General features: G+C 40.3%; 1 pseudogene; it reads right to left on the reverse strand.

The window, feature by feature from the left end:
* Window positions 1-43,950: 43,950 nt before the first annotated feature.
* Window positions 43,951-47,404, reverse strand: LOC150068187 (olfactory receptor 7E24-like; annotated as a pseudogene).
* Window positions 47,405-57,019: the final 9,615 nt, after the last annotated feature.

Here is a 57,019-nt window from a genome sequence, read left to right on the forward strand (position 1 = left end):
TTTTTCCTGACCCAAAACACTAACACATGAAGAAAAGCTCAACATCTCTGGTCATAAAAGAAATGCAAATCAGAACAGCTCTAAAATTCCACCTCACTCTAGTTAGAATGGCCAGGATCAAGAAAACTAATAACAACAGATGCTGGAGGGGATGTGGCCAGGAGGGATCACTTCTACACTGTTGGTGGGAGTGCAAACTCGTTCAACCACTATGGAAAGCAGTATGGCAGTTCCTCAAAAGACTAAACAGAGAGCTCCTCTATGACCCAGCAATTCCACTACTAGGCATTTACCCAATTGTCCAGAAACAAGGGCATACTAAATCCACCAGGACAACAATGTTCATTGCAGCACTATTTACCATAGCAAAGATATAGAACCAATCTAGATGTCCCTCAGTTGATGAGTGGATCAAGAAGTTGTGGTATTTGTACACAATGGAATTCTATGCTGCTGTCAGAAAGAATGACATCGCCTCATTTGTTAGGAAATGGAAAGACTTAGAAAAAATAATATTAAGTGAAGCTAGACTCAAAGGAAGATAGGCTCAATGGTTTCCCTCAGTTTCATTATCAGTAGAAACCTTGGTCTCTCCTAGCAGAGATTTGCAATAGAGCAAAACCTTTATACATAAGGCAATATAGTATGACACTAAATGAAAGAAATTCTAGGATATAGAAACAAAATCCATATAATGAGTGATTGTTTTCCTTTATGTAGTATGTTATCTCTCATCTCTTTTGTTGTCCCTTGGTTATCTCATATTGTTAGAATATCTCACATTGTTATCTGATATATTGGACACATTTGTATTTGGTTATTTGAAAGTGGATAGGGAAGGTGGGAAAACAAGATGAGGGGTGGGAGTGGTGGGGAGAGAAATGGGGACCAAGGCATAAGAAAGGTATCAATGTATGTGAATTAATGCACCTTCTTTCTGGTGAATATATTGTAACCCTTCTATTCATTACAAGAAAAATATATGAAAAAAGCCACACCTTCCAAAATACTCCCCCTCTCCATCCACCAACAGAGACATTAATAGACACACTTTGTATTGTACATGCATATTGAATATTGTGAGAAACTTCTCCACTGTTTGTTTACTGATTCCATGGGATTGAATCCTTCCTGCTAGTCCCCCATTCAATACACTGATATTCTAGGTATTTCCCTTATGAATTGTCTGGGAATTGTCCAAAGGGTTTGTAACATGGAATTGCCTTCCTGTATAGCCTATATTTAGTCATACTTTTCATCTTGTCATCTATGCACAGACTCAACCAGTTTGGTTTACAAAAGACCTGCTTCAAAACTATTAGGCATTTGTTCCCTTCACCACCCCTTCCACGTTAGTGGGTCCTTAGACCCCTTCCCTTTCCTATTTCAAATAATCCAGCGTATATACAATACGCCAGGGAACACATTCAAGTATAGTAACAATATGAGATTAACCAAAGGGCAACAAAGGAGTAGAGAAATAACATAGTACATTAAGAACAACTATCACAAAAGATAAAGCTCTTGTTTCCATAACCCTGAGATCTTTTGATTTAGTCTCATCCTACATGACCTAATGAATCTAGGTTTTGTGCTATTGTAATCCTCTGCTAGAAGAGTCCTAGATGTGTACTAATTATTGCCAATGAGAGAAACCAGTGAGCCTATGTTCCTTTGGGTCTGCCTTACTTAGGTTACTTAATATGTTTTTACTTTTTATTTCGTCTTTGCTTTGGTTTATTTCCAGTTGTCACTGTTTTTGATTTCTGTACTCTTTGTTTTGAATGTAAACTTATCTGATTTGGGGAAGGAAAAGGGAATCACAGAAACAGTATAACCAAGAGTGAACCAATTCAACAGATACTCACTGGACAATATGCTGAAAATGAACTTTATAACTAGGGAGGGCACTGAGAGAGGGAAAATGGTGAGAAAATGGAGTAGGTAACACTATTTTCAAAGCAATGTTCTCATTATCTTAATTATGTAACTGTAACCCACCTGTACATAACCTTTACAATAAAATTCAAATGAAAAGCAAGTTGACTGCAATTTTTAAAATTCCATTTTTATTCCACACATGAAGTCTTTTTTCCCCTACCATTATGTGTATGGTTTTCTGAGGTTAATGTTGAAAATTTGGCAACTATAATTTTGTTTTCATTTTTATAATCAATGCTTATGAAAAATATTTCACCTACCTCATTCAGTTGAGTCCAGTGTACATAATGATATACACTTGCCATGTAATAATAGTCATTTATATAAAAAGAGGGGAAGTTTTGATTTATATTTTTCATACATGATGTAAATTAAATTATTTTAAAAGCTAAAAAAAAGAATAGTTCTGTCTAACTGGGGTCTTTGATTCTTCCATATGCAACTTTAGTGTATGTGCTTTAACTTCTTTGAGGTCTTTGAGGTCTTTGATCCAGTATAATGGAGCCTGAATGATTGCGTTGAGCTTCCAGATTTTTGTGTTGAACATCCTCCTGGATTGTTCTATCTGCTAATTATTGTTCTGCTTAAACGGGGCGTATCTGCTAAGAATTGTTCTATCAACTAAAAATAGTTCGGTCTTTCATTCTTCCATATGCAACTTTAGTGAATCTGCCTTTACTTTTTCGAGGTCTTTGACCCTGTATATTGGAGAATGAATGTTCGAGGTTTACTTCCACCTGCATTGTTCTGCCACTAAGAGTTGTTCTGTCTAAATGGCGTCTTTTATTCTTCCACCTGCAACTTCAGTGTATCTGCTTTTACTTCTTTCAGCTATTTGACCAAGTAAAATGGAGACTGGATTTTTGCGTTGAACCTTCTGTTCCATTGCTCTATCTGGGAAGAAAAGTTCTGTCTAAACGGGGTCTTTTATTCTTCCATATGCAACTTCAGTGTATCTGCATTTACTTCTTCGAAGTCTTTGATCCAGTGTAATGGAGACAGGATTTTGGCGTTGAACTTTCTCCTTCATTATTTGATCTGCTAAGTATTGTTCTGTCTAAATGGGGACTTTTAGTCTACCATATGCAAATTCAGTGTATATACGTTTACTTTTCGAGGTACTTGATCGATAAAACGGAGACTTGATTTTTAGGTGGACATTACTCCTGCATTGTTCCATCTGCTAAGTATTGTTCTGTCTAGGCGAGGTCTTATATTCTTCAATGTGCATCTTTAGTGTATCTGCTTTTACTTCTTCTAAGTCTTTTACCCAGTATAATGAAGACTGGATTTTTGCGTTGACCTTCCACCTGCATTGTTTTATCTGCTAATGTTTTGTATAGTCTTTTTTATTGTAATTAATACAAGGGTTACATTATATTTGCCAGATAGGAGGTGAATTACTTCACAAACATTGATGCTCCCTCATGTTTTTGTCTCCATTTCCCTCCTCCCACGCTGTCCCCTCATCTTGTTTTCCCCTATCCTATTTCAAATAAACATATATACCATATACCAGATAACAAGGTAAGATACTGTTACAATATGAGATAACCAAGGGACAACAAAAGCGATGAGAAATAACATAGTACATTAAGAACAATAATCACACATTGTATGGCTCTTGCTTCCATATCCTGGAGGTCCTTTCGTTTAGCCTCATCCTATATGGCCTTATGTATCTAGGTTTTGCCCTATGTAAACTGCTAGGAGAGACTAAGGTTTATACTAATTATGACAAATGAGGGAAACCATTGAACCTATGTTCCTTTGAGTCTGGCTTACTTCACTTTTTTCCAAGTCTTTGCATTTCCTTGCAAATGGGGATATGTCATTCTTTCTGATTGCAGCATAGAATTCCATTGTGTATAAATACCACATCTTGTTGATCCACCCATCAACTGAGGAGCATCTGAGTTGGTTCCATATCTTTGCTATGGTAAATAGTGCTGCAATGAACATCGTTGTACTAGTGGGTTTAGTGTGTCCTTGGTTCTATCCAGTTACTTTTTATGTATGAAGATGTTTAATCTCTGTGGAAAATGGTAATTGCATTGGCCATCAAAAAAATTCAACATTTTCTTATGTCATCATTTGATCTTATTTCTTACTCTCCCTTAGATTAATTTTAATGCTTCTAGAGCTTGACGTGCAATAAAAAATTTCTGAGTTATAAAAAATAAAATCCATTGAATGCTTTTAAATTTTAAAGTAGTTGTGCTAAAGTGCAGTATTTTAACATATCCTTTTTGTTTATAATGTATCTTAATTGCATATCTGTCATTCTCCCTACCCATCTATTAGATACCTACCTATCTCCTAAAATTTCCATTTTTCACATACATATAATTGAATATTATGACCATATTTGGTCAGCATTACTCTCTCCATTTGTCTACCAGTCTACATTTAATCCTACAGCTCAGACAAAACATGTTTTGGCTTTCAAATGTTCCTTTGTTAAACTGCTGTTTGATTGTTTAAGAAGTTTCACCAGGGAAACCCATCCTAGTATGTATCATGCTTTCATCAGTCTGACTGCACATATGCATACAGACTTGTGTGTGTGTTTCATATGGGTTTATAGTTTGAATTCTATAATTTAAAATAATTATTTAATATATTCAAACAAATAGGTGTTTTGAAAATTAGAAATGTTGTAAATAAGAATTAGTAGATTCAGTAGTGAAAATATATACGTTTTTTCAATTATATGTTCAAATGTGTTCCTGCTGAAAGGATCTGCCATTTGTAATATTTTTGTCTTCCTTTGTTATACTTAGAATAACCAAAGTGGTTTCACTTTAATTTTATATTTGGTTATTACCAAGATCAAGATATGTTGAAGTTGTAGCTGGTTATTTCTAACATCTTATGTGCAAAATAGTGGAGGTGCAGAGATACAATTAGACATTTAGCACTGTGCTTTTATAATTTCGCATTATATTGAAGCTGAGGAACAATTATGGTTAGTTTTTTTAACTTTATGGCTTTTTCTATTGCCAGAAACTTTCTCCACCATCTTTGTGATCTATGATATGACTGGTCTTTCAGGATATCCCTGTGGTCTGGGAATGTTGCCAGCTCAAGAAGGAGGTCAATTCTTAGTGCTCTTAAACTGTCATTTGTTTGCTCATGCCATCTTATATCTCTCCCTGCTCAGACTACGGCTTGGAAAGCCCAGTGGGAGAATTTATGTCTACATAGTTATGTTTGTATTTCCATTACCATGTCCATAGCTTTGGGTATGCAGTTACTGAGTCTTTGCTCTTGTACTCTTTGGACTTAATAGCCACATATTAGGGATACCATGCGCCTTTTGTTCCTTAGGTCTTGACTTGTCTCACTCAACATGATTTGCTCTAGGTTCATCCATATCCCTGTGAATGCCATTATTTTATCTTGTCTGTTGACTATGTAGAATTCCATTGTGTATATATACCACATTTTCTGTATCCATTCATCTGCAGTAGGACGTCTGGATTGTTTCCATTGCCTGGCTATTCTGAATAGTGCAGAGATGAACATAGCTGAGCAGGTGTCTTTATAATATCCTGGGTCATGCTGTTCAGGATAGATGCCCAGAAGTGGTATGGCGGGATCATAGGGAAGGTCTACTTTCAGTTCTTTAAGGAACCTCCGCACTGCTTTCCAGAGTGGCTGAACTAATCTACATTCCCATCAGCAGTACAGTAGGGTTCCTTTTTCTCCACAACCCTGCCAGCAACTGTCATTGTCTGAGTTCAAAATCTTGGCCATTCTTTTTGGGGTAAGGTGGTATCTTAGGGTTGTTTTTATTTGCACTTCCTTTATGACCATAAGTGATGAACATTTTCTCATATGTTTTTCTGCCATTTTAATCTCTTCTTCTGATAGGTCTCTCTTTATTTCCCTTGCCCATTTAGTGAATGATTTATTGGGTTTTCGGGGGATTAATTTCTTGTGTTCCCTGTATATACTAGATATTAAGCATTTGTCAGATGTATTGCTGGTGAATATCTTTTCCCAGTTGGTTGGCTGTCTCTGTACTTTTGCAACTATGTTTTTATCTGTACAGAAACTTTTTAATTTTAGGTAGTCCCATTTTTCGAGTCTCTCCAATCTGTTGTGACCCTGGATTCTGTTCAGGAATCTTTTGCCTGTGCCTATGAGTTCCAGTGTCTCTCCTACTTTATCATGTAGCAGTTTCATGGTTTCTAGTCTGACTTTGAGGTCTTTGATCCACTTTGAGTTAATGCTTGTGCATGGTGAAAGGCTAGGGTCAATTTTTAGTTTTCTGCATGTGGCTTCCCAGTTTTTCCAGACCAATAATTGAATAGACTGTGTTTGTTCCATTTTATTTCTTTGGCTCTCATCGGGGTCTTTTATTTATCCACGTGCAACTTCTGTGTATTTGCCTTTATTTTCGACTTCTTTGATCCAGTATAAATGGATTTTTGCATCGAACTTCATGTTGCATGGTTCCATCTGCAAAGAATTGCGCTTTCTAAATGGGGTCTTTTATTCTTCCATATACACGTTCAGTGTATCTGATTTTATTTCTTCGCGGTCTTTGATCCAGGATAATGCAACCTCCATTTTTGCGTTGAACTTCCTCCTGCCTTGTTCTCTCTGCTAAGAATTGTTTTGTTTGAAAGATGTCTTTTATTCTTCCCACTGCAACTTCACTGTATCTGCTTTTACTTCATCCCGGTGGTTGATCCAGTATAATGGAAACTGGATTTTTGCGTTGAACTTTCTCAGGCATTGTTTTATGTGCTAAGAATTGTTCGGTCTCAACGCGGTCATTTATTTATCCATGTGCAACTTCAGTGTTTCTGCTTTTACTTCTTCGACGTCTTTGATCCAGTATTATGGAGACCTGATTTTTGTATTGACCTTCATGTTGCATTGTTCTATCTGCAAAGAATTGCACTGTCTAAACCGGGTCTTTTATTCTTTCCTCTGCAACTTTAGTGTATCTGCTTTCACTTATTCGAGGTCTTTGATCCATTATAATGAAGACTGGTTTTCTGCGTTGTACTTCCTCCTGCATTGTTCTATCTGTTAAGTATTGTTCTGTCTAAACAAGGTCTTTTATTCTTCCATATGCAACTTCAGTGTAACTGCTTTTACTCCTTTGAGGTATTTCTCCAGTATAATGTAAACTGAATTTTTGCATTGATCTTTGTCCTGCATACTTCTATCTGCTAGGAATTTTTCTGACTGAACGGAGATTTTTAATGGTCCCTGGGCAACTTCAGTATACCTGCTTTCACTTAATTGAGGCCTTTGATCCAGTATAGTGGAGACTGAATTTTTGTATTCAACTTCCTCCTGCATTGTTCTATCTGTTAAGAATTGCTCTATCTATACGGGAGCTTTTATTCGTCCATATGCAACTTCAGTGTGTCTGGTTTTCCTTCTCAATGTTTTTGATCCAGTATAATGAAGTCTGAACTTTTGCATTGAACATCCTCCTGCATTGTTCTATCTGCAAAATATTGTTCTGTCTAAAAAGGGTCTTTTGTTCATCCATATGCAACTTCAGTGCATCTTCTTTCTCTTATTCAAGGTCTGTGATCCCGTACAATGGAGATTGGATTTTTGCGTTGAAGTTGGCCCGAATGGTTCTATCTGCTAAGAATTTTTCGGTCTAAACCTTGTCTTTTATTCTTACATATACCACTTCAGTGAATGTGGTATAACTATGAGTTCTTTGATCCATGGTTATTGAGACGCGATTTTTCAGTTGAGCTTGGTGCAGTATGGTTCTATCTCCTAAGAACTGTTCTGTCCATACGGAGCTTTTTATACTTCCACATACAGCTTCAGTGTATCTCATCTTATTTCTTCGTTTTCTTTAATCCAGTACAATGGACACGGGATTTTTGCGTTGAACTTCATCCTGCATTTTTCTATATACTAAGAATTCTGTCTAAACGGGGTCTTTTAATTTTCCATATTCAACTTTAGTGTATCTGTTTTACCTCTTCGAGGTATTTGATCCAGTAAAATTTAAACTGGATTATTGCCTTGAACTTTCACATGAATTGTCCTAGCTGCTAAAAATTGTTCTCTCTAAACCTGGCCTTTTATTCCTCCATATGCAACTTCAGTTTGTCTGCTTTTACTTTTTTGAGGACCTTGATCGAAGATATTGGAGACTGGATTTTTGCGTTGAACTTCCTCTTGCATTGTTCTACCTGCTAAGATTTGGTCTGTCTAAATGGAGTCTTTTATTGTTCCCTGTGCAACTTCAGTGTATCTGGTTTTACTTCTTCAAGGTCTTTGATCCTGTATATTGGATACTGGATTTTTGCGTTCAAGTTTGCCCTGCATTGTTCTACTTGCTAAGATTTGGTCTGTCTAAATGGAGTCTTTGATTCTGCCCTGTGCAAATTCTGCTTTTACTTCTTCCAGGTCGTTGATCCAGTATAATGGAGACTAGATTTTTGTATCGACCTTCCTCCGACATTCTATTTCTGCTAATAATTATTCTGTCTCAATGTGGTGTTTTATTCTTTCATATGAAACATCAGTGTATGTACTTTTACATTACGACGTTTTTGACCGAGTGTAATGGAGACTGTATTTTTGCGTTGAACTTCCCCAAGCATTTTTCTCTCTGCTAAGAATAGGTTGGTCTCAACGGGGTCTTTTATTTATCCACGTATAACTTCAGGGTATCTGCTTTTACTTCTTCAAAGTCTTTGATCCAGTATAATGGAGACCTGATTTTTGCATTGAACTTCATGTTGCATTGTTCTATCTGCAAAGAATTGCACTGTCTAAATGGGGTCTTTTATTCTTCCATATGCTACTTCAGTGTATCATCTGATTTTATTTCTTCAAGGTCTTTGATCCAGGATAATGCAGACTGGATTTTTGGGTTGAACTTCCTCCTGCATTGTTCTCTCTGCTAAGAATGGTTTTGTTTGAACGGTGTCTTTTATTCTTCCCTTGGCAACTTTAGTGTATCTGCTTTCACTTATTCGAGGTCTTTGAACTGGTATAATGAAGACTGATTTTGTGCGTTGTATTTCCTCCTGCATTGATGTATCTGCTAAGTATTATTCTGTCAAAGCAGGTTCTTTTATTCTTCCTTATGCAACTTCAGGGTATCTGATTAAGTTCTTTGAGGTCTTTTATCTAGTATAATGTAGACTGAATTTTTGCATTGATCTTTGTCCTGCATTGTTCTATCTGCTAGGAATTGGTCTGACTAAACGGAGTTTTTTTTCTTCCCTGTGCAACTTCAGTGTACCCTCTTTCACTTAATTGAGGCCTTTCATTGAGTATAGTGGAGACTGAATTTTTGTATTCAACTTCCTCCTATATTGTTGTATCTGTTCAGAATTGCTCTATCTGAGTGTGGAAGATGGCATCAAGACAGTAGGGCGCTGCCTAGCTCTTTCTCACAAAAGGAGAACCAGGGAGTCTCACGAGTCAATTACCTTAAGAAATCCACAACAACAAACACAAGAAGCAATGGAGAAGGAGCCAAACCGGAAAAGAAATCCAGATAAAGCTCACATCCAACTTTCTCAAAGAATTCGGGATGGGAGGACCGCTCCCCCACTCCTCGCCGCAGGCTCTGAGCCACGAAAAGCGGCGGTGGAGGGCGCCGAGCCGGGCAGCCCCGACCTCTGGAGACACCAGCATAGGACCGGGCCAGCAAGACACAGAAGAAGCGGAACCCAGACACAGAACCAGAACAGCAAGCAGCGGAACTCAGACGCGAACCATAGGCAGTGGCGGAGATCCGAGGGGAGTGCAGGATTCTCTAACACCATAGGGCACCCACAGATGAACACAGAGGCGTAAGTACTGCAGCGGGTCCTCAAACACATTGGGAAAGCAGAGCTGGTGCCAAGCAATAGAACTTAACTCAGACCCCTCCCACCCCACCCGAGAGGAGCAGGAGCAGGGGAGCAAGGAATTTAGAATCCTGTCCATTCCCTCAACAGCCCCCTCCCCCAGACCATTGACTGGCAACTGACAGGCAGGTGGCAATAAGACCCAGCTCCCCACCAAGGGAGGCGGAGGTGTCCCAGTACCCACCCGCCCACCAGGTTCCTCTCCCAGGCCTCTGACTGGAGACTGAGAGGCAGGCTATGCCAAGAACCAGCATCCCACCAAGGGAGGCTGAGGTGTCCCAGCTCCCACCCACCCGCCAGGTTCCTCTCCCAGGTCACTGGGTCTGGAGAGTGGGGAGCGCTGAGATCCTGCCTTACAACAGAGGGTGGGGTGTGTGGGAAAATAGGAGCCAGCATCTGTCCCCCCAAATGTTGAGCCGGGCATCCTCCAGTTGGGAATCCTGAGCAAGACAGCACCCCCCCCACAGTCACAGACTCTCTGAAAAAGCAGCAGGGAACTGAAGGGCAGACCAGCAGCCAAGCTCCCTTCTGAGAATCAGAAAGGCGTGGCTCTGCCCTTGGAGCCCATGTCTTCAGCTGGGCGCCGCCCCTGGGAACAGAACAGACAGCTGCAGGCCCTGCTCAGATCCCCTGGAAACTCCCAAACCCCAGATCCTTGGCCGGGGGCACGCCCCTAGAAGCAGCACAGGAAATCCAACCATCCTCCCAGCACAGTGAGAGTGAAGCTCGCAGATCCATCCCACGGCCCACTGTGAGGCTACTGGTTGGGCTGAGAGCTAGTCGTGTAGCAGCACACAGCCTCTGGGAATGGACCGAATACCTGCAAAAACTGCAAACTCTGACCTAGTCAGCAGAGGAATCAATTTGGCCAAGAACCACAGGTATTCACATATTCCCAGAACCACGGTCCCAATCCAAGTAAAGACCACTACCTACTGACCACAGAGAGAACTAAACAACAGTTCTCGATGCCGAGGAGAGTGCAAAGAAGAATTACGACATACATAAATAATCAAAGTCCCACGCAAAGCCCAAAAGGTAACAAGAGCGAAGGGACGAGAGAGATGTCACCATCCCAAGAAATGACACCTGAAGAGACATGGAACATGACCCTATTCAAGGAGATGATTATGAACATGACTAAGAGATTAAAACAGAACTCCAAAAACAATTCCAGGAACATAAGCAGGAAATCTCCAAAGAGCTCCTCGAATTCAAAAGAGAAATGGAAGAAAAGATTAATACCTGCAGAGCAGACATGATCAGCTCAGTGTCCACACTTCAAAAAAAATGGAGGCATTAAGCAGCAGATTGACTGAGATGGAGAATAGAACATTGGAAACGGAAGATAATACACAAGAGCTGGAACAGAGAATCGCCACCTTGGAAAAATCAGTCAGAATCTACCAGAGAGAGCTCCAGGAACCGGCAGATGCAGCAAAGAAGTCTAATCTTCGTATAATAGGGATTATTAGGAAGGGGCTGAGTTCCAGGACAAAGGTATGCAACCTTTATTCACCAAAATCATAGCAGAGAACTTCCCTAACTTCAAAAGGGAAACTACTCACATTATTGAAGGTTTCAGGACCCCAAGCAGAAAGATCCAAGAAGGACTCACCTAGACATATCATAGTAAGGACATTAGACCCGAATACCAAGAAATTGATCATAATGCTGCAAAAACAAAGAAGGAGCTATATTATAATGGGAAGAAAATTTGAAATACAGCAGATCTCTCCACACAAAACCTAAATGCAAGAAAAGCTTGGAAAAACATCATTGATGTCCTGAAGACCAACAACTGATATATCCAGCAAAACAAGCATTTACATTTGAGGGAGAAACAAGAATATTTCACTCCAGAGAGAAGATTTACGAATAGGTGCAGACTAAACCAGCATTACAAAGAATACTAATTAACAGAGAACAGATTTTAGAACATCAAGAACCCACATCAAGATCAAGAAGCAAACATCTATAATTCACTAAACACAAAAGGGGAAAAAAGAGAGAGAAAGAAACCTAGAAGTAAAAATAAATTACAACAATGGACACTGACCACTTCTCCATAATCTCCCTAAATGTGAATGGGCTGAACAATCTAATCAAAAGACACAGAGCAGCAGACTGGATTAAGAAACACCACCCATCCATATGTTGCCTCCAAGAGACCCACTTCACTGCCAAAGACAGAAACAAATTCTACGTGAAGGGATGGAAATGAATTTTCCACTCCAATGCACCATGCAAAAAAGCAGGAGTAGCAATCTTAATCTCCGACAAAATTAACTTCTCAGTAAAATCAGTACATGAAGATAGAGAACGCCATTATATATTAGTAAAGGGTACAATCCATGCCCATAATATTAAAGTTATAAACATCTACTCCCCCAATACGGGAGCACCCAAATTCGTCAAACAAACTCTTTTAGAATTACAGAACAAGATAGACTCAAACACAATCATTGTGGGTGACTTCAGTACACCACTCTCAACAAATGACAGGTCAACTCAACAAAAGTTAAGCAAAGATTCCATTGATTTAAATGTCACCATAGCCCAGGTGGGCTTAACAGATATACACAGAATCTTCCACCCAACGGCGAAACTTTTTACATTTTTCACAGCAGCGCATGGAACACACTCCAAAATAGATCATATAATAGTTAATACAGAAAACTGAAGCAGATTCAAGAGGTATTATATAATCCCATGCATCCTATCAGACCACAGTGGAGTCAGACTAATTCTGAACAGTGCAGTCAAAGTCAAAAAACATTCAATCACATGGAAACTGAACAACACACTTCTGAATAACCCTTGGGTAACAGATCAGATCAGAAATGAAATTAAAAACTTCCTTAAATGTAATGACACTCAAGAAACATCACAAAGGAACTTATGGGACACAGCAAAGGCAGTTCAAAGAGGCAAATTTATCGCACTGAGAGTGCATGTTAAAAAGACAGAAGAAGAGCATGTAAATAACCTTAAAATAAAACTGAAACATCTGTAGGAGCAAGAAAAAGTCAATTCTAAAACAGCTAGAAAGACAAAAATAACAAAAATAAAATCAGAAATTTCAGAGATTGAAATAAGATCTACTATACACAAAATTGATAAATCAAAAAGTTGGTTCTTTGAAAGTGTCAACAAAATAGACAGACCCTTAGCAAGATTAATCAAAAAAAGGAAAGGGGAGACTCAAATAAACAAGATTAGAGACCCCACGGGAACAATCACAACTGATTCCCAAGAAATCCAGTCCATAATGAATAGGTATTACTAGGGCCTATATTCAAAGAAACAAGAAAATCTAGCAGAAATGGATGATTTCTTAAATAAATATACGCTACCCACACTGAACAACAATGAGGTAAACAAATTGAACAGACCAGTTTCTTACAAGGAAATTGTGGAAGCAATCAGAGAAATGCCAACCAAAAAAGCCCAGGTCCAGATGGATTCACTGCAGACTTCTACAAGACGTTTAAAGATGAAGTAACACCTCTACTCTTGAAACTCTTCTGAGAAATAGAAACAGAAGGAGCAATACCAAACTCATTTTATGAAGCTAATATTACTCTCATCCCCAAACCAGGGAAAGACCCAACAAAAAAAGAAAACTACAGACCTATCTCTCTAATGATCACAGATGCAAAACTCCTCAATAAAATATTAGCCAACAGAATCCAGAAACAAATTAAAAAAATCATACACTGTGATCAAGTGGGCTTCATCCCACAGATGCAAGGCTGGTTTAGCATTCGCAAATCAATCAATGTAATACATCATATCAATAGAGTTAAGGATAAGAATCATATGATAATTTCTATAGACGCGGAGAAGGCATTTGACAAAATACAACATCCATTCATGTTGAAAGCACTAGAAAAAAATAGGAATAAGAGGTACATTCCTCAAAATAATGAAAGCCATATATGAAAACCCTACAGCCAGTATTATACTAAATGGTGAAAGACTGGAACCATTCCCCTTAAAATGAGGAACTAGACGGGGATGGCCCACTCTCTCCACTTCTCTTCAATATAGTGATGAATGTGGCCATGAGGGATCACTACTACACTGTTGGTGGGAGTGCAAACTCTTTCAACCACTATGGAAAGCAGTATGGCAGTGCCTCAAAAGGCTAAACGTAGAGCTTCCCTATGACCCAGCAATTCCACTACTTGACATTTACCCAACCATCCAGAAACTAGGGCATACTCAATCCACTAGGAAATCAATGTTCATTGCAGCATTATTCACCATAGCAAAGATATGGAACCAACCTAGATATCCCTCAGTTGATGAATGGATCCACAAGATGTGGTATTTGTACAGAATGGAATTCTATGCTGCTGTCAGAAAAAATGACATCGCCCCATTTGTTAGGAAATGGAAAGACTTAGAAAAAATCATATTAAGTGAAGTAAGCCAGACTCAAAGGAACTTAGGCTCAATGGTTTCTCTCATTCATCATAACCTGTAGAAACCTTGGGCTCTACTAGCAGAGATTTGCAATAGAGCAAAAACTTGATACATAAGGCCATGTAGTATGAAGCTAATTGAATGGACCGCTAGGATATTGAAACAAAAGCCATATAATGAATGATTGCTATGTTATCTCATCTCTTTTGCTGTTCCTTTGTTTTTTCATATAGACACAATATCTCACTTTGTTATCTGATATATTGGATACATTTGTATTTGGTTACTTGAAATTTGACAGGGAAGGGGGGGAAAACCAAGAGGGGGGTGGGGGGAAGGGTAAAGGGACCAAGACATGTGGAAGGGTATCAATGTATGTGAATTAATGCACCTTCTATCTGGCAAATATCATGTTACCCTTTTATTAAATACAATAAAAAATAATACAAAAAATAAAGACGAAATAACACCTATACTCTTGAAACTCTTCTGAGAAATAGAAACAGAAAGAGCAATACCAAACTCATTTTATGAAGCTAATATTACTCTTATCCCCAAACCAGGGAAAGACCCAACAAAAAAAGAAAACTACAGACCTAGCTCTCTAATGAACACAGATGCAAAACTCCTCAATAAAATATTAGCCAACAGTATCCGGAAACAAATTAAAAAAATCATACACTATGATCAAGTGGGCTTCATCCCCCATCAAAATCCCAAAGACATTGTTTACAGAAATTGAAGATATAATCCAAAGATTCATATGGAATAAGAAAAGACCTAGAATAGCCAAAACAATTCTAGGCAAAAAGAGCAATGCTGGTGGTATTACAATATGAAACTTCAAACTTTACTATAGAGCCATAATAACAATAACTGCTTGGTACTGGCACAAAAACAGACCAGAAGATCAGGTAACAGAATAGAAGACCCAGAAATAGAACCACATAACTATTGGCAACTTGTATTTGACAAAGGAGCCAAAGATATACAGTGGAACAAACACAGTCTATTCAATTATTGGTGCTGGAAAAATTGGGCAGCCACATGCAGAAAACTAAAAATTGACCCTAGCCTTTCACCATGCACAAGTATTAACTCAAAGTGGATCAAAGACCTCAACGTCAGACTGGAAACCATGAAACTGCTACATGATAAAGTAGGAGAGACACTGGATCTCATAGGCACAGGCAACAGATTCCTGAACAGAATCCCAGGGTCACAACAGATTGGAGAGAGACTCGATAAATGGGACTATCAAAAATAAAAATTTTCTGTACAGATAAAAACATAGTTGCAAAAGTAGAGAGACAGCCAACCAACTGGGAAAAGATATTCGCCAACAGTATATCTCACAAATGCTTAACATCTAATATATACAGGGAACTCAAGAAACTAATCCCCTGAAAACCCAATACCGTTCACTAAATGGGCAAGGGAACTAAAGAGAGACCTATCAGAGGAAGAGATTAAAATGGCAGAAAAACATATGATAAAATATTCATCATCTATGGTCATAAAGGAAATGCAAATAAAAACAACCCTAGGATACCACCTTACCCCAACAAGAATGGCCAAAATTTTGAACTCAGACAATGACAGTTGCTGGCAGGGTTGTGGAGAAAAAGGAACCCTACTGCACTGCTGGTGGGACTGTAAACTAGTTCAGCCACTCTGGAAAGCAGTGTGGATGTTTCTCAAAGAACTGAAAATAGACCCTCCCTACGATCCCACCATACCACCTTTGGGCATCTATCCTGAACAGCCTGACCCAGGATATTATAAAGACACCTGCTCAGCTATGTTCATCTCTGCACTATTCACAATAGCCAGGCAATGGAAACAATCCAGATGCTCTACTGCAGATGAATGGATACAGAAAATGTGGTATATATACACAATGGACTTCTACATAGCCAACAGACAAGATAAAATAATGGCATTCACAGGGAAGTGGATGAATCTAGAGCGAATCATGTTGAGTGAGACAAGTCAAGGCCTAAGGAATAAAAGTCGCATGGTATCCTTAATATGCGGTTATTAAATCTAAAGAGTACAAGAGCGAGAAATCAAAAACTGCATACCCAAAGCTATGGACATGGTAATGGAAATACAAACATAACTATATAGACATAAAAACCTATGACTCTATAGTCACAATGTTTTATTTCATAAATTGATATGTTTCTATGACATACAAACATTAGCCTAATTTTGATTAAGTTCTAAATACTAAGTCCCAGAGATTGTAATTAGAGATTCCCTCCTTGAACAACTGTTTGTTAAAATTGACATTTAAATATGATGTAAACATAAGCCATATAATTAATGATTATTGTTGTTAATGTACTATGTTATCTCTCAACACTTCTGCTATTCCCTTGGCTATGTCATATTGTTACACTATCTCATTTTGTTACCTGATATATCGAATATATTTGTATTGATTTTCTTTTTTTTAAATTTTTTTTATTGTAATTAGTAAAAGGGTTACATGATATTTGCCAGATAGAAGGTGCATTAATTCACATACATTGATACCCTTTCACATTTCTTGGTACCCGTTTCCCTCCCCCCCACACCCCCACCCATCTTGGTTTTCCCCCCTTCCCTATCAAATTTCAAATATCCAAATACAAATATGTTCAATATATCAGATAACAAAGTAAGATACTATACCAATATGAGATAACCAAGGAACAGCAAAGGAGATGAGAGACAACATAGTACATTAAGGACAACAATCATTCATTCTATGGCTTTTGTTTCACTATCCTGGAGGTCCGTTCAATTAGCTTCACATTATATGTCCTTATGTATCAAGATTTTGCTCTATTGCAAATCTCTGCTAGTAGAGCCCAAGGTTTCTACTGTTTATGACGAATGAGGGAAACCATTCAGCCTAAGTTACTTTGAGTCTGGCTTATTTCACTTAATATGATTTTTTCTAAGTGTTTCCATTTCCTAGCAAATGGGGCGATGTCATTCTTTCTGACAGCAGCATAGAATTCCATTGTGTACAAATACCACAACCTGTTGATCCACTCATCAACTGAGGGACATCTAGGTTGGTTCCATATCTTTGCTATGGTGAATAGTGCTGCAATGAACATTGTTGTGCTAGTGAGTTTAGTATGTCCTTGTTTCTGGGTGGTTGGGTAAATGCCAAGTAGTGGACTTGCTGGGTCATAGGGGAGTTCTATGTTTAGCCTTTTGAGGCACTGCCACACTGCTTTCCATAGTGGTTGAACGAGTTTGCACTCCCACCAACAGTGTAGTAGTGATCCCTCCTGGAGACATCCCCTCCAGCATCTGTTGTCATTCGTTTTCCTGATCTTGGCCATTCTAGCTGGAGTGAGGTGGAATCTTAGAGTTGTTTTGATTTGCATTTCTTTTATGACCAGAGATGTTGAGCATTTCTTCATGTATCTATAGGCCATTTTTGTTTCTTCTTCAGAGAAGACTCTCTTTAAGTCTTTGGCCCATTTTTTAATGGGATGGTTGTTACTTTCGAGGTTAGTTTTGGAGTGATTCAATTTTTTGAGCTGTTGATATATTTTAGATATGAGGCCTTTGTCCGTTCTTTAGTTGGTGAAGATCTTCTCCCACTCTGTAGGCTTCCTGATTAGTTTACTAGCTATGTCCTTTGCCATACAAAAGCTCTGCAGTTTAATGCAGTCCCACTTATCCAGCCTTTCTCTGATTTGTTGTGATTCTTTGTCTTTATTAAGAAAGTTTCGACCTGTGCCAAGGAGGCCTAGTGTGTCTCCTATTCGTTCCTGTAGAGTTTTCAGTGTGTCAGCTTTTACCTCCAGGTCTTTGATCCATTTGGAGTTAATTCTAGTGCAAGGTGACAAAGAAGGATCCAGCTTTAGTTTTCTGCAGGTGCTTAACCAGTTCTGCCAGCACAACTTGTTGAAGAGGCTGTCTTTCTTCCATTCTATTTTTTTTGCTCCCTTGTCAAAGATTAGGTGGCCATAGGTCTGTGGTTTAATATCTGGGTCCTCAGTTCTATTCTATTGGTCTTCAGGCCTGTTCCTGTGCCAGTACCAAACTGTTTTGAGAATTATAGCTCTGTAATAGAGTCTAAAGTTTGGAATTGAAATTCCTCCAGCTCTGTTCTTTCTGCTAAGAAGTGTTTTTGCTATACGGGGTCTTTTATTATTCCATATGAAATTTTGGATTGCCTCTTCTATTTCTTTAAAGAATGACATTGGGATGTTGATGGGTATTGCATTGAATTTGTAGATAGCTCTTGGCAAGATTGTCATTTTCACAATGTTGATTCTTCCAATCCAGGAGCATGGGAGGTTTTTCCATTTCCTTAGTTCTGCTTTAATTTCCTTTTTTAGGGTTTTAAAGTTTTCATCAAAAAGGTCCTTTACATTCTTAGTTAAGCTAATTCCTAGGTACTTTATTTTCTTTGAGGCAATTTTGAAAGGAGTTTCTTTCCTGATTATTGCCTCGTTCCTCTCACTGTTGTCATGCAGTTGATTTTTGAGGGTTGATTTTATAGCCTGCTACACTTCCAAAGCTTTGAATCAGCTCAAGGAGCTTGGGAGTAGAGTCTATAGGATTCTTTAAATACAGAATCATGTCATCTGCAAAGAGGGATAGTTTTATTTCCTCTTTCCCTACTTGGATCCCCTTTATGCTTGCTTCTTGCCTTATTGCACTGGCTAGGAATTCTAGTACTATGTTAAAGAGTAGTGGAGAGAGTGGGCATCCTTGTCTCGTTCCTGATTTTAGAGGGAATGGCTTTAGATTTTCACCATTAAGTGTAATACTAGCAGTGGGTTTCTCATACACAGCCTTTATTACATTGAGGAATGTTCCATGGATTCCTAGTTTCTCCAGAGCTTTTAACATAAAGGGGTGTTGGATCTTGTCAAATGCCTTTTCCGCATCTATTGAGACAATCATGTGATTTTTGTCCTTGCTCCTATTGATGTGTTGAATTATATTAATTGATTTGCGTATGTTGAACCAGCTTTGCCTCCCTGTGATGAATCCAGTTTGATCATAATGTATATTATTTTTGATGAGTTGTTGTAGACGGTTAGCCAGTATTTTGTTGAGAAGTTTTGCATCGATGTTCATCAAAGATATAGGTCTATAGTTCTCTTTCTTTGATGAATCTCTGTCTGGTTTGGGGATGAGGGTTATACTGGCTTCATAGAATGAGTTTGGTAAGGAACCTTCATTTTCAATTTCGTTGAAGAGCTTGAGGAGTACTGGTATGAGATCTGCTTTGAAGACCTTATGGAATTCAGCTGTGAATCCATCTGGCCCTGGGCTTTTATTAGGTGGATGTTCTCTAATTGCCATTTCTATTTCAGAGCTTGAAATAGGCCTGTTGAGTTGGCTTAGTTCTTCTTGGTTCAGTGTGGGTAGGTTAATATTGGCTAGGAATTCATCCATTTCATCTAGATTCTCAAATTTGTTGGCATAAAGTTTTGAGAAGTATTTCCTCATGATATTCTGGATCTTGGTAATTTCTGTCGTGATATTACCATTTTCATCTGCGATTTTGTTCTTTGTATTGATTTTCTGAAATTGGATAGGGAACGGGGGAAAACAAGATGAAGGGTGTGGGAGGGGGAGGGAAATGAGGACCAAGACATGTGAAATGGTATCAATGTATGCGAATTAATGCACCATTTATCTGGCAAATATCATTTAACCCTTCTATTAATTATAATAAAAATATATGAAAAAAATCATACAATCAAAAATAATTGCTCAGCAGGACCAGCAGGTGCCCCTCTGTTCCCAGGGGCGCGGCCCAGCTGGGGACGTGGGCTCCAATGGCGAAGCCGCACCTTTTTGGTTCTCAGACGGGAGCTTGGCTCCTGGTCGGCCCTTCAGATCCCTGCTGTGTTTCCACTGCTTTGTCAGAGGGCCCTCGGTGGTGTCTTGCTCAGGATTCCCAGCTGGAGGATGCCCTGCTCGAGAATTGAGGGGGGGCAGATGCTGGCTCCTATTTACCCGCACCCCCTACCCACTGTTGTAAGGCATGGTCCCAAAGCCCTCCACTCTCCAGATCCAGTGGCCTGAGTGAGGAGCCTGGTGGGCGGGTGGGAGCTGGTACAGCTCTGTATCCCCTGGTGGGGTGCTGAGTCTTAGGGTCCGCCCACTTGTCAGTCTCCAGTCAGAGGGCTGGGGGTTGAGCCCGTTGGGTGGGTGGGAGTTGGGACAGCCCCGCCTCCCTTGGTGGGGTGCTGGGTCATATGGGTAGCCTGCCCGTCAATCTCCACTCAATGGCCTGAGGGAGGGGGCTGTTGAGGGAAGGGACAGGATTCTAAATTCCTTGCCCCCCTGCTCCCACCAGTCTTTCTCGGGCAGGGTGTTGGGGTCTGAGTTAAGTGCTATTGCTTGACACCCACTCTGCTTTCCCGATGTGTTTGGGGGCGCGCCGTATTACTCACGCCTCTATGTCCGTCTGCGGGTGCTCCACGGTGGTGGGGAGCCTTTCACTCACCTCGGGCCTCCGCCACCACCTGTGTTCTCCATCTGGGTTCCCCTGCTTGCTGTTCTGGTTCCGCGTCTGGGTTCCGCTGCTTCCGCCATTCGCTGGCCCGGTTCTGTGCTGGTTTCTGCAGGCGTTGTGCTCCCAGCCTGGTGCCCTCCACTGCCGCTGCTTTTCGTGGGTTAGAGACGGTGCCCGCCCCCGCTTTCCCCACGTGGAGCCATCGCCCGCTCAAGACGCTTTTTGTGGCTTGGTCGGGCAGCAGCTGCCGCTTATCGTGGCTTTCTGCAGCTTTGGGTGAGAGGTGGGGGATGGGTCCTCGCGTTCCGAATTCTTTGAGAAAGTTGGATGTGAGCTTTATCTGGATTGCTTTTCCGGTTTGAGTCCTCCTCCGTTGCTTTTTGAGTTTGTTGTTGTGGATTTCTTTAGATAGTTGGCTCGTGGGACTCCCTGGTTCTCTCTTTTTGTCAGAGAAATCTAGGCAGCGTCCCTATTGTCTCGGCGCCATCTTCTTGGGGCCACCCCTGGAAGCAGCATGGGAAAACGTCAGCCAACCGTGCTCAGACGGAAGCTCACAGATCCATCCCATGGTCCACTGTGAGGCCACTGGTTGGGCTAAGAGCTAGTCGTGCAGCAACACATAAGTTTTATTCTAATACTTTCCAAACTTTGTACTCAAATACTCTACCTACTTACCCCCTGACCTCTCTCATTCTATTTTCCTATCTCTGGTCCTCTGCTCCTCTTTCAACCCTTATACTGCATGGATCTACAATTGATGGATGTTGAGCAACACTGTATATCTAGGTGTCTAATTATTCTCTAGGCTCAGAGGGACTTAAAGACAATAGAGATTGGATTGAGAGGCTTATTGTTTTGGATATAAATCGCTTATCAGTGAATAATTAGACTACTCGGTAACTGCACAAAAAGAAAGAGTGATAACACCAATCAAAAATTGTGAACATCTAGAGTCTGCCAGCTACAGAGGTCTAAGTTGGTTATATCTGAAAAACTATAATCGTGTTTAGTATTAATCTTGCTCCCATTTTCAAATGGGCAGAACAAGAAACTCAAGAAAAATGTCAAATCAAGACACAACATCTCCCACCTCCCCCACCCAATGTAAACAGCCAATGGAACAGTCACTGGCAAACCTAGAGGAGAGTCTTCCAAGTGCTGTACAAATGCAATTGATAAACATCATTAATGAAAAATGTGAAAATATAAAGAAAGAGATAAGGGAGGAAGCCATAGCTGAACAAGAGGAAACCATAAACAAGGTGATAAGTGAAAAAGAAGAAGCCATAAAGGAAGCCATAATAAAGGCTGTTCAAAGAAAGATGGATGAATTCATAGAATCCACAAATAAAAAGGTGACCGAACTCCAGCAAATGTTCAAAGAAAATAAAGCTACTGAGCTAACCACTCAAATGGAAACCAAGGAGCTAAAGAAATCCATACATGATCTAAAAGAAGAGATGCAAGGCATCAAAAATGAGCAATTAGTAGCAAGGGAGATGAAAAATAAAGTAGATAGCTTTGATGGCAGGTTAGACAATGCAGAGGAGAGAATTTCCGGGGCTGAAGATAATTTAGTTAATATAGAGAAAGAACAGAAAATGAGTCAATCCAAATCTAGGAAAAATGAGAGAGCGCTTCAGGAGGTCCAAGATACAATTAGGAAGCCTATTTTAAGGCTAATTGGTATTAAGGAAGGTCTGGAGAAAGAGGTCAATGGTATTGGAAATATACTTCAGGGAATCATCTCAGAGAATTTCCCAAATATCCAGAAGGGCAGACCCATCCAGATACAAGAAGCTTTTAGAACCCCAAACAGACCTGACCAGAAAAAAACATCTCACCGCCACATCGTAATCCGAACTGGATCAGTAGAAACCAAAAAAAGGATCCTAAAGGCAGCCAGGAAAAAGGGTTCAGTAACCTATAAAGGAAAACCAATCAGAATAACCCCAGATTACTCAGCAGAGACCATGCAAGCAAGAAGTGACTGGAAGCATATATGTCATGCCCTTAAGTCAAATAACTACCCACCAAGAATACTGTACCCAGCTAAGCTCTCATTCATAACTGAGGGAACAATAAAAACATTCCATTCCAGGAAAAAGCTGCAACAATATGTCACAACAAAACCAACACTACAGAGAATTCTCAAAGATGTTCTATACATAGAAAACCAAAATAAATGCAATATAGGGAAAGAAACGACACCTAAACAGCATACCATCTAAGTACTGCAAGAACTGTGAAGACACAGGCCCTAATAAAAGCTTTTAAAAATGGTAGGACCTAATAAATATCTCTCAATCCTAACTCTCAATATCAATGGACTCAACTCTCCAATTAAACGGCATAGGCTGTCTAGTTGGATCAAAAAGCAAGAGCCATCGTTCTGCTGTCTTCAAGAGACACATCTTACCCAAAAAGACAATCGTCTTTTGAAAGTGAGAGGTTGGAATAAACTCTATCAAGCTAACGGCCCCCATAAACATGCAGGAGTTGCTGTCCTCATATCAGATAAAATAGACTTCAAACCAAAATTAGTAAGAAAAAACAAAGAAAGGTTACTACATACTACTAAAGGGATCTTTCCTCGAGGAAGACATAACGATCCTAAATATTTACACACCCAATCCTGGAGCTCCACACTTCATCAAGCAAACTTTACTTACACTGAAACCATACATAGATTGAAATACAGTGATTGTCGTTGACTTTAACACACCACTTTCACCTATGGACAGATCAACAAGGCAAAAACTCAACAGAGAAACCTTAGAAGTGAACAACTATACAGACCAACTAGATCTAACAGACATCTGCAGAATATTCTACCCAGCAACAACACAATATACGTTTTTCTCAGCAGCACATGGAACATTTTCCAAAATAGATCACATCTTAGGCCATAAAACAAACCTGGACAGATTCAGAAACACAGAAATTATTCCATGCACACTCTCAGACCACAAAGGCATCAAAATGGAACTGAACACACATCACCAATGAAAACCCTGTAACTCATGGAGACTGAACAACACATTGTTGAATCACCAATGGGTCATCGAAGAGATCAGAACAGAAATCCAACAGTTTATGAAATTTAACAGTAAGGAGCACACAAAATACCAACTCCTTTGGGACACAGCAAAGGCAGTACTCAGAGGAAAATTTATAGCGCTGAGTGCCTACAACAACAAGTTGGAAAAATTGCAAACCAACAAGTTAATGTCTCACCTTAAGCTCCTGGAAAAAGAGCAACAAACCAACCCTAATCCCAGTAGAAGAAAGCAAATAATTAATATCAAAGTAGAATTAAATGATTTGGAATCCAAAAAAACTATAGAAAGAATCAACAAAACAAGGAGTTGGTTCTGTGAAAGAATTAACAAAATTGACAAACCCTTAGCAAATCTTACCAAAAAAGAAGAGAGCATATCGAAATAAACAAAATCACAGATGAAAATGGTAATATCACGACAGAAATTACCAAGATCCAGAATATCATGAGGGAATACTTCTCAAACCTTTATGCCAACAAATTTGAGAATCTAGGTGAAATGGATGAATTCCTAGCCAATATTAATATACCCACACTGAACCAAGAAGAACTAAGCCAACTCAACAGGCCTATTTCAAGCTCTGAAATAGAAATGGCAATTAGAGAACTTCCACCTAAGAAAAGCCCAGGGCCAGATGGATTCACAGCTGAATTCCATAAGGTCTTCAAAGCAGAGCTCACACCAATGCTCCTCAAGCTCTTCAACGAAATTGAAAATGAAGGTTCCTTACCAAACTCATTCTATGAAGCCAGTATAACCCTCATCCCCAAACCAGACAGAGATTCATCAAAGAAAGAGAACTATAGACCTATATCCTTGATGAACATCAATGCAAAACTTCTCAATAAAATACTGGAGAATCTTCTACAACAACTCATCAAAAATAATATACATTATGATCAAACTGGATTCATCACAGGGAGGCAAAGCTGGTTCAACTTAGGCAAATCAATTAATATAATTCAACACATCAACAGGAGCAAGGACAAAAATCACATGATTGTCTCAATAGATGCGGAAAAGGCATTTGACAAGATCCAACACCCCTTTATGTTAAAAGCTCTGGAGAAACTAGGAATCCATGGAACATTCCTCAATGTAATAAAGGCTGTGTATGAGAAACCCACTGCTAGTATTACACTTAATGGTGAAAATCTAAAGCCATTCCCTCTAAAATCAGGAACGAGACAAGGATGCCCACTCTCTCCACTACTCTTTAACATAGTATTAGAATTCCTAGCCAGTGCAATAAGGCAAGAAGCAAGCATAAAGGGGATCCAAGTAGGGAAAGAGGAAATAAAACTATCCCTCTTTGCAGATGACATGATTCTGTATTTAAAGAATCCTATAGACTCTACTCCCAAGCTCCTTGAGCTGATTCAAAGCTTTGGAAGTGTAGCAGGCTATAAAATCAACCCTCAAAAATCAACTGCATGACAACAGTGAGAGGAACGAGGCAATAATCAGGAAAGAAACTCCTTTCACAATTGCCTCAAAGAAAATAAAGTACCTAGGAATTAGCTTAACTAAGAATGTAAAGGACCGTTTAGATGAAAACTTTAAAACCCTAAAAAGGGAAATTAAAGCAGAACTAAGGAAATGGAAAAACCTCCCATGCTCCTGGATTGGAAGAATCAACATTGTGAAAATGACAATCTTGCCAAGAGCTATCTACAAATTCAATGCAATACCCATCAACATCCCAATGTCATTCTTTAAAGAAATAGAAGAGGCAATCCAAAATTTCATATGGAATAATAAAAGACCCCGTATAGCAAAAACACTTCTTAGCAGAAAGAACAGAGCTGGAGGAATTTCAATTCCAAACTTTAGACTCTATTACAGAGCTATAATTCTCAAAACAGTTTGGTACTGGCACAGGAACAGGCCTGAAGACCAATAGAATAGAACTGAGGACCCAGATATTAAACCACAGACCTATGGCCACCTAATCTTTGACAAGGGAGCAAAAAAAATAGAATGGAAGAAAGACAGCCTCTTCAACAAGTTGTGCTGGCAGAACTGGTTAAGCACCTGCAGAAAACTAAAGCTGGATCCTTCTTTGTCACCTTGCACTAGAATTAACTGCAAATGGATCAAAGACCTGGAGGTAAAAGCTGGCACACTGAAAACTCTACAGGAAGGAATAGGAGATACACTAGGCCTCCTTGGCACAGGTTAAAACTTTCTTAATAAGGACCAAGAATCACAACAAATCAGAGAAGGGGTGGATAAGTGGGACTGCATTAAACTGCAGAGCTTTTGTATGGCAAAGGACATAGCTAATAAAATAATCAGGAAGCCTACAGAGTGGGAGAAGATCTTCACCAACCAAACAACGGACAAAGGCCTCATATCTAAAATATATCAACAACTCAAAAAATTGAATCACTCAAAAACTAACCTCCAAAGTAACAACCATCCCATTAAAAAATGGGCCAAAGACTTAAAGAGAGTCTTCTCTGAAGAAGAAACAAAAATGGCCTATAGATACATGAAGAAATGCTCAACATCTCTGGTCATAAAAGAAATGCAAATCAAAACAACTCTAAGATTCCACCTCACTCCAGCTAGAATGGCCAAGATCAGGAAAACGAATGACAACAGATGCTGGAGGGGATGTGGCCAGGAGGGATCACTACTACACTGTTGGTGGGAGTGCAAACTCGTTCAACCACTATGGAAAGCAGTGTGGCAGTGCCTCAAAAGGCTAAACATAGAACTCCCCTATGACCCAGCAAGTCCACTACTTGGCATTTACCCAACCACCCAGAAACAAGGACATATTAAACCCACTAGCACAGCAATGTTCATTGCAGCACTATTCACCATAGCAAAGATATGGAACCAACCTAGATGTCCCTCAGTTGATGAGTGGATCAACAAGTTGTGCTATTTGTACACAATGAAATTCTATGCTGCTGTCAGAAAGAATGACATTGCCCCACTTGTTAGGAAATGGAAAGACTTAGAAAAAATCATATTAAGTGAAGTAAGCCAGACTCAAAGGACCTTAGGCTCAATGGTTTCCCTCATTCGTCATAATCAGTAGAAACCTTGGGCTCTACTAGCAGAGATTTGCAATAGAGCAAAATTTTGATACATAAGGACATATAATGTGAAGCTAATTGAAAGGACCTCCAGGATAGTGAAACAAAAGCCATATAATGAATGATTGTTGTCCTTAATGTACTATGTTGTCTCTCATCTCCTTTGCTGTCCCTTGGTTATCTCATATTGGTATAGTATCTTACTTTGTTATCTGATATATTGAATTTATTTGTATTTGGATATTTGAAATTTGATAGGGAAGGGGGGAAAACCAAGACAGGAGGGGGGTGGGGGGAGGGAAACGGGTACCAAGTCATGTGAAAGGGTATCAATGTATGTGAGTTAATGCACCTTCTATCTGACAAATATCATGTAACCCTTTTACTAATTACAATGAAAAAAATAAAGCAAAAAAATTGCTCTATCTGAATGAGGGCATATTAGTCCATATGCAAAATCAATGTGCCTGGCTTTACTTCTCAATGTTTTTGATCCAACAAAATGGAGTATGAATTTTTGTATTGAACATCCTCCCGCATTGTTCTATCTGCAAATGATTGTTGTCTAAAAAGGGTCTTTTATTCATCCATATGCAACTTCAAGTATCTGATTTTATTTCGTTGCAGTCTTTGATCCACTTTAGTGGAGACTGAATTTTTGCGTTGAACTTCCTTCTGCATTGTTGACCTGCTAAGAATTGTTCTGTCTGAACTGCGTATGTTATTCTTCCCTATACAACTTCCGTGCATCTGCTTTCTCTTATTCAAAGTCTTTGATCTAGTACAATGGAGACTGGATATTTGCTTTGAACTTGGTCTGAATGGATCTATCTGCTAAGAATTTTTTGGTCTAAATGTTATATTTTATTCTTGCATATACTACTTCAGTGAATGTGGTTTTACTATGAGTTCTTTGATCCAGTGTAATGGAGAAGTGATTTTTCAGTTGAGCTTGGTGCTGTAGGGTTCTATATCCTAAGAATTATTCTGTCTAAACGGAGTTTTTTATTCTTCCATATGCAGCTTGAGTGTATCTCATCATATTTCTTCGTGGTCTTTGATCCAGTAAAATGGACATGGGATTTTCGGTTGCACTTCATTCTGCATTTTTCTATCTACTAAGAATTCTGTCTAAACGGGTCTTTAGTTTTCCAAATTCAACTTCAGTGTATCTGCTTTTACCTCTTCGAGGTATTTGATCCAGTATAATTTAGACTGGATTATTGCCTTGAACTTTCACATGAATTGTCCTATCTGCTAAATATTGTTGATTCTAAACCGGGTCTTTTATTCCCCCATATGCAACTTCAGTGTGTCTGGTTTTACTTTTTCGAGGTCTTTGATCCAGTAAATGGGAGACTGGATTTTTGCATTGAACTACCTCCTGCATTGTTCTACCTGCTAGGATTTGGTCTGTCTAAACGGAGTCTTTTATTCCACCCGGTGCAACTTCAGTGTGTCTGCTTTTACTTCTTCCAGGTCTTTGATCCAGTATAATGGAAACTGGATTTTTGCGTCGAACTTCCTCTGGCATTGTTCTTTCTGCTAAGAATTGTTCGGTCTCAACGCTGTCATTTATTTATCCATGTGCAACTTCAGTGTTTCTGCTTTTACTTCTTCTACGTCTTTGATCTAGTATTATGGAGACCTGATTATTGTATTGAACTTCGTGTTGCATTGTTCTGTCTGCAAAGAACTGCACTGTCTAAACCGGGTAATTTATTCTTCCCTTTCTACTTTAGTGTATCTGCTTTCACTTATTTGAGATCTTTGATCCGGTATAATGAAGACTGGTTTTGTGCATTGAACTTCCTCCTGCATTGTTCTATGTTCTAAGTATTGTTCTTTCTAAACAGGGTCTTTTATTCTTCCATATGCAACTTCAGTATATCTGATTTTACTTCTTCAAGTCCTTTTATCCAGTATAATTTAGACTGAATTTTTGCATTGATCTTTGTCCTGCATTGTTCTGTCTGCTAGGAATTGTTCTAAGTGGAGATTTTTATTCATTCCTGTGCAACTTCAGTGAAACTGCTTTTACTACTTTGTGGTATTTATCCAGTATAATGTAGACTGAATTTTTGCATTGATCTTCGTCCTGCATTTTTCTATCTGCTAGGAATTGTTCTGACTAAACGGAGTTTTTAATTCGTCCCTGTGCAACTTCAGTGTACCTGCTTTCACTTAATTGAGGCCTTTGATCTGGTATAGTGGAGACTGAATTTTCGTATTCAACTTCTGCCTGCATTGTTCTGTTAAGAATTGCTCTATCTAAACGGGGGCATTTTTCATCCATATGCAACTTCATTTCGTCTGGTTTTACTTCTCAACATTTTGGATCCAGTATAATGGAATCTGAATTTTTGCATTGAACATCCTCCTACATTGTTCTATCTGCAATGGATTTTTCTGTCTAAAAAGGGTCTTTTATTCATCCATATGCAACTTCAAGTATCTGATTTTATTTCCTTGCAGTCTTTGATCCACTATAATGGAGACTGAATTTTTGCCTTGAACTTACTTCTGCACTGATGATTTGCTAAGAATTGTTCTGTCTAAACTGCGTCTGTCTAAAACTGTCTAAAATTGTTCTGCCTAAACTGTTCTGTCTAAAACTTCTGGGAATTCACAAAAAACAATATTTTCAGATTGTGACTTGTGTTCAGAAATGCTGCCCTGACTTACTTGGTGTTTACTCAAAAACAAAACCCAATTCCAGGAAAATTTTATAATTTTTTTAAGAAAATATGATAAACTTGATGGATGCTAAATTTATTTCCATTGGGATAATACTTTTCTTCCAAAGGGGTGGGAGTGAACTAGTTTCTCTCTTTGTCCCTTTTTTCCTTGGGCCTGACTTTGGACTTGAATTGAGGTCCAGAGTGCTGTCCTTGAGCTTCCTTTTGCTCAAAATTGCTGCTCTACCACTCAAACCAAAGCTTAACCCATTTTTTATGGTTAATTGTAAATAAGGGTCAATGGACTTTTCTGCCCTGGTTGGCTTTGAACCACTATCCTCAGATCTCATCCTCCTGGGTAGCTAGAATTATAGCTGTGCGCCATCAGTGCCCAGATTCTCATTCTCTATTTTTGAAGACTAGATTGCAACTCAGTGTTATTGTACACTCTTAGACCATTGCCTTCTATGGCTGTATATCTCTATAGTAGAAGCAAATAGGAATTTGAGAGTAGAGCAACCAAAAGACAGAATTCAAGGCATTCACGATATTTCACCATGGAGAATGATTTCAGACTATTTGGTACCAGGTGGTGACACTAACTTGCAGATACTTGAACAGCTATACATAGCTTTTGTTGTCCACTTAATTTTTCTAAAACATGTTCTTGTTTCAATAGATGTCCAAGAAAGACAGAGGCAGATAATTTTACACCAGTCTCAGAGTTCCATCTCCTAAGTCTCTCTGAGAATCCAGATCTGCAGCCCATCCTCTGTAGGATGTTTCTGTCTCTATTACTTGATCATTGTGCTCAGAAGTCTTCCTGAGTCTGCAGTGATCCCCAGGCAGTGAGGGGATTAAGATCTTGTCATAAAAATGCAATGGTGATTGAAGTTCAAATGAGCACATTCACCTTTGTGGGAGAGGAATGGTCTAGGGGAGGCCATCGAAGCCTTGTTTTCTTCTTGGGGCATGCTTTCAATTCTTCACAGTCCTTCCATCTCCGAAGTGTTTTGACACTTCCTGGGTCCATAGTTGTTGAAGGAATCTCTGATCGTTCAGGTTTGCCCCAGACTTCAGGGTTCTCTGTGGGCTTTGTTTTATTTTTGCTAGTCTTGGGGCTTAAAGTCAGGGCCTGAGCACTTTGCCTGAGCTTCTTTTGCATTGGGATACCACTACCACTTGAGCCCCAACAGCACTTCCTGCTTTTTCAGAACCAAAGAATAGTACCCAGGTCTTCTGGCATGCTAGGCAAGCACGACTCCACCTGCTAAACTCTCGGCCCTAGCCTGTGCTTTTAGAGGATCTCTTTCTGAAAGAAAGCAGGGTGGGTTTGGGGGGTGAAAGTAAGGAAGGGTAGAAGAAAGGAAAGCAAAAGTCCTCTGCTGCCAATTGCATAGAAAGTATAGAAAGTCCAGGTTAAAATGCATAATGAAGAAGTCTTAGAGGAAACTTGCTGTGACAATAATATAACTAATGAAATGAATAGTAACTTATTGTTGAAGGAATTCCTGAAATTCTACTGAGTTATGGCTGTCGAAATAGCACAGAATCTTTAAGCATTACAGGCAACACGTAACACTTACCTTAAAGATTCTTGCTTACACAATGGGATGTATCTCTCTGAACCTTCGAAGAGAAATTCTCTGATCTTCTTGAGAATCTGTATCATGTCTTGCCTTTATTACCAGTACCACATGCACAGAAAAAAATCCAGAAGTTGTACTGTGGCTCAAGTGGTAGAGCTCTAGCCTAGAGAAAAAACACCAAGACAGTGTCCTGTCCCTGAGTAGAAGTCAGTAAGGCAAAAAAAAAAGAACAAAGAATTTTTTTAAAAAAGACAATATCACTTGGTGGCAATATTGTAGCCCAGGATCCCTGCACTGGAGGCCAAGATGGAGATGACCTCCACAGCCACCATCACCTTCCCCTTGGCACTGTAGTAGACAGGCAGGAAGTGAGCCACACACTGCAGAACACCAGCATGCTGAAGGTCAGGAACTTGGCGTCATGGAAGGTGTCAGGCAGGTTCCTGGCCAGAAAAGCCACCATGAAGCTGGCCAGGGCCAGGGAGCCCAGGTATCCCAGGACACAGTAGAAGGCAGTGAGGGAACCCTTGTTGAACTGGAGCCCGAGGTGTCTCCTGTAGGCTGGGCCCAAAAGTGTAGACCATCAACAGTAACCTCCAATTCCTCCACCCTCCCATTACCCATGGTTAGGGTGTGCTCTGCTGTGGGAAGGTTGATTCTGGTCAGGTAGAAAGCAGGCTGAGTAGGGGGATTGGATTTTCTTCTGAGCTAGTTTACACAGCCTATCTGACTCTTTATCTGGGTCTGTGTTGGATGTTCAGCAGAATGAAGTAGGGGACATGGGAACGGCTCACACAACCATCCACCCACTGTCCAGCACTCTAGGGGAAAGGAAAGAGAATCTGGGCTTAGCGGGGTCTGTGCTGCTGGCTCCAGAGCTGGTGATGTGATGTGCTGAGTGGGATGATGGGCAATGTCTAGAAAACACCTGCTAGTTTAAACCCTCTAGGTGAAAACGGTGTGGTGAGGACACATTTGGTCCCTTTAGATGTGTTAGGCCCCTAGAAGTGGTGCCATTGCCCGTGGAAGTGCTCCTCTGTGTGTTCCTCCTCTTCCCTCTGCCCCTCCTCCAAGTGCTTTCATGGACAGGAAGTGCTGGTTTCTCCAGCAGCCTGGTGGTAAACTGCCTGGCTCCAGTGTGTCTCTACCACCTCACAGGCTGAAGCCCACACTGAGGGCCACAGCCTGTGTCCCCTGCCTTTGTACCAATCATCTATCTTATGGATATACTTAAATGTTTTAAACTGTTATTTACCACATAATTTTAATGTTTTTATATTGCTGTCTCTATTTATTTGTAAATTTATTTCTTGGGCTCTGGTCCTGGTACTTAACAAAGTGTATTAGGATGTCCAAACCTAGGAAACAGTTTTTATCTACCAAAACAGAATTGAATTCTTACAATATATTCTGGGAAATTCATATCACAGGGAATATCTGGTTATGCCATAATACACACACACACACACACACACACACACACACACACACACACAAGCACACACAATCATTTTGTCTTTCTCTTTCTCTATCTCCTTCTGTCTTTGTGTCTTTGACTCAAATGATGTACTGTTTACTCAGTGGGCCTCTGGTTAGGGGAAAGTAATTAAATGTGTTCAAAACACAGGGAAAGACAGATGACCTTTGGCTCCAGTTAGCAATCCTAGCTCCTCAGGAAATAGCAATCTGAAGTTCATGGTTCCAACAAGGCTGTGCGAGAAGCGGGGGCCTGTTTTCCCTAATAAAGTAAGCTCCTCAAAATTCATACCCTCTCCAAAAAGTGAGGGAATGAGAGTTTTAACTCAGTGGTAAAGCACCATCCTTAAGCAAGGAAACCTCAGGAACACCTAATTTTCTACTGTAAAGATTTACTTACTCAGTCCGTTGGTACTGAAGACACAATACTCATTCATGTAGTTTTTCTGGTTGGTCTGCAATATAAAACTGACCTAAGTAGCAGTGAAACGCTAGAAAACTTGAAACACAATTAAGTAGTATGTGTTTCAAAAACCAGAGTTATAAGTTGTGATGTTTTACCCTCAGTCTAAGGCTATGTGTAGCTATAATTTACTAGAAGAGAAAAGCCACTATTATAAATTTTTAATGGTTGGTCTTTGAAGGTGAAATATACATGGTTGAAGTAAAATAATTTTTTCATGAATGTAGGGAATAGATAGAAAGATGCTTTCCATCAACAACAGTAAAAGTATCAACTAAAGATATACTGGAGAAGCACTCAAACAAAGTTCACACTCTTAACCTAGCTAGCAGGGAGGCTGAGATCTGAGGATCAAGTTTAAATGCCAGCTGGGGTACAAAAGGACCGAAGATTCTTACCTACAATTAACCTCTAGAAAATGGAAGGGGGGCTTGCATCAAGGGTATGGTGGTAGACTTGAGCTTCAGAGCTCAGGGACAGATCCCAGGCCCAGGGATTGGGTGATAGCCTTGAGCCTAAGAGCTCAGAGACAGTGCCCAGGCTAAGTTCAAACCCCATGACCCTGAAAACATTAAATAAGTAAAGTTCAAACTTTTTTACATTTATATTCTTACAGAATCTACCTTCCCACAACAGTATGTCATCCTTCTGTGTTATGGAAATAAGCCTCTCAGGAATAGCCCAGTAGTTTGCCTTCAGAGATAAGCCTAGATAACCTCCTGTGGCCTGATGTAACATATCAGCCCAATGCATACAAAGCAGTGGTTTGGACCTAATAAAATCATAACTGGCTTCCTTGTGCATGGCTTATCACAAGTGCAGGATTTTGGGAAGCTTAATATCAGAGCCAAGCCATACCACTTCTTTTGAATATTTGTCAGTGACATAGGTGTACTTTTACTTGCTTCTAGTGTCACTTGCATTTTAGTCTTTTATCTTCAGGATTTTTTATCTACCCTGTGAATTTCATAAAGTCAGTCTGGTTAGAAAAACTGTTGGAAAACATATTTTAATTATTCAGCAAAAAGACAGGCTGGAGATGTAGTTCAAATGAGTAAACAAGAGCTGAACAAACGCGATATAGTGAGGAGATCCTGAATTTAAACCATGGTATTAGACAGAAAACCCCACTGGTGTTCTCATTCCTTTCCATGTCAATCTATGAAATTGTAATTGTGCCTAGAATAATACTTAGAATAGCACAGATATAAGGATCAGAAAAGTACTACCTCTCTATATTCATAACTAGAAACCTATACAAATAGTTTCTGTGCATGTGTGTCGATGGTGAGCATGCGACTATGCATGATACAGGAGTTTCTTCAATCTCCAAGTGTGGGGCTGCCAATACTTGGACCAAGCCGACGTCCCTTACTCTTGGTTTATCTTCAAGTGAATTTGGGATGAAAACTCAACTTTCTGTCCAAGGAACCACTCAAATCCCTGTAGATTATGTAATGGATTGCTATTTCACTGCTTCCTCCAGCTCACTCAAGCATTACGAGACCCCCATATCATAGAGTTAATGTACCCAGAAAATCAAGCAGCCTAGAACCAAATGTAGGTCCCAGTGAATTAGGTTTGTCTATCCTCACGTAATTTCACTAGGAAACAATATTTTCAGTTTTCATTGAAAGATATTATGGAAGAAAGGGAAGGAAGGAATTACACTGTCCCAAATGAAATGCACTCTTTACTTGAACTAGATAATGGTAGCCCATCTACATATCACCTTTAAAATAACAAAATGCATTACAAGAAACAATTAGGGGACTTAGTTATAAGTCTAAAATAACTCAAAACCAAAGGACAGGAAGGACGATATCTTCCTACCAATTACAAAGTTATGACTTCAAAGTCTGTTTATAAATTAAAAATGTCTGTTTCTGCCCAATTTTATTGAGCAAATTGTCTATATTACAAACTTGCCACTCAATCCTTGCTAAATTCTTTGCTGGGCCCACCATCTGCAGACATTCATCATTCTTTACAAAGTAACAATGTAAACATTAAAATCATACATTCCTCCTTTAGGAATCTATCCTGATTTAGCCAGGAGCTTTCTAAGGATGGATTGTACTACAGAAATTAGAATAATCAGGTATTTAAACAGGTAGAATTTATCAGATTATATACTCAAGTTTGTTGCTTGTGCAAAAACTACATAACAAATAAACTTCCTACCTGCTGTTGTCAGCTCGTAGTTTGTACAACCTGCTCAGGGCACTTTTGAGGTCATTGTTCCTCAGGCTGTAGATGAAGGGGTTCAGGAGAAGAGTGACCACTGTGTACATTGCTGAGGACACAGCGCTGCCTCTGGGAGAATGTGACAGAGGTGACTCAAAGTAGATCCTCATTAAGGTCCCAAAGAATAAGCAGACCACTGACAGGTGAGAGCCATATGTGGAGAAGGCTTTGTACTTCCCACTTGAATATGACATTGTCAGCACTGAAGAAATAGTCTTGTAATAGGACAAAAGGATCCCTAAGATAGGAAGGAAACAGGAAATGTTACCAATAACACATTTAAATAAATTATCAGTGAGTGTGAGGACAGTTCCAGGACTTGAGAGGGTCACAGAAGAAACTTGGGATTTCCACATCTTTGAAATCAGTCTTTTGTAATGCCATCCACACGTGCATCTGTACATCCAAGAAGCTGGTGACAAATGATAGCAGAACCAAGGAGACACAGAGAAGAGGGTTCATGATGAGAGGGTAATTCAGGGGATGACAGATGGCCACAAATCGGTCATAGGCCATCACACTAAGAAGCAAAACTTCCATAAAACCAAAAGTAAGAAAAACAAACACCTGGATGAGTCAGCCCGCATAGGAGATGGCTCTGCTGTGAGTGTGGATGTCCACCACCATCTTGGGGAGGGTGGTGGAGGTGAAGCCAATGTCGGCTAAGGAGAGGATGGAGAAGAAGAAGTACATGGGGGTTTGGAGGTGGGGATCAGAGGTGAGGGCCAGGATGATGAGCAGATTTCTGACCACAGTGATCAGGTGCATGGACAGAAAGAGTCCAAATAACATGGGTTGTAGCTCGGGGTCATCTGAGAATCCCAGGAGATAAAATTCTGAGATGTGTGTGTTAGATTGCACAGCTCTGCATTAATTGGAAACATTCAATGAAAAGAGAGAGCAATAGAAAATGAAGAAGTCAGAATTCCAGAATGATTTTGAACTCAAATATGCATAGTTGATATTGATATTCTGTTCCACACTTTTCAGTTGTGACAAACACAATAATCTTAGATTGCTTTATGTCTCATATATTCCCATTTATGTATTCACTGTAGATACTCAAGCATGTTAGAACATTATAGGCAGTGTTTTCTGATCAGAGAAAATACATATTATTCTTCATTACAGGGTAATTCACAGCAGTAATTTTTTTTAATCTGTGAAATTCATTTTCATCCAATGTGTGTGCAAGCTCCCAGACGATTTCTGCATCCTTGTTTTCTCTCTCTCTCTCTCCCTTCCTCCCTCCCTCCCCTCCTCTCCCCATATGGATCCTAGTATTTTGACTCTGGGCTTGGGTACAGGCCTTGAGGTTTTCCTGCCCAAAGGAAAGCTCAAACTTTTGAAATTCAACTTTTGGCTTCCTGGTAGCTAATTGGAGATGGGAGCTCACAGGTTTTGCTGCCTATGCTAGCTTTGAACTTCTACCTACAGAGCTCAGCCTGTTAAGTAGCTAGGATTCCAGGTATGAAGCCCCAGGACTGGGACTGGATTATACTTAAAAAAACATGAATTCTTAAGTCTCCATCATATATAAATCAAGATCTCTGATATGATACCTGCTTCTTCCTGAAGTATTTTCAGGAACTGAGAAATTTGCTGACAATGTAGCAAGGGATTCCTGAGATTTAGGCAATTTTGGTTGACACTTAGTAGTTGGATTTCTTCCTTTACAATCGTCTTCTGATTATTGCAGTTCCTATACTGGTTTCTAGCTTTGACCCCTGCAGCTCTGTTTTGTGGTCAGTCAATAAGCCCCTAAACAAGAATCTGGTATTCTCTTCCTCAAAGTCAGAGAGAAATGAGACACATACCCAGGTTCTCATTGGGGGCCTAACAAGGTCTTTCACCAATTATTTTCCAGTTTTTAATATTCAGTATATTCAGTGACAATAGACAAATAGAAAGTTAGATTCACGTTGCTTTTTTTATATAACCATCTACCACCACTTACATACTAATAGTTGTTCAGTCATATTCTATTAGATAACAAGGCAGACTATAGGAAAACAGTAAGAAATTTTAGGTACGACTCCTGTGAGCTTCAGCAGAACAATGAAATAACTTACATTCTTCACTACTGCTATTCCTTGGTCTCCTCTTACAGAATACCAAGCTGCTGGCTTGTCTTCATTATGCAAAAACAATACTTGCAGTTGTTTTGCTCTTTAGTTAAGACATAAGAATGTATATCAAGACAAAAAGGAAAACTCTAAATCACCAGGAAGCTTGCAGAAAGCACGCTTGTATGAATATTGTGGTACAATCTACACACTTGGTTGTGTTGCTTCTCTGTTGGGTCATGTCCATGAAGTACAGATGAAAAGATTGTCCCATGTCTGAAGTGTATGAAAACCTCAGGCTCAATCCTCACAGTTGACCATGAATAGGACAACACAGGAGAATTGCATTGAATATATTTAGGGAGATGTCAGGGGACTGGCTGTTAATAGGCTCTTCTATGATTGTGGATGCACAATTCGCAGAGCTCACAATTTGCCAAACTGGTGCCTAGCACATCATCTCTAGGGAACCACTAACTTGGATGGCGGGTGCGGAAGAACAACGGCCTAAAAGAATAGTTTTGAAACATGTCCTTTGTTAAATAAAGCTGGTCTAGTCTATGTCGAGATGACAAGATGAAAAGTATGACCAATTATAGCCTATACAGGAAGGGCATTCTGCCTTGTAAACCCTTTGGACAGTTCCCAGACAATTCAGAAAAGAAATACCTAAAATATCAGTGTCTTGCATAGGGGACTACCAAGAAGGAATGGATCACATGGAATCAGTGAACACAGAGGGAAGAATTTTGTCACAATACTCAATGTTCATGTATAAAAGGAAGTGTGGATATTAATGTAGCAGTTGGGGGAGGGGAGAGGAAGTATTTTTGGAAGGTGTGTTTGGGTTTAAGATGCATTGTCCACGTACATGAATGTCTTAAATGGAAAGTTCTGTCCACAAACAAGTGAAGAATTAATGTCTCAAAAACGAGGCTTCACTGGTGGCTCAAATCTGAGATCCTAGCTACGCAGGATGCTGTGAGTGGAAGATCAGGTTTTAAGCCAGCATGGGCAGGGAAGTCTGCGAGACTCTGATCTCCAATAGACTACTCAGTAATGGCTGGAAGTGGCACTGTGGCTCATTGAGTGGAGCACTGGACATGAGCCAAAAAGCTCATGGGCAGTGTCTAATCCCTGCGTTCAACCACAAGGACTGGCACAAAAATGTTAAAAACAGAATATAACTTATATTTAACTCTCATCAATGACTCATGTGAAATGCAATTTTTTAAGAAATGTCAGTTAAATGCACGTGGTGGTATGCTATAGCAGATTGCAGAAGTGACATCAGAGTTCACAGAGCCTCCCCATAATTAAAACAATAAACGATGAGACACAGTTTTCATATGATATATCTTAGGCTGATTCACTTGTTTCAACCATATTCTACATGCCAATTAACCTTCTGTTATGTGAGAGAGTGTAAAATTGCAAGGAAAGGTCATTTATTATTTTTTTCCTTACCCAAGACACTAACACCCAGGTACCTTTGGTCCACGGGTGCTATCCTAGCGACGGTAAGGGGTCAGCCACAGCTGGAAATCCCATAAAACTGTTATTTGAAACTAAACACACACACAATCGATGAAAGCTCAACAGAACCCAGGCACCAAGTTCAAGCTTTCACCTAACAATAATATTTGCAACACAACATTTCTAAATTTGTTCGTATTCTTCCTATTCGAGGTACTGATGGATACAACCTACAAATGTATTTTGGAGGTCATCAGTGAATTTTTTCCTTCTGCTCAAGGCTAGCATTCTACAACTTGAGTCACGAGCAACTTCAGGACTTTTCTGTTTATGTGGTACTGAGGAATGGAACCCTAGGCCACGTTCCCTGCCTGTCAGAAGAAATTTTTAAGAGTTGTGACATGAAACACATGTTTATGTTGACATATATACCTAATTACTTCCCCCTTCCATCTTCTTTTGTGGCAGTTCTAGGGCTTGACTCAGGGTCTGGGCACTGTGCCAGAGCTTTCTTTTCGCAAGAGCTAGTGCTCTACCACTTGAGCCAACATCTGCACTTCCAGCCTCTTTGGTAGTTTAGTGGAGATGAGAGTTTCATAAAATTCCCTGCCCAGGCTTGCTTCCAAACACACTCCTTAGATCTCAGCCTCCTGAGTATATAGGAATACAGGCGAGAGCCACCAGTGCTGGCTTACCAACTTTTTTTTCATATATTTTTATTGTAATTAATAGAAGGGTTACATTATATTTGCCAGATAGGAGGTGCATTAATTCACATACATTGATACCCTTTCTCATGTCTTGGTCCCCAATTCACTCCCCCACACCCCGACCCCTCATCTTGTTTTCCCCCTTCCCTATCCAGTTACAAATAACCAAATACAAATATATCCAATATCTCAGATAACAAGGTGAGATAGTGTCACAATATGAGATAACCAAGGGACAGCAAAAGAGATGAGACATAACATAGTACATTAAGGACAACAATCACTCATTATATGGCTTTTGTTTCTATATCCTAGAGGTCCTTTCATTGACACTATCCATTTCTTAAAATCTGATAATGGCCTATACAGCCTGCAAGCACCAACTCAACAATGATCTCCTCTACGAGGTCTTTCTCGTCCTCCCTGCCAGAAAACTCCATGATTCCTTTTGAGCTTCATTTTTATACCTATTGTGTGTAGCAACAGAGACAGGGATGACTGTGTTTCACATGTCTTCTCTTATTCATCAGGAAGCAATGCTAACAGATGAGATGAATATGTTCTTGGTGTTTGTGGGAAATTAGAGCAAAATTTCCTTTTTTTCATATAAAAAGGGGAATTTATTGGGAAGTAGATGGTGAACTGATCACCCAGGGATATAGTATACACTCAGGAGCTGACACTGTGACCCCGAGTGGCTCTCATGCTGGGATTTTTTAATATATTTTTATTGTAATTAATAAAAGGGCTAGATGATATTTGCCAGATAGAAGGTGCATTAATTCTCATACATTGGTACCCTTTCACATGTCTTGGTACCCATTACCCTCCCCCCACACCAGTCTTGGTTTCCCCTCCTCCCCTATCAAATTTCAAATAACCAAATACAAACAAATTCAATATATCAGATAACAAAGTGAGATACTGAAACAATATGAGATACCCAAGGGACAACAAAGGAGATGAGAGATAACATAGTACATTAAGAACAAAAATAATTCGTTATTTGGCTTTCGTTTCAATATCCTGGAGGTCCTTTCAATTAGCTCCATATTATATGGCCTTATTGCATTAAGGTTTTGCTCTATTGCAGATCTCTGCTAGTAGATCCCAAGGTTTCTACTGATTATGACAAATGAGGGAGACCATTGAGCCTATATTCCTTTGAGTCTGGCTTACTTCACTTAATATGATTTTTTCTAAGTCTTTCCATTTCCTAACAAATGGGGCGATGTCATTCTTTCTGACAGCAGCATAGAATTCCATTGTGTACAAATACCACAACTTGTTGATCCATTCATCAACTGAGGGACATATAGGTTGATTTCATATCTTTGCTATGGTGATTAATGCTGCAATGAACATTGTTGTGCTAGTGGATTTAGTATGCCCTAGATTCTGGATGGTTGGGTAAATGCCAAGTACTGGAATTGCTGGGTCATAGGGGACTTCTATGTTTAGCCTTTTGAGGCACTGCCATACTGCTTTCCATAGTGGTTGAATGAGTTTGCACTCCCACCAAAATTGTAGTAGGGATCCCTCCTGGCCACATCCCCTCCAGCATCTGTTATTATTCCTTTTCCTGATCCTGGCCATTCTAAGTGGAGTGAAGTGGAATCTTAGAGTTGTTTTGATTTGCATTTCTTCATGTGTCTATAAGCTATTTTTGTTTCTTCCTCAGAGAAGACTCTCTTTCAGACTTTGGACAATTTTTAATGGGATGGTTGTTACTTTGGAGGTTAGTTTTGGAGTGATTCAATTTTTTGAGCTGTTGATATATTTTAGATATGAGGCCTTTGTCCCTTGTTTGGTTGGTGAAGATCTTCTCCCACTCTGTAGGCTTCCTAATTAATTTACTAGCTATATCCTTTGCCATACAAAAGCTCCGCAGTTTAATACAGTTCCACTTATCCAGCCTATCTCTGATTTGTTGCGATTTTTTGTCCTTATTAAGAAAGTTTCAACCTGTGCCAAGGAGGCCTAGTGTATCTCCTATTCCTTCTTGTAAAGTTTTCAGTGTGTCAGCTTTTACCTTCTTGTGCAGGGTGACAAAGAAGGATCCAACTTTAGCTTTCTGCAGGTGCTTAACCAGTTCTGCCAGCACAACTTTTTGAAGAAGCTGTCTTTCTTCCATTCTATTTTTTGGCTCCCTTGTCAAAGATTAGGTGGCCACAGGTCTGTGGTTTAATATCTGTGTACTCAGTTCTATTCCATTGGTCTTCAGGCCTGTTCTTGTGCCAGTACCAAGGTGTTTTGATAATTATAGCCCTGTAATAAAGTCTAAAGTTTGGAATTGAAATTCCTCCAGCGCTGTTCTTTCTGCTAAGAAGTGTTTTTGCTATACGGGGTCTTTTATTATTCCATATGAAATTTTGAATTGCCACTTCTATTTCTTTAAAGAATGCCATTGGGATATTGATGGGTATTGCGTTGAATTTGTAGATAGCCCTTGGCAAGATTGTCATTTTCACAATGTTGATTCTTCCAATCCAGGATCAAGGGAGGTTTTTCCATTTCCTTAGTTCTGCTTTAATTTCCTTTTTTAGGGTTTTAAAGTTTTCATCAAAAAGTTCCTTTACATTCTTAGTTGAGCTAATTGCTAGGTACTTTATTTTCTTTGAGGCTGTGTGAAAGGAGTTGCTTTCCTGATTATTGCCTCGTTCCTCTCACTGTTTTCATAGAGGAAGGCAGTTGATTTTTGAGGGTTCATTTTATAGCCTGCTACACTTCCAAAGTTTTGAATCAGTGCAAGGAACTTGGGAGTAGAGTTGATAGGATTCTTTAAATACAGAATCATGTCATCTGCAAAGAGGGATAATTTTACTTCCTCTTTCCCTACTTGGATCCCCTTTATGCTTGCTTCTTGCCTTATTGCGCTCCCTAGGAATTCTAGTGCTATGTTAAAGAGTAGTGGAGAGAGTGGGCATCCTTGTCTTGTTCCTGATTTTAGAGGGAATGGCTTTAGATTTTCACCATTAAATATAATACTAACAGTGGTTTTGTGAAACACAGCCTTTGTTATATTGAGGAATATTCCATGGATTCCTATTTCTCCAGAGCTTTTAACATAAAGTGGTGTTGGATCCTGTCAAATGCCTTTTCCGCATCTATTGAGACAATCATGTGATTTTTGTCCTTGCTCCTGTTGATGTGTTGAATTATATTAATTGATTTGCCTAAGTTGAACCAGCTTTGCCTCCCTGTGATGAATCCCATTTGATCTTACCCCCCACTGAGCATTTTGGTATATATGGGAGATAAACATTAATTTTCCTCCATATACATGTCAAAATAGTTTGGTCCACAATCTTAAAGTGATTGTCCTAAGAGATGTGTTTGACATAATAGACATAATTGATAGGGACTGCTTATTTTTACATTCCCATTTAAAGAAGTATCTTTAAGGAGCAGTGCAAAGGGGTTTCATCATCATCATCAACATCATCATCATCATCATGATATGGTTGTACAAAGAGGTTTCAATTCGGCATCCTAGGTTACAAGTACGATGAATTGTGATCAATAACAACTTCTATCCTAATTGCCCACCTGTCTCTTCATTCTTCTCTACCTAATGATCTGTAGTTAATTTCACAAGATCATTTACTTTATTTTAATACTAGATGTTTTATTGATTTTTAAGTTTAATAATTCACATTTAATAATTGGCATGTTTATTCATTCTAATGTTAATTTCTGACAAGTAATGACAACAACAGCAATAATGCTACAAGTAACTTCAAACATATACTCCGGTAACATCATATGTAGATCATATGACAGAAATTACATGCAATACATAACTCATATCCTTGCATTGCAGAACTCCTCCTCGCTCATCCAGGATATTGTGGTGACTTTCTTCCCCATATGCATCCTTACAAACCCCACCTTCTTCACACTGGAGTTCATAGGAAGCAATGTATGTAATCATTTTAGGCCACGATAGATGCTATTGTCTATGATTTCACAAAGGAGTACGAAAGAGAAGGAGAGTACAGAATGACATGCTGTGGTGACCATGGACAACAAATCATGATTTTTGTTGTTGTACCAGTAGTGGAGCTTGAGTTTAGGGCCTGGCACTGTGCATGAGATACTTTGCTCAAGGCTGGCACTCTACCCGTTGAGTCTTCAGCTTCATTTCTGACTTTGTGGGGCTGGTTGGCAATTAGACTCTGGAATGTCCTGCCCAGGCTGCAGCCAACTGTGTACAGTGTAATCATGATTATCACAGCTTAACTGTTGCATGCTGGTATTCTTCCAGCTTACAACGGAAACTATTAAACTGGTTTTCCTCATGAAGAACCACTTTTGGCAATAACCAGTCCTCCCCCTGTTCTTCAGGATTTGTCTCTACTGGATCATAATCAGTGCATTCAGCTCCTATTCCTTTCTCCATTCAACATAAATCAATAGCCTTTGGCTCCAAGGCGGCTTAATATGGATACTAGCAATGGAGAAAGCAATGTCATATAGGAGCTTCCTAATTCACACATCCCTGACAGAAAGAGAACACAGTATGGTTCATACAGACTGGAACAATCAGACTATACTGGAAGAATCAGACTAAAGGGCTGGAGGGAGACAGGCATCTGCGGTTCCATCCTCGAACACTAGCTACTCAGAAAACTGAAATATGAGGATTCTGGCTTGAATCCAGCCGAGGCAGGAAAGTCATGCGAGGCTTTTATTTGCAAAAAACTACTCAGAAAAATCCAGAAGGGAGGCTGTGGCTTAAGCCTGAGTGATTTCGTCTTGAGTAAAAGCTCAGGGACAGCACCCAGAGCCAGATTTTAAGGACTGCTAAAAACAACAAACAAAAAATAAGAAAGAATGGGAAAGAAAGGGAGATTTTTTCCTTTTCTATTTTTGTGTGCCAGTTCTGCAGCTTGTATTCAGGGCCTAAGCACTGTCCTTAGGCTTCCTCAAGGTTAGAGCTCTGCCACTTATGCCAGAGCGCCACTTCTGGCTTTTTCTTATTTTAACTTATGTGGTATTGAGGAATGAAATCCAGGTCTTCGTGCATGCCGGGCATGCACTCTAACACTAAGCCAAAGTCCCTGCCCAAAAGGTAATTTTTTTCCTTAATGTCTTGGACTCCAAATGCATTAACAGTCTAATTACCCCAAATAGCCCATGTGACACAAAGGAATAGCAAGAAACTCCATCATCAGCATCCATTGAGCTCTTCCACTCCAGAGGAAGATTAAGGATAAAATATATTTTGTCCAATCCCTCCTTTTCTTGACATTTGATCAGCTTTTGCTTTCCATTCATTGTGGCAAAAGAAACAAAATAGACATGAGAAAATATTTGTCATGTACAAACACGGTTTGGTGTCATTATTCATATTGATTCCTTTTTTCCCTTTGGTAATGGTCATTTCTATCTGCTTGAATAAGATGTCCACCACTCTCAGCCTAAAACTTTATACCTATTGGAAAATTGTTCAATTCCCCCTCTCCAACATTGCAACCAAGATCCTTCTCTAAATAAACATGAGGAAAGAGCCAAAGCTGAAAGGTAAAAATTCAGGAATGCAAAGTGAGCATCATTAGAAAAACAGGTGTTGGTTTTCTAACTTTTCCAATTAATTTCCTACCTGGAAGCTGCAGGAGCAAACACGGAGAATGCCCGGTGTGGAATCTCTCCAGGGCTCTGCTAATGTCCCTGTTCCTCAGGCTGTAAATGAAGGGGTTTAGCAGGGGAGTGACCACAGCATACATCACTGAGGCCACCACATGGTTTCTGGGGATGTTGACAGAGCTGAACCAAAGTACTCCTCCAGTCCTGTGCCATAAAAGAAGCTCAAGATGGACAGGTGAGAGCCACAGGTGCAGAAGGCTTTGTACTTCCCCCATGCCGATGGGATTTTCAAAATGGAGGACATAATTTGTCAGTAGGAGAAGAGAATGATGAGGCAGGGAGAACTCCAAGCAGGATGCCAATAACACACATGACTATCTCATTGCTGAAGCTGTTGGTACAGGCCAGGTGAGGCAGCTGGGAAGGTTGGCAGAAGAAATTAGCAATGTCCACAGTCCTGAAGCAGGTAAGCTGTAAGACAATCAGATTGTGTAGCAGGGATTCCAAAAGACCAAGTGTGAAAGACACCCAAAGTAAGGAGACACAGAGACGAGGGTTCATGATGCATGAATAATGCAGTGGGTGACAGATGGCCAAAAACGGTCATAGGCCATAGCAGTCAGAAGCATAGAATGAGTACATGCAAAAGTAATGAAAAGAGACATCTGGGTGAGGCAGCCCCCATAGGAGATGGCTCTGCTGTGACTCTGGAGGTTCATCAGCAACTTAGGGACGGTGGTGGAGGTGAAGCCGATGTCAATCAAGGACAGATTAGAGAGGAAGAAGTACATGGGGATGTGGAGGTGGGGGTCAGAGGTGATGGCCAGGTTGATGAGCAGATTTCCAACCACTGTGAACAGGTACATGGACAGGAAGAGCCCAAAGAGGACAGGATGGTGTTCAGCATCCTCTGAGAGCCCCAGGAGGAAGAATTCTGTGGCAGTGGTTACATTTTTTGTGTGAGTATGTCTCCAAACACTTAAAAAGAAAAACCAATATAATACAGTGAAATACAAAAAGAAAAAAAATACCCCTGGCTCTTCATGCTTTGAATGGGAATAGTGACATGCGAATAATTTACACTTAGTACTCCTATCTTTTTCTTAATTGGGGCTAAACCAGTTAACATGAAAGTTATTAATGATTTTCCTGCTCTCCTTCTTGTAATCATACATCAGATATATGAAGACAATTTAAGTATAAAACAGATCTTAAGTCACTTTAAACAGGGAATGCAATATCCTTTCAATATTACAATAGTTGAAGTGGACTGGCATTATCCAATACTGAGATTAAATGGACAGTTTAGAATGAAAACAGTGTGCCTCTTACCGTGTGTGTGTGTGTGTGTGTGTGTGTGTGTGTGTGTGTGCGTGCGCGCGCGCACCCTGGTAATGGGACCACTTCATGGTTTTCCTGTAACGCCTACCTAAACAAGGAGATGCATTCACTGGGCATGATGTGAAGTACCTACAGTTTATCATCCCAGCACTTTGGAAGGAGATGCAGGAGGAACACAAGTCTAAGGCCAGCCTGGGCTACATGGTAAGATCTTGTCAAAAGAAACACACACACACACACACACACACACACACTTCTTGGGTTTGGAAATGTAGCTCATTAGAAGTATGTGCTCATCATGGACAAGGCCCAGTGAGAACAACTAAAAGGGCATTTCCATGATATAAATTCTATAGACATGGCAAAGGGTTTTCCACTGTGGTGAGCAGAACTGAGGCTCTAATGGAAGAATCCATTGCCTCTGCTCCAACGTGGCCTATGCAGTGTCAGTCAAGACATTTTAAGTGAAGATCTCTGAATTGGAGCTGGGCAACAGTGTCTCACGATGATAATCCTAGATACTCAGGAGGTTGAGATCTGAGGATTGCAATAGGAAGCCAGTCATGAGACTCTTATCTCTAATGAACCTGCACAAAACAAGGTTTGGTGGTGTAGCTCAAGTGGTATAGCACCAGCCTGAGAGAAAACGTGACAGGACAGGACCCAGGTCCTAAGCGCACACAAAAGAAATATGCATGTATATCTATGTGCATATACACACATATAATCATGTATGTATCTATACCTCTGTATATTATGTATTCATGATGGTCTTCCTGAGATATTGCAATCATACCACCTGAATGATGATAAAGAAAATTTTAAGATTTTCTTTCCACTTTCCTTCCTAACTCCCCTATGTCTCAGAACTTGCGGAGTTTCAAAGCTGCTTTGTAGGGTCTGGGCCAACACATCTAGCTCTGAATGATCTCCCATGCCTGCTGTACCTAATACAATTAAAAACAAATTCACTAAGAAGCTTCTGAATGCAGAGATCCAGTCAAGGAGGAGAAGAACAAATATAGACTGGACTACAAAAATCACAGAATAAAAAGACAGGCTAATTAGTAACTGTTTTTTTTCTCCTCAGTGGATCAAGGCAAAATGCACATAATTACACGAATCAGTCTGTGCTATCTCAGCCTCTGTGGATTTTCCAGTATTAGAAGATGAGTAATAGAAAAATGGATGTCCAGGGCTGGGAGTTTGGCCTAGTGATAAGAGTGCTGCCTAAGATGCATGAAGACCTGGATTTGATTCCTCGGTAGCACCCACACAGAAAAAAACCGCAAAGTACTGCTTTGGCTCAAGTGGTAGAGCTCTAACCTTGAAAAAGGTTCAAAGATAGTGCTCAGGCCCTGAGTTCAAGCCCCACAACTGGCAAAAAAGAAAGAAAATGAATAAATGGGTGTCCAAAGTCCAGCATATCTTTCTCTACTACTCACCAATAAAATATCTGCCTACACACACACACACACACACACACACACACACACACACACACACACACCATGAAAGGCAAAAAGTTAATCAAACAATAAAGTTATCAGCCAGATGTTGTAGTTCACACCTGTAATCTTAGCTAATACTTCTGAGAATTGAGATTTGACGTCAAATGGTAAAGTGAATGTGACTCTTATGTCTAATGAGCCACTGAAAAGCCAGGAGTGCAGTTGCCTTTGAGCAATCAGTAAGGAATAGTACAGCCAGGAGTCAATAACAGTGAGGGAAAAATACATCCAATTAAGGAGCCACAGAGATGAAGGTTCCAGGTGACTTGGTAATGTGGAGTGTGACAAATGGCCACAACCCTGACAAAAGCCATGGCAGTCAGAAGCATATTACCACCACACATAAAAAGGATGAACAGAGACCTTGGTGTGAGGCAGCCCCCATAGAAGATGGTTCTGCTGTGACTCTGGAGGTCCGCCAGCAACTTGGTGGTGGAGGTGAACAGATGTCATGCAAGGAGAGGATGGAGAGGAAGAAATACATGGGAGTGTGGAGGTGGGGATCAGAGATGTCAGCCAGGATGATGAGCAGCTTTTCTGAGCACAATGATCAGTTACATGGACAGGAAGAGCCTAACCATGAAGTGCTGTAGTTCAGGGTCATCTTAGAATCTCAGGAGATGGAACTTTGTGACGGTTTTGAGACTGCCAGATTCTCTGCTGCTTGGACAACTGTTGAAAAAAAACTCTTGAGAAAAAAATTAAACAGAAAACAAAGGCTATGTGCCTACTGAGTTTGAGTATTTGTAAGCTGTATTTACCACCTGAGGCCAAAGCTTCTGAAATCATTCTCTGTGGGATATTTCCTGAACCTCTAGAATTTTGTTTTGGTTGCTCAGCTCTTGAAGCCCTTCTATTTGCTACTTTAAAGATACACAACACTAGAAAGAAACAGGTATAGAAATTACCATGTCTATGGCAACACTGCAATGCAATTTACTCTTTGAAAATAGAGACTAAAAACCTGGTTGTTGGTGGCTCACACCTGTACTACTAGCTACTCAGGAGACTATGATATGGAGATCAGAGTTTGAAGCCAGCCAGCCAGGACATTCTATGAGACTCTGTCCTCCAACTAAATGCACAAAATCATAAAAGGAGCTGGGGCTCAAGGAGCAGAACACCAGTCCTGAGCAAACACAGCTCAGAGCATAACTTCAAGTCCCAGAACTGTACACACACACACAAACACACACACACACACACACGCACGTGCATGCACACACACACACATATGCACGCATACACACACACACACACACACACACACACACACATGCACACACACACAAATTCATGGCCATAGTTCTTTTCCTTTTATTGTAGAGGTGATATACAGAGGGGTGAAGTTTATGTAACTCAGGAATTGAGTGCATTTCTTCTTGAACAGTATCATCTCCTCCCTCATTTTCTCCCAGTCTTTTCACTCCTGGAACCCAGTCCCCTCAAATTGTATAGGTCATTTTCAACATTTTCCCTAGTGAATTTCACTGCTGAATTGGTTCATGTTTTCTTCATGGACACAGTTTTGTCCTATAAAATATTTCATGGGGAATCTACAGAAATATTTCATACAGCAAGGTTCAATATCTTCAGAATTGTTGCCTGTTCTTTGTTAAGTAGTGCCCCTTCTGTCTGGCAAATATGATGTAACCCTTCTATTAATTACAATAAAAAGATATTAAAAAAGAATTGATGCCTGTTCTATTATTGTTTTCTATTTTTTATAATTTGGAGTTTCATTATTTATTGAAATTGGAATAAACAAAAAAAATGTGCTCGGAATGGTTAATTCATTAGGAAACTCTAAAGTTGAATAAAGCTGTGTGTTGGTGGCTTATGCCTGTCATCCTAGCTACTCAGGAGGCTGAGATCTGAGGATTATGGTTCAAAGCCAGCTCATCAGGAAGGATCGAGGGACTCTTGTTTTCAATGAACTCCCAGAAAACCTGAAGTTGCCCCATGTTTCAAAGTGGGAGAGATTTAGTCTTGAGTAATAAATCCCAGGGACAGCACCCAGACCCTGAATTCAAGTCCCATGATGATCAAAATAAAAAGTTAGTAAAATATTAAGTTAAAAACAAAAAACCCACAAACTGTTGAAGAGGAGACAAAGAGAATATCCACAATAGTTTTCAGACACTGCATGTATTCAGGCAAAGATTTCTGTTTTATTATATGCTCCTCTGTTTTCTCCTTCTCTCTCTCTCTCTCTCTCTCTCTCTCTCTCTCTCTCTCTCTCTCTCTCTCTCTCTCTCTCTCTCTCTCTCTGTTTTTGTCTTTCTTGGCTTATGCTTATTTGCTATACCACTTTAGTCACAGGACCATTTCTAGCTTTTCTATGTATGTGGTTGCAAGGAATCAAAACGGTGTTTGTGCATTCTAGGCAAGTACTCTATCAGTAGGGCCCCTGAGGGGAGCTTAGTTCTGTGGAGATAACAGGCCCCTGTACTTTTTACCCAGTTTGACTGAAACCTTGGTTTTCAGATCCTTATAGAATCTGTTCTGGCTGTCCCTCCCCTTCTGACAGCTCCACCTGTAAGCTCCTCCCTCTCTCATGGCAGCCACCCTCTGGTGTCCCAACTAGGAGTCTCCCAACATGTACCTCGCCTGGCCTTCCAGCCATGCCTTCCCCATCACGCCCAGGCACCACTTTCTTCTCCTTTTGGCCCCCTGTGTCAAAGACATGCACCAAGATTCCCTTGCCCCATGATGTGCTGTCCCGGGGCCTGGTTGCTTCTGGTGGGATAGAAAGCCAGCTGAGTAGGTGGGAGGGAGCTCCTTCTGAGCTAGTTTACACAACCTATCTGGCTTGGTTTCCTTGGTCCTGTTGGATGTTCTGCAGAATGAAGTAGGGGGAGCTGGGAATGTCTCACACAACCACCCACCCACTATCCAGGACTCTAGGACACAGCAAAGAGAAGCTGGGGTTATTAGGGTCTCTGCTGAAACAATCATTATTAGGATAGTATGGTTAGTTTGGCACCTCATGCAGAGCGCAATTAGTCTTAGATTTGAAGTTTTCTTGTTCTCATTGCTGTATGGGACAATTGGTCATAGCCTTCAGAAACTTTGAGGCAGGTATTTGATGTGGTAGTGTAATACTCGTTAGTTTTTATTTTTTTGTTGTTTTGGCTCAAGTTAAAGCTTTATTATAGGCAAAACCCATCAATGCTCATGTCTTGTAAACATACTTTCCTACCATAAAACTCAGTAACATAGCACCTATAAGGAGTAGTAAGCAGTTTCTGCGGTTTATGAATATATTTCGATCAATATCACCCCTCCAATATTGTCACTGTCCCCTACTCACCCCTTCACTCACTCTTAATAATTTTGTAGGATATACATTGAATGCTTGTTTGCATTCTCCCCATCTTCTCCTCTTCATCTACCCCTTGATGCCACTCCAATCCTGTTCAGTCCCCACTTCTATGCATTTCTATGGAATTACACCATTTGAGATCTTCTGGAATCTACCATATATCCGTGAATACATTTGTATACAAGATCATACAGCCCAATGTATTTACTAAGGAGTTTGTGAGCTAAATGAACCTTGCACATACAAGGGAAAACATAGATTCTGTATCTCTCTGAGCCTAACTTACTCTCATTAACATGATTTTTTTCCAGATCTTTCCAAATGATACAATGTTGTCCTCACTAATGGATGACTATGTATATATACCACATTTCCTTGCTCCATTGGCCCACTGAGAGTGCTCTGGGATGATTCCATCCATGTCTGATAATCTACCAACAGCAGAATCCTCACATCCTTCATATTCTTTTTTCTTTTTTTTCCTGGCCGCTTTCCTCCCATATGGCTGCCTGGTTCCTCATCATTATGGGGAATCTGTGCCACTAAGAATCCTTTTCACATCCGTAGGGCATCTGGGCACTTATTGCTTTATGTTTCTGATCCTCTGGATCATTCCAAGGGGTGCAAGTTCAATTCATTCCCCATACTTGTGCTACAGTGAATCCTGGGACTCTGCTACATCATATGGGAACATCAAAGAAATGTTGCATGGGGACTCAGCTGGGTTTTTGCAGGTATTGCGACCTGGGAAGTTAAGGATATGTTTGTATAAATAATGATCATATGAATAAAATATTTATAAAATAAATAACATTCTCAGGGTAGAACAATGATATTCTTGGTGATGTTTTGTGTGGATCAATTGTAGAACAACAAAAATATTATAAACGTTACTCTAGTTTGTCCATAATATGTAAGGCTTTGGTAAAGCATATTTTAATGCCAATGAAAATGAAAACGGAATGGTTCTGCCCTTCATCAAATAAGGATAAATGACCAAAGTTTAAATCTATAAATCTTCTTGCTAGACAAAGCAATTTTCAACCTGGCATGGATTTTTTTTTATGATTCTGTCAGCCCCTGTGTCAAATGTCCAAAACTTGTGACCTGTGGGTATTAATCCTCCAAGGCCATATAGAAGTCAAGGATGAGCCTTCCCTCACTTGTCACCAGCACACTGGTCCTATATCTGTCTCCTCATCACCACCATCTCTGCTCCTTCTGTGTCTTCACCTCTCTCGTGAGGACAGAGGCTGCACTTTTGCTGAGCAACAGAACTGGGGTCCTCAGATCTGTCCTCCTGTGTCTTAGCTGAGCAGCTTAAGCAATTGTGTGGGGCATGATGGGCAGTAAACGACTTTCAGGAATATCTTCTCTGCAGCATGAGGACAGGTAGGATGGTTTGGCCATCACAGGGGGTGAGGATGCCCATGTAAATCCCTGCACACAAGGGGACTGGAAAGTGTATGTCCTCAGTGAACTTGCAGGTAGTGTTTGAAGGTTAGGGGTACCAATATATGTAATGGAGAATTATTTACCTACTGTGCTTTTCATTCTCATTTGTGGCTTACCAAATACAGCAGGATATAAATGGTTCAAACCAATTTCGTAAGTTTTCATAGAGGCTGACTGAAAAGAGGAGGAGGAGGAGTAGGAGTTCGATGAGTAGTAGAAATAGTAGGGAGAGGAGGAGGAGGAGGAGGAGGAGGAGGAGGAACATTGTGATGATGATGAAAATGACAAGAGGATGTTACATCAATGAAACTACTGGCAGATATGCCTTGTGTCCCTCTCGGAGATCTAGTTCTTAGGCCATTCTTTCTCATTTCATATGCTTAACCTTCTATGGTGTGTGTGTGTGTGTGTGTGTGTGTGTGTGTGTGTGTGTGTGTGTGTGTGTGTGTCTGTGTGTGTGTTTATGTGCAAGTACATATGTAGGTTCGGTGGCTTGAACTCAGGGCCTGGGTGCTGTCCCTGAGGTTTTTGCTCAAAGCTACAGCTCCACTTCCTGCTTTTTACTAGTTAATTGAAGACAAGTATTTCTCAGACATCCCTGGCCCAGAATGGCTTCCACCTGTGAATCTCAGGTCTCAGCCCCTAGAATAGTTGGAATGAGAATTATGAGCCATCTGCCTCTGAAACAATGTATATTTTTAAAGAGCAGGCTCTTTATCTTCCTCTTATTCATTTGGTTAAACAACAGATGAGGTGATGAAAGGAGTTATTCCACCAGAATACTTTCCTACCATACTTTACTCAATTGGTTTGTGAATTGATACATAAGACCCTGTATGTATTCATACACCTTGATAATTGAGATCTAATTTCCATGTTTAAGGGAATGTTCAGCGTACTTTGTTTCTATGAGCCTGACTTATTTCACTCAATATCACATTTCCAGACCTACCCATTTTCCCACAAATGCCATAATCCCAGAAAAGGCAAGTGCAGAGGAACCAGAAGTATATTTGTGCCTGCGTGATGTCAGAGATGAATAAGAATCGGATGGGATTGGGTTTTTTAATTGGCATAAAAAATATTCACTGCACTAATGGCTGGGAATCTGCTTTGTTCTCCTAACCCAATATTGCTCTAGTGGCTTGACCTACTGCTGGCCCTTCCCCCAGTGGATGGTCCACAAATTCTCCAGCCCAGTTTACCACCCAGAATCTCAATCTCTATAGGAAAACCTACTGTCCTACCCTCTCAATTGATAGGCTTCCTAGAGCCTAGGTCTGGGCACTGGCTCCAAAAATAGGCTCCTAGACAGAGACATGCATCATAAATGTGTAAAACGCTTAGATTCCCCCCTGCTGCCCTGGAACCTGCTCCCCCCACTACACAAGTCTGTGCTGTACTGCCAGGTGATCTTGCTCTAGCCAGCCCAGTTATTCTTTGCTTTTCAACACAGATGTGTGTCACACGAGGAAACTTCAGATGTAGAAAAAGCCCAAGGAACAAGGCATCTCAGAGTGAGAAGATTCTAGAAGTAAGGGAATGCCACTCTTCACCAACATTCATGAGTATATTGTACTGCATGGGTGGTGCAAAATTCAAACTTGTATGTACTTGAATTTCAATTGTATACAGTTGAAAATTTCTGGATATGTGTTTCATTTTCCTAACAAGATGTTTTTTGTTTATGAGCAGTTGCCCAAGTGATATAGAGGCACGAAATCTAACCCAGGTTACAGATTTCCTTCTCCTGAGACTCTCAGAGGATCCAAAATTACAACCCATGCTCTTTGGACTGTTCCTGTCCAAGTACCTGATCACTGTGCTGGGAAATCTGCTCATCATCCTGGCTGTCAGCTCGGACCCCCACCTCCTCACCCCCATGTACTTCTTCCTCTCCATCGTCTCCTTGGATGACATCTGCTTCATCTCCACCACCATTCCCAAGATGCTGATGAACCTGCAGAGTCACAGCAGAGCCATTTCCTGTGCAGATGTGCTTCTACATCATTTTTGCTGTATGGATGTTATGCTTCTTACTGTGATGGCCTATGACCGCTTTGTGGCCATCTGTCACCCCCTGAATTACCCTCTCATCATGAACCCTCGTCTCTGTGTGTCCTTGGTTTTGCTGTCTCTTCTTGTCAGCTTCTTGGAAGGACAGCTGCACATGTGGATGGCATTGCAGATGACCGATTTCAAGGAACTGGAAATCCCAAATTTCTTCTGTGACCCTTCACAAATTCTGGATCTTTCCTGTAGAGACACACTCTCAAATGATGTCTTCAGATATGTTTTTGCTATCATTTATGGATTTCCTACAATCTTTGGAATCCTTCTCTCTTACTATAAAAGTATTTGTTCAATGCTGAGAATTCCATCATCAAGAGGGAAGTTCAAAGCCTTCTCCAACTGTGGCTCTCACCTGTCAGTGGTGTGTTTATTCTTTGGGACAGCAATGGGTGTTTATGTTGAATCAGCTGTGTCACATTCTGCCAGGGGCAGTGCTGTGTCCTCAGTGATGTACACAGTGGTCACTCCTTTCCTGAACCCCTTCATCTACAGCCTGAGGAACAGGGACCTCAAAAGTTTCCTAATCAGGCTGTTGAAAAGAGGAGCTGACATCAGGAGGTAGAAAATCCATCTGTAATATGGTTTTGCAGAGGAAAAAACATAACCCCCATTCCTGTGAATCCTACCTGTCTGGACACATTCTTAGTATTTATCTGGTTTCATTAGTGTAATTGATGACACAGGAGCACTGTGTCAAGGATATTCATGAGTAAGGATTCATTTGTTTTTAATGTATAACATTTTAGTTTGTAAAGATCATGCATGTCTAGAGATGGTCACCCCACAAACTGAATTTTACAATGGTTGGATGTGAATTTTCTATCATGGATATTTTACTGTTGCTCCTCTCTGGGGCAGCAACACGGGAATGGGGAGGGACACACAGGGCCAGCCTGTAATCCACCGAGAGCCGAGCGAGATGGTAAGTGTTGATGACCCAGCCCTCCCCCAATTACTGGGGAAGAAAAAACCCCGCTGAGTCAGAAGCAGTGTTAACCATGAAAGCGCATCAGATCTCTCTGCTGATCTCTGCTGTTCTGATCTGCTGTTCTCACATGTTCTCTGATGCTCTCATGCCTTTATTGCATTAGACAGTTATATACTGTTGGGGTAAGAGAAGGTGGGAACTGGGAAGCTAGCCAATAGGAAGAGGGCCTCTGTGCTACCACTAAGGGTCTGGGTGGGGCTTTCAGGTACTGGGCAGGACAGGTGCAGGAAAGTGCGTGAGACCTGAGCTACTGCGAGACCCGCGAACCTGAAGGGGTTCAATTGAGTCATGTACACAAAGATGCCTTAAGAGAGGTATGGAAAGGCCTGAATCCCTTGTCAAAGCCCTTTAATTGCTGCTGAGCCAGAATTAGGCCTCAGAGACGGAAATCAGGCCCCAACAATTTCCCCTTTTTGTTTATTAGAAAAGGGGGGACTGACCTGACCCGCGGGTTCAGTTATTCGTCAGGCTCGAGGAGGCACCTCCTAAGAGAAGAAAACTAATGGGGGAAAGAGAGGAAGGAGACCAGGCGCATAAAGAAAGACAGAGTCAGTCTGGGTCGCGTCAAGGTCTCTTTTATTAAAAGCAAAGCAGGGTTTATATACCCTGAGTGTAAGGAAGGGAGTATAGAGGGGGGGATGGAGAGTTTTTGCGATAACAAGAATGGGAAATCTCAAGGTTAGGGGTGGGTCAGGCTATTCTTTTGGCCATTGTGCTAACCCAAGTGACACAACCTGCGGTTATTCCGAGAAGTATTTTGTGCAGATGACTCAACCAGGTGCGGTTTGCTCAAGGCTAGAGGGTCTTTGCTTTGTTCCGTTTAACTCCTTGGTCTCTGACAATTCCCCCTTTCCTTTAAACAGTCTTTAAAGATTGGTTGAGAGAACATCCTGTCTTAGGCAATATGGAGGGCCACCTTACTCCTGGCAACATGCCTTGTTGAGCCGGCCAGTACGGCCTCTGTATGTTGTGCCATCCAGGGTAAGCTCCATACTATTCCCGTCATTGGATGCTCTCTAGCTACCTTGGTGTTAACGGGTGAGGCGTTTATGGAACTGAAGTCCTCTCTCAGGAGGGTTCTCAACAGGCCCTGCAGGGCCTTCTAGGTCCTCTAGGCAACGACAATGCACCGAGATTGACAGAATTAACTTGATGTTTATAAAATAAGTAAGGCGTTGAAAAAGCTCAAAGGCCAAAAG

The sequence above is a fragment of the Megascapheus bottae genome, chromosome 1 (assembly GCF_031878675.1).
Source record: "Megascapheus bottae isolate mThoBot1 chromosome 1, mThoBot2.hap1, whole genome shotgun sequence".
Lineage (NCBI taxonomy): Eukaryota > Metazoa > Chordata > Mammalia > Rodentia > Geomyidae > Megascapheus > Megascapheus bottae.